At 60.7% G+C, this 66551-nt stretch overlaps 5 protein-coding genes across 6 annotated transcripts in view; 4 read left to right on the forward strand and 1 right to left on the reverse strand.

Annotated features, from left to right (window-relative positions):
• Window positions 1–7948: 7948 nt before the first annotated feature.
• On the forward strand, window positions 7949–13837 carry XPNPEP2 (X-prolyl aminopeptidase 2; the record flags this gene model as incomplete). The annotated part of the gene is made up of 20 exons (XM_080624914.1): window positions 7949–7994; window positions 8746–8819; window positions 8907–9017; window positions 9109–9172; window positions 9775–9879; window positions 9966–10052; window positions 10135–10281; window positions 10364–10465; window positions 10743–10824; window positions 11143–11338; window positions 11505–11594; window positions 11674–11783; window positions 11866–11943; window positions 12016–12087; window positions 12206–12266; window positions 12383–12452; window positions 12571–12675; window positions 12906–12965; window positions 13093–13355; window positions 13625–13837. 20 exons carry the CDS (start codon window positions 7949–7951, stop codon window positions 13835–13837), a joined length of 2136 nt encoding a protein of 711 aa, XP_080481040.1.
• Window positions 13838–15807: 1970 nt separating this feature from the next.
• Window positions 15808–18581, forward strand: SASH3 (SAM and SH3 domain containing 3; the record flags this gene model as incomplete). The annotated part of the gene is made up of 7 exons (XM_080624872.1): window positions 15808–16110; window positions 16518–16661; window positions 16878–17027; window positions 17095–17424; window positions 17539–17745; window positions 18041–18191; window positions 18283–18581. 7 exons carry the CDS (start codon window positions 15808–15810, stop codon window positions 18468–18470), a joined length of 1473 nt encoding a protein of 490 aa, XP_080480998.1. The 3' UTR covers window positions 18471–18581.
• Window positions 18582–19551: 970 nt separating this feature from the next.
• Window positions 19552–33624, reverse strand: ZDHHC9 (zDHHC palmitoyltransferase 9). Its single transcript, XM_080624688.1, has 10 exons — window positions 33527–33624; window positions 32902–33181; window positions 25326–25486; window positions 24676–24834; window positions 23623–23760; window positions 23436–23484; window positions 23038–23140; window positions 22765–22868; window positions 22071–22248; window positions 19552–21327 (listed from the first exon to the last, which is right to left on the reverse strand). Exons 2-10 carry the CDS (start codon window positions 33066–33068, stop codon window positions 21223–21225), a joined length of 1164 nt encoding a protein of 387 aa, XP_080480814.1. The 5' UTR covers window positions 33069–33181; window positions 33527–33624; the 3' UTR covers window positions 19552–21222.
• A 195-nt stretch (window positions 33625–33819) lies between these two features.
• Window positions 33820–39477, forward strand: UTP14A (UTP14A small subunit processome component). Its single transcript, XM_080624739.1, has 14 exons — window positions 33820–34284; window positions 34468–34538; window positions 34710–34774; window positions 34892–35034; window positions 35139–35294; window positions 36043–36162; window positions 36241–36335; window positions 36448–36571; window positions 36663–36740; window positions 37182–37545; window positions 37701–38257; window positions 38328–38515; window positions 38619–38718; window positions 39035–39477. The coding sequence occupies exons 1-14, from the start codon at window positions 34225–34227 to the stop codon at window positions 39284–39286; spliced, it is 2373 nt and encodes a 790-aa protein (XP_080480865.1). The 5' UTR covers window positions 33820–34224; the 3' UTR covers window positions 39287–39477.
• Window positions 39478–47762: 8285 nt separating this feature from the next.
• BCORL1 (BCL6 corepressor like 1) overlaps window positions 47763–66551 on the forward strand; it is a 22863-nt gene continuing 4074 nt past the window's right edge. The window contains exons 1-12 of one of the 2 annotated variants that reach the window (XM_080624591.1): window positions 47763–47998; window positions 54940–55077; window positions 57544–57634; window positions 57881–60469; window positions 60723–60936; window positions 61127–61207; window positions 61367–61813; window positions 63704–63930; window positions 64027–64233; window positions 64317–64483; window positions 64658–64803; window positions 65665–65742. In XM_080624591.1, coding sequence (XP_080480717.1) covers window positions 54992–55077; window positions 57544–57634; window positions 57881–60469; window positions 60723–60936; window positions 61127–61207; window positions 61367–61813; window positions 63704–63930; window positions 64027–64233; window positions 64317–64483; window positions 64658–64803; window positions 65665–65742 — 4333 coding nt within the window. In that variant the 5' untranslated portion in view covers window positions 47763–47998; window positions 54940–54991. The remainder of the gene's footprint in view (window positions 47999–54939; window positions 55078–57543; window positions 57635–57880; window positions 60470–60722; window positions 60937–61126; window positions 61208–61366; window positions 61814–63703; window positions 63931–64026; window positions 64234–64316; window positions 64484–64657; window positions 64804–65664; window positions 65743–66551) is intronic. The other variant, XM_080624592.1, reaches the window with a different exon arrangement.

A 66551-nucleotide genomic window follows, 5' to 3' on the forward strand; every position in this document is an offset into this window, starting at 1 on the left:
TGGGACCTGGGAAGCTGGAAGCAGCATGTGCTAGCTATGAGCGCTCAGGATCTGTGATGCTGGCAGAGGATCCCATGTCCTCCTGCATGGCCATCACTACGGTGAGCCCTGTCTAGCCCCTGTCCCAAGGCCCTGGAGGGCTCCAGTGGTTGCTCAGCCCCTCCCCATCCCTTCTCCCAGCATCCTTGTTTCCCCTCTTAGTGGGCCAAGACCCAGGAGAGCACCAGTCTGCGCCATACCAGGACCAGCACCACCATCCAGGACTGCAGCCCAGCAGTGGCTTGAGCACGGTCACCATCTGGCTGTGGCTCCGGAGACCTTGTGAGCCTCTGGCTTCAACCATGCAGAGAGCCACGCTCTGGAGAGACACATCTGCTGGAGATGCAGCTCCAGCAGTGCCCATCCCTGTCTGCCCCTGCCTGCTCTGCTGATGCCCCGGCACAGCCTGGTGTGCAGGGCTCCAGCATGGTGCACGGCTGCTGCAGTGGCACACGGCACACGGGGAGCATAAGGAGCACGGCCACCCCCCACCTGCCCGCGGGCAGCTGGCCAGGCCAGGAAAAGCCAGAGATTCCTTAGGTCTCCCGGCCCAGGAGCCTTTTCCTCCAGCCCTGCCTGGCTGCAGCCCAACCGGGGCGTCCTCTCCTTCCCGGCGGGTGAGGGAGGCTGGGGTCAGGGCTCAGCTGTGCAGCCTCTGGCCTCAGCCCAAGCCCTGCGCTTGCCCGTGCAGCCGTGGGGCACTGGTGCCGCTCCTGGCACAGGCACAGGGCTCTGCTCAGGGGGAGTCGGTGCCCCCCCACCGCCTGCACCCAGAACCCCCACCCCACGGGGTGCACAGGCAGGGTGCTGGCTGCCTGCAGCAGGGTCAGATGTGAGTGCTCGGGTTGGAAAAGACCTCCTAGTTCAAGCCAGTAGCAGCACAGCAGGGTGGCCATGGAGGAATGGGACCCCCACCATCAACCAGCCCAGCCAGGGAGGGAGCTGGGGTCACCTGGGGGGGGACTGTGGCCACAGCGCTGAGGGGTGATGATGCGACCACCAGCCCCGGGAATCTAATGGGGCTGGAAGCCGGGGTGTGAGCACCGGGAGCAGAGCTGGAGTGTGGCGAGAGTGCGCTGGTGCGTGGCCGGGCCCACATCCCTGCGGTCCCAGAGGATGAGCTAATGGAGGGAGCTTGGCCCGGCCCCGCTTCCCCCAGGCTCTGCTCCCACCCCGCAGCTGCAGCCTTTCCGCTCCGCCGTGGCCCCCGTTAACCCGTTATCCCCCTCCCCGCCAGCGCTGCCACCCCTGCCCGTGCCCCCGACCGGCGACGTGGCTCATGGGCGGCCTCCTGCGAACAATACGGGGTTTGGGGGCCCCGCAAGGGCACTGCCGAGCCTGCGGGTCCCGCTGGGACTGTGGGAGGTCCTGTCCCGGGGGTACCATCCCCTTGCAGGGCTCTTGCCACTGCATGGGGATGGGGAGAGCTGGGGTGAGGACACCGGGGTGAGGACAGCAGGGACAAGGAGATCTGGGAGCGGGATGCCAGGGAAACAAATGCCGGGGACACCAGGGACAGCAGAGTCCCCAGGGAGGGGGATGCCAGGGAAAGGGGCACAGGGACACCGGGGAGGGATCTGCTGGGCAGCAGGCACCTGCAGCTGCTCCAATATGTGGGGTGCTGGGCATGGCTGCCCACGGCTGCAGGGGGTCGGGGGGGGGGGAGCACAGGGGAATCCAGCAGGTGTGGGAGTTCCAGATGCAGCCGGGTCAAACAGAGCCAGTGAGAGCTGTGACCAGGCCGGCAGGTCCTGCAGTGCTGGGGCTGCTACATCCCAGAGAGAGCTCCAGCCTCCACAGAGCCCCGGCAGGTCCCACCGGCCTCATCCTCCTTCAGCCCAAACCCTGGGGACATGGTGCTGCACCCATGGGTGGTGGTGGATGCCGGTAACCACGGCAACGGCAGTGCCTCAGCGCAGGGCAGGAGCATCTGTGCACTCGCGGCTCCCTGCAGGAACTACCCTACCAAAAACATTATCCTGGCTCAGGAGCTGCTGGGTCCTCAGAACAGGGCACCATCAATGAGGGATCATACGGGCCATGTCCTCTCTTCTGGGCATGAAGGTCCCAGCATGGCTGTCACCAGCAGAGCCTCTCCCACCGCCCCACGCTCCACTTTTAGAGCTATTTCTGCACAGCTTATGCTCAATATGGAGGGAATTCAGGTGAGCAGAAAAATAAACCCCAGGAGGGGATAAAGGTGGGGAGTTCAGGACAGCATTTGCAGCCACAGTCTTTGCTCCACAGCCAGAGGGTTCCCCAGACCCTCACTCCATGCTGCCCCCACTGGGACCAGCATCCCTGTGCCCTTCCACCATCCTCTTCATTATCAACAGCCCCTCTGCAGAGGGGACTCTGACCCCCTGTGTCTTTCCCCTCCTCCCCAGCCTTTGCTGGGCATCTTCTCCACCAGCCCTGGGCTGGGGAAGGGGCTGCCCTCAACCCAGCTACCACCGGGCAGCTCCAGGGGGGAATAGAGGACCCTGGGAGCCCCTGGGAGGCTCAAAGGCAGTGCAGGCATCCCCCGCCCACACCTCAAAAATAAGGGTTTCCTGTCATCAGAACTCTTTATTACAAAGATGTATTTACACAGAATAAATCTTTACAGACATGAGACATGGTCAACAGGGCCCAGCTCACAGCAAGGGCCCCTCCTTTGGCATATGCCAGTGCTTGACACAGAGACCCCAGTGCTCCCCATTCTCCCACTGTCCCATGGCATGGCGTGGGCAGAGGGGCCCAGAGCCCCCCTGTGTCCTGGGCAGGCACCCCATGCCTTGGGGTTGCCCAGGGGTGGGGGTCTGGCAGTGGGAAGGGGAGAGCAGCTCACCCAGGGTGCAGGGTTAGCACCAGAGGAATAAATAGGACCCCCTCACCCAGGGCAAGCTGGAGAAGCTCCTCCACCTGACAAAGTGCTTTGGTCAAAGCCCACCATCGAGGCAGCACCCGGCTGCACCACGAGCCAGACACAGTGCTGGGCCTCCAGGTGCAGCCATGGGGACAAGGTGACTCCAGCCGAGGGCTCACGGGTGGGAACCCGTGCTCAGGGCTGGGGCACGAGCAGCATAGGCTGTGGCACCATACGGGTGGTGGGAGCTGTGTCCAGGGCAGGCTGGGGTCACCCCTGCAACGAGAGCAAAGTCAGGATCCATGAGTTCCCTCCCAGCAGCATCACATGTGTCCGTGTGTCCCCACATGTCCCCGCTGCTCCTCACCTCCCTCAGAAGGGCATCGGGCCCTTGTGTGAGAGCCGGGGTCGGGGTCTCCGGTACCTGCGCCAGCCACCGGGCCGGTGCCCAGCCCCGAGCCGCGCACCCCGTGGCCGCACCAGTGTCCGGATGAGGCCATTGTTCACATCCTGCCCGTCCGGCACAGTGCCCAGTGGCCCTGGGGATGGCAGGAAGAGCGTTAGCCAGGTCCCTCGCCCCTGCACCTGGGGTGGGGATGGGGACGCCGTGGGGTTTGCCAGCACCTCCCGCTGCGTGCGCCAGGGCAGCACCACCCGTTTCCTGAATTGCCCCCATCAGGAGCCATTGGCCGACCGAGTGCTTCCTGCGCTGAGCTGGGCCAGGCCACCTGCACCCAGCGGGGCCACCTCGCGTGGCCGCGGCCACCGTGAGGGCAAGGACCAGCCTCAGGCTCCGGCCCCAGCGCTCCCCAAAGCCACCCCCTGTGCCTCCGTGCCCCATCGATGGGCAGCAGCCGCTGAGCCCCGGGCAGTGCCCCCTCCCCACAGCCTGTGCCCCGGTCCCGGGTGCCAGGCTGAGATGCTCCGGTCCCAGTGCCAGTTCCAGTCCCAGCAGCACCAGTCGTGGTCCGGGTCCCCGTTCCGGTGTGGCTGCAACCTGCTGAGCCGAGGCCGTGCAGGGACCCGCCTCGGGCAGCGCAGCCGGGTCGCGGTCCCGCCGCCAGAACCGACTTTGCCTGCGGCCATCCCCGGCCCTTGGCTGCTGCTGTTTCGGCTGCCGGCCGGCCGGACACGGGGAGCTATTGGCATCATGAAAAGCGCTTTGTCCTACCCGGCCGGGCACGGGCAGGGGCTGTCGGACCTCGAGTCCCGCTCCGCGCCCGGTTGCCAGCTCGGGCACCGGGCAGCGCCGCACCGGGGAAGGGCAAGGATCGGGGGTCCTGCACTCACCCGCGGCGGCAAGGGTGAGCCAGAGGAGCAGCAGCAGCGCCAGGAACCAACGCGGCGCGGCCATGCCGGGAGCTGCGAGCGGCGGCGGCGGCCCCGCCGCGGCGGAGCCGCATTTGTAGGCTGTGAGAGCCCGGCCCGGCCCCGCAGCCCGCCCGGTCATGTGGCCCCCGGGCCCCCGGGGGGGAACCGCCCCCCTGCCCGCCCCTGCCCGCCCCACTCCCGGGCACCCCCGGCCGGGACCCACCGCACTCTCTCCTGTGGAACCCCCACTCACAGCCCCCAGGGCAATGGGACCCCCCAGCCTGGCCATGACCCTCCTTCAGTTCCACCTTTTTGCTCTGGCACCCAGGGACTGCAGGAGGCTGCCTTGGCACCCCCCATGCCCACCCCACCGGTAGCCCCTGTCCTGCAGTCCCCCATCAGAGGGGTTCACCTGCACCCCTCCGCCACCCCCCAGGTCATCCAGCCACTGCCGGGGGGCGATGAGAGGACACAAAACCCCTCTGCCAGGGCACCCATACACAGCACCATGCACAGAGGTAGGGGAGCTGCAGGCTGCGGGCTGCTAGTGCAGCCTCTGGCACCGTGCTGGTGTTGTGGTGAGTGAGGCCATAGAGACCCACACTGTGGCAGGACATCATCACCCTTCAGCCACCCCAGACCTTGCAGGGGGTTTGGGGATGCTCGACCCTCGTTGTGACTGTCTCCTTCCGTTACCCTGGCAGCCAGGACCCCAAGTGCCATCCCCTGGGGATTTGGGGCTGAGAGTTGGCCGCAGGGAGGGGGCAGTCGGGGCACAACATGAAACCTTCTGTACCAAGGCCTGACATGGTGACATGGTGATGTGGTGACAACCGCAGCACAACCCGGGCACTGGAGGGGCTCTGCAAGGCCAGCCACCAGACAGTGGCTCCTCCAGGTCCATGGGAGTCCCCTGGGAAGGTGCATAATGGGGGAGTGTTGGTACAGGGATGTGCTGGGTCCATGTGAAAGGGTTTGGTTGATGGGGGGGACAGGGTGGCTTCCATGAGAAGCTGCTGGAAGCTTCCCCCATGGATGGAGCCAATGCAGACAGATCCAAGACGGACCTGCTGCTGGCCATGAAGCAGCAGATCTCCACCTGCAGCCGTGGTGCAGACAGTCGTGTGGCAGGATATGCCCCTGCAGCCTGGGAAGGTCCGTATAGAACAGATCCCCACCTGCAGCCCAGGGAGGACCCCACGCCGGAGCCCTCTGTTCCTGAAGGATGCACCCATGGAAGGGACCCTCACTGGAGCAGTTCATGAAGAACTGCAGCACACAGGAAGGACTCACATTGGAGAAGGCCATGGAGAGAGGCTCCACATTGGAGCAGGGGAAGAGTGTGAGGAGGGAGGAGCAGCAGAGACAACATGTGATGAACTGACTACAACACCCATTCCCCATCCCTCTGCACAGCTGTAGGGAGGAGGTAGAGAAAGCTGCAAATGAAGATGGGCCTGGGAAGGAGGGAGAGTTTAGGGGAAGGTGCTTTGAGATTTAGCTTTTATTTCTCATTATCCTCCTGTGATTCTGTTGGTGATAAATTGAATTCATTTCCCCAAGTCAGCTTGGTTTGCCCATGATATTGGTGAATCATAGAATCATAGAATGGTTTGGGTTGGAAAGGACCAACCATCAAGTTCCAAGCCCCTGCCATGGGGGAATGACCTCTCCCTGTCCTCATCTGGGATGATTGTGCCACACTGCAGGATGGGCTGGGGGTGCTGTAAGAGGGGCTACAGGGGGAGGTGTGGGGACCATGCTGTGACCCTGCACATCTCTGCAGAAAGAAGGACATCCTCTGTGCCTCTCCCAGTCCTGCTTGGCACCACCACCACCACCACTGCAGCCCAGCCAAGGTGCTGGTGTGTTGTAGGGTCCCCACCAGCACCCTCAGCAGGGGCCCAGCTCACGGGGTCCAGCACCCTCACCCCTGAAGGGCAGCTGCCAGACCCTGGGTGCAGAGGGGACCCTCTGGACACACCCCATCCCCAGGGCGGGCAGGGGCAGGATCATCACCACATCCCGGTGCTGGTGCCACCGCTGCTTCCGCATTCCTGCGCCGGCACCCTCCTCCTCCGCCACGTCCTGTTTGCCGGGCGCGTCACCCCGGCCTGAGTCACCCCGTGGCTGTGCAGGTGACGGAAGGCCAACAATAGCCCACAAAGGGAGGATGTCCCCCAAAGCCTTCCTCCCGCTCGTCTTCGAGGAAACCTCCCGCGGGAGGGAAGGGCCCCACCGGACGCACGGCACTGATGAGAAGAGCCTCGTCCTGTTGACGCTGCCTGGTCTAGGACGGCCCTGGGGGGCCGGGATGGCCCGTGACACCCCCAAGAGATGAGGGAAGAGGAGGAAGAAGAGGAATAAGAGGAGGAAGAAGAAGGATGTGTAGCTGCAGGACTCACACTGACACTGTACCCATGGGGATGGACACACCAGCCTTAGCCCCATCCCTTGGACGTGGGAGGGGATGGTATCAAGCTCAGCAATTGGGAATAAAGGGGTGTGGGGACACCCCTGTCCCCATGCGGAGCCATGGCCCAGTGCAGCAGGCAGGGCAGCAGAGCCAGGAAGGACCATGTATGGACACATCATTAACACATCACACTAATTAGCAGGATGCAGCAAAGCGCTGCCTGACCATCACCACAGCAACTGCATCACAGAGGCAGTTTGGTGTCACCCTGCATGTCCCCATCCGGGCCAATGGAACAGGGGATCCCCCTTGACCCCTCCTGGGGTCCTCTAAGCAGAGACAGGAGAATGATGCCAGGCTCAAATGGATGGAGAGCATTCGTGACATGAGCATGCCAGGACTCAGCAGGAACAGGATGGCAGTGGGATCACCAGGATTTGCTGTCACCGGCCCCACAGCGCTGCACCGGAGCTGTGGTGGGACCGGGAGGGTGGACACGAGACAGGGACAGGGGACAGGACAGAGACACAGAAGGACAAGACAGGGCACAGGGGTCTGTGAGCTCCGCAGCGCAGTCCTGGTGCCACCTCGTGGTGAGTGGGATCCCGGTGACAGTCGCTGTGGTGACACACCAGTCACCACACAGTCACCGCACAGTCACCTCATGGAGCCGAGCCCCCAGCCATGGCACAGCGTTCAGCAATTGCTGTGGGGTTCCCCCTGCATTCCCCAGTCTCAGCCAGCTCCAGCCTTGGGTTGTCACTGGGCACTGGGCTGGGGACCACCATAGCATGACCAGAAGATGCTCTGCACCCCTCAGTGACCTGGTGGAGAAGGAGGACCATGGACGATGCTCTGCACTGCTCCATGCTATAGAATCATAGAACCACAGACTGGTTTGGGTCGGAAGGGACCTTAAAGCTCATTCAGTTCCAACGCTCTGCTACAGGCAGGGACACCTTGCACTAGAGCAGCAGGAGATAAGGAGGAAGGCAAGCTTGGGGACTCATCTGCCCCCTACCCAGGGACCTCCATCAGCTCTCAGTGGCTCCAGGGGACAGAGGTTTCTGGGGACATGGGAGAAGAGTTCCCCACAGGCAGCTGAGCTGGCACAGCCCCACCTCTGCTCCTGGAGGATCTTTGGACTTTGTGCTGATTTTGCTGTTTGCTTTTATTTAGCAGCAGAATTCACTGTCAATGCCCAGGACAACAACCTCCCATTTCCCAGGCCATGTCCCTCCCATCCTGCATCCTTCACCCTGGGGACAAAGGCGCAGGAGGAGGGACCTGTCACTCAGGGCACTCCACTGAGGAATCGTGCCCTTCCCGCAGCCATGCGCCCCCCGCAGTGGATCCCAGCCTGGCTGCTCCTGCTCCATGGTACCGCGGGGGGCTGGGAGCTGGGGGGGCTCACCCAGGGCTGACACATGCTAGGAACCAATCTGTGAGGGGTGTTGGGTGCTCTGCAGCAGTTGCAGCCACAGCTGGGTGAAGGAAGGGTGGGTTTGTCCTTAGGGAGCCTTTGGGCAGGGGGGCTGCAGAGAGGGGCTAAACCTGCCTGACCTCAGGGATGAGCCCTGGGGAGGTGACAGGTAAAAGAGCAGCTCCCAGGGGATGGAGACCAAGTGCCCAAGGCCACACAATGCTAAGGGTGACCCACTGCCCCGTGACACTGGCCTGAGGTGAAGAACAAGGTCCCTGCCCACGGCTGCAGCGGTGCAAGAGATGAAGAGCTCGGGGCAAGGTGGTGCTGCTGATGGCACTGGACACCCAGCAGCACCGGGGAGAGGCCAGGTCCTGCTGTGGGGCATGGCCAGGGCTGCCGGGCAGCTCCTCCAGCAGTCCCAGCACCGGAACCCTCAGGGCTGGCTCCTGCCAACCCCCTCCCCAGCTCCTGGGCACGATGGGCACTGTCCACTCCTCGTGAGGATCCCACCACCCCCAGCCCCTCCCCAGCCTATCCCTAGGCTCTGCCTGCTCCAGGAGCATCTACTTGCTCTTGAGCTGGACAAGAGCATTGCTTTCACCCACTGTCCCTGGGGCTGGAGCCGCTGGTTCCTGCAGATGCCAGCTGGGTCCTCAGGCTGGGGACAAGGGTGACAGCTGCAGCACGGGTGTTCCCGTGTTCCAGGCTGTGCCACAGCCCGGCTGCCAAAGGCTGCCAACACCAGGACTGACATCCGTGACTGCTCCACGGACCCTCCGGTGAGCCCAGCCTGCCCTGTCCCTGGGACACCCAGCATGGGGCACCCCGGCCCCACTGACGCAGCTCATGTCCCCTTGCGCCACCAGTACCTTCCCCCGACGGCCACTGACACCACGGCGAGGGTGACGGCTCTGCGGGGCGCCATGCGGGCCCTCGGTGTGCAGGCCTACATGGTGCCCGCCACAGATGCGCACATGGTAAGGCAGGAACAGGCTGGGACACGGGCACCAGACCCGCCACTGCTGCTGGTGCTGGCGGCCGCCTCTCACGGCTCCGCTCCTGACTCAGAACGAGTACATCTCGGCGCGGGACGCCCGGCTGGGCTGGCTGACCGGCTTCACCGGCTCTGCAGGTGAGAGCAGCCCCATCAGCATGGCTGCTCCTCATCCGTGGGGATCCCCGGGGAGGCCACAGGAATGCTGTGAGGTCTGGAGCCGCTCTGCTCCGGAGCCAGGCTGAGAGAGCTGGGCTGGGTCAGCCTAGGGAAGAGAAGGCTCCTGAAGGGGAGACCTTAGAGCAGCTCCAGTGCCTAAAGGGGCTGCAGGAAACCTGGAGAGGGGCTTGGGACAAGGGCCTGTAGGGACAGGACAAGGGGAATGGCTTTAACCTGCCAGAGGGGAGACTGAGCTGAGCTCTTAGGCAGAAGCTCTTCCCTGTGAGGGTGCTGAGGCACTGGCACAGGGTGCCCAGAGAAGCTGTGGCTGCCCCATCCCTGGCAGTGTTCAAGGCCAGGTTGGACACAGGGGCTTGGAGCAACCTGCTCTAGTGGAAGGGGTCCCTGCCCGTGGCAGGGGGTTGGAGCTGGATGAGCTTTAAGGTCCCTTCCAACCCAACCCAGTCTGGTTCTGTGACGATCTCGCTCCACACCAGAGGTTGGGCTGGGGATCCCTGGGGGTCCCAACATCTGCCTGTAGAGGGGGCGCAGGTGACGCCTGATCCCCTCTCCTGTTGCAGGCACTGGCGTGGTGACACAGGACAAGGCTGCGCTGTGGACCGACAGCCGGTACTGGACACAGGCAGAGCGGCAGCTGGACTGCAACTGGGAGCTGCAGAGGACAAGTCAGTGAGGGCAGGCTGGGGCTGCTGCTCCCCCAAACCCCAGGGGCCGCCAGCCTTATCTGGTGTTACCCGCCTCCCTCCTGCAGCCTGGATTGAGTCCATCGGGATGTGGATCCTGGAAACGGTTCCTGTTGGGGGAAACATCAGCCTAGACCCTTTCCTCTTCTCCATCGGTAGGGTTGGGGTGACCCTGCTCATGTTCGGGCAGCTCCTGGGAGTGGATTTGAGCCCACCAAGAGCTGCTCCCCCCCTCAGACACCTGGAACAGCTACAGACAAGCCCTGCAAGGCTCCGGCAGGATCCTGCTCCCCATCGAGACCAACCTGGTGGACCAGGTGTGGGGTGACCAGAGACCCGCAGCAGCCTCCAGTGAGATCTACAGCCTCCCAGAGGAGTTCACTGGTACGAGCACCGGTGCTGCTGGGCTGTGCTGGGCCCTGGCGCTGTGGGTAGCCCTGTGCTGAGACATTCCCTCCTGTCCCAGGGAGCAGCTGGCAGGAGAAGGTGGCACGGATCCGGCAGGAGATGGAGCAGCACGTCCGGCATCCCACAGCCGTGCTGCTGTCAGGGCTGGAGGAGACGGCCTGTGAGTAGCTGCAGTGCCATGATGGGTGCCATGGTGGGGTCTGTGGTGGGTGCCGTAATGGGTGCCATGGTGGGTGCTGTGTGGGTCCCATGGTGGGTGCTGTGTGGGTCATATGTTGGGTGCTGTTGTGGGTGCCGTGGCACGTGCTGTTGTGGGTGCCAAGGTAGGTGCTGTGGTAGGTGCCGTGGTGGGTGCCATGGCGGGTGCAATGGGCTCTGAGCCCTGGGGATGGGAAGGCAGCCAGCAGGTGGAGGCTTGGAGGTCTTGTTCCTGTCAGGGCTCTTCAACCTCCGTGGTGATGACATCCCCTACAACCCTGTCTTCTACTCCTACACCCTCCTGACCAACACAAGCATAAGGTGGGCAGCATCTCCCTGCAGGCACAGGACATGGACAGGGCTCAGCACCCACCCTTCTTCCCTTGCAGCACCTATGGGACCCTCCCTTCAGCCCAGCTCCCCTTTCCCCAGAGCCCACCACATCCTGCAGCCCCCAGCCCCACTGACTGTCCCTTGGAAGCCTCAGGTCAAGGCCCCCATCCCAGCCCCCTCTAGGGTGCAGCACCCCCCTTTCCCACCCCAGTGTCCCCTATGAGCCCCCCAGCATGTCCCACACGGCCAGTTCTGGGGGGACCAGGGTGTCCCCTCGGCTGTCCCCCCCCATCCACCCATCACCAGCCTGTTCGTGGGGGAGCGGCGGCTGGCGGCGGCGGCGCGGAGCTCCCTGCGGGCCGGCTGCCCGGGGCCACTCTGCGTGGAGCTGCAGGAGTACGGGCAGGCACCGGACCACCTCCGCCAGTACGTGCAGGGCAACGTCACCGTGTGGCTGGGCACCGAGTACACCACGTACGGCCTCTACAGCCTCATCCCTCAGGTGGGTCATGGCCGTGTGCCCGTGGTGGCAGTGCCAATGAGTCCGGCCATGGGTGATGTGAGTGCTGCCGGTCTCAGGGGTGGTCCAGCGCCACCGAACCGTGGGGATGCAGCGCGGCCTTCCCTGGGGTACGGGGAGCTGGTGCCACCCCAGCCTGCTCTTGCAGGAGAAGCTGCTGGAGGACAGCTACTCCCCTGTCATGCTGGCCAAGGCTGTGAAAAACACCAAGGAGCAGGATCTGCTGCGAGCCGCTCATGTAAGGGCTGTTCCAGTCCCCACAGCCCCGAGGAGAGGTGGGGGTAAGCGAGTGCCAATGTCCCCTCACTGATGCCCAGGTCCGGGACGCGGTGGCTGTGATCCAGTACCTGCTGTGGCTGGAGAAGGCGGTCCCACGGGGGGAGGTGGACGAGTTCTCGGGGGCTCAGCGCATGGACGCACTCCGCCGGTCAGTGCTGCTGCCACGGTCCCCCCTGCCTGGTGTGAGGCACCCGGGGACCTGCAGCACCACCCTCCCTGCCACCTTCCAGAGCACAGGAACACAGCCGTGGGCCCAGCTTCCAGTCCATCTCCGCCAGCGGGCTCAATGCCGCCCTGGCACACTACAGGTACCAGGGCTGACAGCAGCAGCGTGGTGGGGGCAGCTGGAACAGAGCGCTTTGATCCACTTCCCTTCACAGCCCCTCCAACGGAAGCAGCCGGCGGCTCTCTGTGGATGAGATGTACCTCGTGGACACAGGAGGGCAATACCTGTGCGTGTTCCAGCTCTGCATCCCCATCCCTCCCCATGCCCCCAGCGCAGGGCGGTGCCAGGGGGCCCAAAGCCAGCACAGGGACTGCATCACCCCCATCACATCCCTGCCCTTGCAGGGACGGGACAACAGACATCACACGGACAGTGCACTGGGGGACGCCAACCCCACTCCAGAAGGTACTAGAAAGGACCCCTCCCTGGTGCCCAGTACCAATGTCCCAGCCAGGGCTGGATGTGCCGGCAGGGAGGGTCTGGGCACTGTGATGCTCAGCCCCCCGCTGTGCCCCCCGCAGGAAGCCTACACCCGGGTGCTGATGGGCAACATCGACCTGTCCCGCCTTGTCTTCCCACCCAACACGGCCGGTAGGCGCTGAGCCAGAAGCTGGCCAGCCTGGCCATGCCCAGGCCCTCTGGACATGAGGAGGATGAGGATGGGGGGGTCCCCATCAGCACACGCCCCCATTCCACGTTGTCATTCCAGGGAGAGTCATAGAGTCCTTCGCCCGCCGGCCACTCTGGAACGTGGGACTCAACTATGGCCATGGGACCGGCCATGGCATCGGCAACTTCCTCTCAGTCCACGAATGTAGGGACTGGAGCCTCAGCACTGGTGCTGGGGACATGGGGAGAACAGGGATGAGAACAGGGGCTTATCTGGGGCTGCTCACAGCCTCAGACATCCTTGCCAGGGTGGCCCCATGGTCCTTGTGGTGGCAGCCACATTGTCCTCACCTGTGTGACATCTTGGTCCTTGCCAGGGTGTCCCTACAACACACCCTGTCCCCAGGAGCTGTAACCACCCCATGTCTTCTGCAGGGCCTGTGGGCTTCCAGTCCAACAACGTGCCTCTGACGGCCGGGATGTTCACCTCCATCGGTACGTGCCCTGCGCCCAAAGGTGCTTTGGGCTCTGCACAGGAGGTATCCACGCTCAGCCCCACTCAGGGCTGGACTGGGGGAGCTGCTGGGGCTCAGCTCTCACCAGGCCCCCTTCCGGCCCCCAGAGCCTGGGTACTACCAGGATGGCGAGTTTGGAATCCGCATTGAGGACATCGCCCTCGTGGTGGAGGCACAGACCGAGGTGCCGCAGTGGGGCCGGCCTGGGGGTGGCACAGTGCTGGGGCACCAAGGCAGGGCTGGAGGCACTCAACACCACCTCTCTGCACAGCACCAGAGTGGGGAGAAGCCCTTCCTGACCTTTGAGGTGGTGTCCCTCGTGCCGTATGACCGCAACCTAATGGACATCAGCCTCCTGTCTCCAGAGCAGGTACCGGGTGTTTGTGGCAGGAGGGCGGAGCAGGAACATGGGGCTGAGGTACAGGGCAGGTAAAGGGGACTGCAGGATGGACGTAGTGGGAAACGGGGAGATTGGGGTGGGTAAATGGGGCTGTGGCAGGGATGGATGCGTGGATGGAGAGGGGAAATGGTGTCTGCAGGTGGGGCTGGTGCTGCAGATGGGACGTGGGGTATCCAGACGCACTGTGGGGGGCAGTTGGCCAGGGCAGCCCTTGTAGTCCCCGCGGTGCCTGGCTGCAGGTCCGTTACCTGAACACCTACTACGAGAGAATCCGGGCGCGCGTGGGGCAGGAGCTGCAGCGGCAGCGGCTGCAGGAGGAGTACGACTGGCTGCAGAGGAGCACCGAGCCCTTCCCGCTGGGCGGAGCCGCTACCACCACTGACACCAGCACCACGGGCACGCTGGCCCTCACCATGCTCCTGTCTGCACTGCTCCCAGGGCTGCAGGCCTGAGGCTGCTCTGACGGCCCTGCACCAGCCCCCTCCTGCAGCAGCTCACTTCCCTTTCCCCTGTTGTTTTCTCTTGCTCGGTGGTGATTAAACATGAATGATGTCGGTGGGTGCTTGCACACTGCTGCGCTCTGGTCCATGCTGGCAGCCTGTGTGCCCACTGTCATGAGGCTGGGTCCAGCCCCACTCCTGTGACCCTGCCATGCCAGCTGCCCCTGCCATGGGGCAGCCAAGTCAGCAGGGAGGCAGGATCAGGGCAGGTTCCAGCTCCTGGGACAGGAGATGGAGGGAGTGGAGCAAGAAGGTGCTGAGGGAGCCATGCCCACTGCCCTGCAGGTGCCAGCAGCACGCTGCTGATGTGCACATTCCATCTGGGACTGGTTCCTGTCTGGGAGGACCTGTGGATGCAGGAAACAGCCGGGAACAAGTGCCACAAGTCAGGCTTGGCCATGGTGTGGCCCAAGTGGGCATGGTGAAGAGGTTTGGGGTCCTTCACCGTTTGCGTGTGGAACACAGAGCCCACCAGCAGCACCGCCGGGGGGTGACAGGGTGCAGGCCTTGCCCCACGCTGGGGCCCCGGCCAGGGCAGCAGCTCCGTGCAGGGTTTCCTTCCTCCTGCACACCCTGCCTGCGCACCCACTGAGCAGCGAGCACCCTCTCATGTGATCGGCAGCTTCCTGTGTGCCTCTGGGCTCCGGTCCCGGTGCTCCAGTTTGTGCTGTGCCAGGCACTGCCCGAGCGCTGTGCCCTTGCCCCCGGGACAGCACCATGCTGCGCCGCAAGCCCTCCAACGCCGGTGACAAGGAGCCAGGACACAGAAAGGTGAGTGCCAGCGACATGGCTGCCCTTGGCACCCACGGGTGTCCCTGCATGCCCTGCGCCAGCCGAGCCTGGGCTGCCCATGGGATGCTGGGCAGGGAGTGCTGGTGCCGTGGGGCTGGGACAGCTATGGAGCAGAGCCAGACCTCAGTGTCGGCCACTGCAGCCTCCCCGGTACGTGGTCCTGGACTTGGCCAGTGCCCTGCTCCCACTTGCAGCATGGTGGGATGCGCGGCCGGGATGCACAGACCCTTGGTATTGACATGGGAGCAATGGTGGTCGGCAGTGGGACCCGTGGGGTGCTGCTGGGGGGCAGAGCTCCCCATCCCTGCAGCATGGGCAGCGTTTCCTGTGAGGATGGCTGCGGTGCCGGCCCCCAAGGTGTCTGCGGTGGACGCAGCACGATGCTGCAGCTCATCATGTGCATTGGCCACTGCCTCCAGCAGCACTGCACCGAGCACCAGGACCACTAGCAGCACTGGCACCAGCGCTGTGGCCTCTCAGATCCCAGGCACAGCAGGGCCCCCTATCACCCCGCACCACTCCACCTGGAGCCACCGGTGGGGGCCATGGCCAGCCCCTCGGATCTGGCACCAGCCTGTGCTTCAGCTCTCACCAGGCTGTGTTGGGCTGGAGTCGGCAACAGCAAGTTCCAGAGGAGAGTGGGGGAGAGCAGCTGGTGCTGTGGTCCTGCCCATGGGATGCTGTTGGTGGGCAGCATCCATCCCGCTCCATGGTGGCTCCTCCATGCTGGGAAGCTCCCTGGGGATATCTGGGTGAAGGTCCCATCCGGGTGCTGGGGTGCCCCGCAGGCATCCCCTGCTCTTGCCCACGCGCAGCCGCTGCTCTCACTTCCCCCTCGCTGCCATGTCCCAGCTCCATGGCCCCGATGCCAGGCTCCCCACAGCTGCTCCTGCTTCCCAGCTCCAGCCCCAGGCCTGGGGGGGACACGGGGCACGGACCTGTGTTATCTGAAGGGAGCAGGGAGACCCAAGGGGTTCAGTTTGCCCCAGGGTGCTGGTGGGGAGCGGGGCAAACCAGCACCATCTCCTGCACCCGATGCACAGACTGGGCAGCCACGGCGGGGATGGAGCCGGGTCTCGCTCATCCGAGCCAGCCCTCTAGAAGAAAACGACAAAACGAAGTAACAAAGGATGCTCGGCGGAGTCGATAAAAAGGAGGAGGAGGAGGAGGAGGAGGGGCTGTGCCTGGGCAGGACTGAGCGGGGCCTCCGGCGCAGGCAGAGCGACCCAGAAAGGAAATTGCTGCGCTTGCGGTCGAGCCGAGAGCAGCTCTGCGGTGTGTGCTCCGAGCGGAGCGCAGCTTGCTCCCGCGGACTGGCAGCCGGTGCTGGGCCCCCGGGGATGAGAGGACCCGGCCCCGGCACTGCTCCAAGCACAGGAAACCCCTTCCCACATGGGGCAGGCGCCCGGAGACATGAGGGGAGCAGAGCCAAGGTACGGCGGAAGAGGCAGTGAGGGAGGGCTGCATCAGGGCTGAGATTTAAATCCCGCTTTAGTAGCTTTGGCACAAAGGCAGGACTGAGGTTGCTGGCAATGCTGGCAGGGAGTGGGATGGTGCTCGCAGGCAGAAAACATGAGCAGCTTTTGGGGATGAAGCTGGACATGACAGCATGGGCATGGCAGCAGCGATGCCCTCAGGAGCTGAGAACAGGAGCTAAAGCTGTGCCAAGCAGCCACAAGAGCACCATGAGCAGTGCCGGGTGCTGCATCCCGCATCCCAGGGGCTCAAAACTGCCAGCAACTCTTGGGGCACAGCAGGAAGGGAGATGTTGTGCCAGCCAAAACCCCTTCAAGCACCTGCAGTGCCCTGGGCACAGTCAGGGCCCGGCTGCTGATGGAAGGGTGGGAGCTGGTCAGGGAGACCCCTCACTCCTCCCGTCCCCCCCCAGCTCTCCCTCCAGCGCTCCAGCAGCTTTAAGGACTTCGCCAAGGCCAAAGTCAGCTCCCCTGTGCTGAGCGAGAGCGAGTTCAACCTGGAGGAGAAGGTGAGTCCCTTGCATTCCCACCTGGCACAGCCCTGCTCACAGCATCCTACCCCAAAATCCTGGTCCTGCCAGTGACCCCCATGTCGTGCAGCAGCCCCAGGGCTTCCAGCACTGGCAGGATTTGGGGTGTTGCAGCCCTGTGTGACCCATCTGAGTTTCACCTGGGGTGGGGATGGGGGGCAAGGGCTCTGCCTTCACTCTCCATCCTTCTGCCAGATCCCCAGGGATGAGTCCAGCAGTGCCAGCGCCAATGATGCTGCACGGAGCAGCGGGATGAAGCTGAGCAAGAAGTGGCGAGCCGTCATCTCCCGCACCATGAACCGCAAGATGGGCAGGATGGCTGTGAAGGCACTGGCAGAGGGGAAGGTGAGCAGGGCCCCGGGCGGGGGTGCAGCTCCTCCTGCCTTGGCCTGAGCCTGGTCCCCCCCAGCAGGGAGACGTGGAGGAGGAGGAGGAGGGGCCCCTGTGCCCCCTGTCCCCAGCCGGCAGCATGGAGGAGCCAAGCCATGACAAGGTGCCAGCGCCATACCTGGAGATGGAGGAGGATGAGCAGTCGCCCCTCAGCAGTGAGCCTGGCTCTAGTGCAGCACTGGCAGGGCACAGCCTCAGCTCTGGCCACTCCACGGGCAGTGAGGAGCCCAGCCCCAGGAGCCAGCAGCAGGACAGCCCTGGCACAGCCTACACCGGCCCCTTCTGTGGCCGGGCCCGTGTCCACACTGACTTCACACCCAGCCCCTACGACAGGGACTCACTCAAGCTGCGGGTGAGCGGCCCAAGGGTGGGAGCTGGAGGGCAGGGGTAGGGGCTCCCTTAGGGAGGATGCTCTCCAGCCATCCATGACCTGTGCCCACCCTCACCTCCACTTCCCTCTGCACAGAAAGGGGACATCATCGGCATCATCAAGAAGCCACCCATGGGCACCTGGACTGGGCTGCTCAACAACAGGGTGGGCTCCTTCAAGTTCATCTATGTGGACGTCATCCCCGAGGAGGCAGCTCCCACCCGCAAGAGCCGGAGCCCTGGCCAGAGCAAGCGGCTCAAGCCCAAGACGCTACATGAGCTGCTGGAGCGCATCAACCTGCAGGTAAGGGACAGGGCAGCAGGGCTGCAGCAGGATCACGCTCCCCTCTGCTCCCAAGAAGCCCTTCACTGTCCCCACATCCCCGCGGGTCCCTGACCCTGTGCCTGAGCACCACTGGGGCACACACAGAGGGATCCTCTGGCTGGTGCTCGGGCAAGTGCCACAGTGGTCCTGTGCTGAGGCAGGAGTTGTGTGGGCAGCACCAAGGGCCAGGCAGAGAGAGCCATGAGCCAGAGTGAGCTGGGAGCTGTGCCACACTCAGCCCATGTCACGCTCAGCCCATGCGGTGCTGCCACAGGAGCACACCTCCACCCTGTTGCTGAACGGGTACCAGACCCTGGAGGACTTCAAGGAGCTGCGGGAGGCTCACCTCAATGAGCTGAACATCACGGACCCCCAGCACCGCGCCAAGCTGCTCACGGCTGCAGAGCTCCTCCTGGATTACGACAGTAAGAGCTGAAGAAGGGGCAGAAGCCACCCCGGCGCCAGGTAGCCCCAGCAGCACCGGCCCTGGCCTAACACTGTGTCCCATCTCCCCAGCAGCCAGTGAGCCTGAGGAAGGCAACAGCTCCGAGACGCAGCCATCATCCTCGGAGCCCAAAGGGGACATTCCCCGGGACTCGGGCTGCTTCGAGGGATCCGAGACCCTGGACGGGAGCCGGGACGAGGCCGAGCTTGGGGGGCCTGAGGGGCAGCTGCAGGCTCTGTCCCTGGCAGAGTCCCCCTGAGCCCACGGCACAGCCACAGCTGCTCGGGGGGGAGCAGTGGGACCCCATGGCAGGGCTGCAGGCAGCTCAGCCCTTGGCCCCGAGGCTGCCCCATTCGCTGCCCCTGGGACATTCCGCCCTGCTCTGCTGCCCCAGCATGTTGCCCCACAGTTCCTGGAGCTGGATGAGCCTGCAGGAGCCTGCGAGGGCAGGGGAGTCCCATGGCAGCAACGCCAGTGCTGATCAGCCATGTGTGAGCTCCATGCCCTCCTGCAGCCTCGCACAGCCAGGGCAGGGTTTGCTGGGAAGTCTGGGCTGCAGGGAGAGGTTCAGCAGAGCTGAAAGCAGCCCGGCAAGGGCACTGCACCCCCTTCATCGGCTCCAGGGGAGCCCTGACTGCAGCTTGCAAGCCCAGCCCTCCGACCAGGCCCAGGGGAGATACAGGAGGGAGCACGGGTGACCATGAGCACCCTGCTGTCATCATCAGGACGGCCCCTTCCAGACTGCCAGATCCCCCCAAGCAGCCACGGGCAGGGGCACGGGAGCTGCAGCTCAGCCAGGGCCCCTATGTGCCAGCAGGAGTGGGTAACGGCAGCAGGAGCAGGCAGGGGCTGGCATCCATATGGGAACATGGGGCAGCCTGCAGCAATCACCAGGCTGTGCCCAGCTCGGGGGCTGATCACAGGCCTCTCAGCCCAGCTCTTGCTGCTGCACAAGAGAAACTCCAGCTCCAGCGCTTTATCCCAATAAAAGTGTGCAAGTCCCTTTTACTCCAGTCTTCAGCTTCCTACCAGGCAGGAAGGCTGGGGCTGGGGAATGGGGCAGTGTCTGCAGGTAGCACAACAGCTGGCCAGGGTGCTCCCTGGGCTGTCACTGCTCAGCCTGAGCTGCATCACCCATGCACTGAGACCCCTCACCTGCCACGGGGTACAGCAGGATGCAAACAAGGCAACACGGATAAAACACCCTAGAAGTGCAAGATGTAGAGGCTGGAAAGCCACAGGGAAGGAGGAAGCAGCGGGTTCGGGGTGGCACAAAGAGGCAGAGGCTGCAGCTTGGCCAGTTTTCAAACCAGTTAGTTTTTCTTCATTGTTTTAAAATTAAAAAAAGAAGAAATCAAACCAGAGCAAGCCCAGCCCTCACCCAGCTCCGTGCCCTTCCCGACTAGAGCCGGCACAACCCTGTGTGCAGGCAGTGCCAGCACCCCGCCTTTCAAACCCAACCCTGCACCTCTCCACAGCGAGCTCAGGACTGGGGCAGTAGCAGGGGAGAGGAGGGGGCAGCTCCCGTGGCTGGGGTGTGCAGGGGGCAGCAGCTACAAGCAGGGACCCAGCAGGGGGGAGCTACTGAATGAGCGAGCTGCTGAACACACCCCCAGAGCCCCTGGCAGCAGCTCTGCCCTCACCAGGGAGAGAAGGCCCTGGTGTGAAGGGAGAGTGGGCAGCACCACTCACTCCATTCACACCACTTCATCCACTGCCAGGCACTGCCAGGTCAGCACCGCGAGGGGTGGGAGTCACACAGCACGCTCCGGAGGGACCCAGCTCCCCACATCACCCACTGCCACTGCTGAAAGCAGGTCAGAATATGAGGGCAGGGAAGGAGGAGCAGCAGCTTCATGCTGCCAGGCAGGAGCATCCCAGAGGCTCAGCACAAGCCCACAGGAGGCACAGACATGCCCAGCGCTCACGGTACAGGCTACAGAGCTGCCAGGGCACCAACGGCACTCCCTCCACCACCATGGACCCCACAGCCCTGAGGCGCTTCCCATCCCGGCTGCCCAGCACAGAACAGGATTGTCGGGGAGAAGAGGATCCCTGGCAGGGCACAGAGACCTTCTGCTGCTGCCCGACCCCAGCCTCTGCTCCCTCCTGTGCCAAACACCAGTCGAGGATGGCTGAGGAACACAGGGCAAGGTGTTGGGGACACAGGGACACAACGACATGACACAGAATCAGGGCTGAGGTTCTGCAGAGCAGCAGCTACAGCCTGGCCTGCAAGGGGAGGGCACCCTGCACCCAGCAGCAATGGCAGCCCCAGCACCAGGCAGGGAGCCAGCAGCCAGGAAGAACCTCCTGCAGCCAGAGTCACCAACCGCTCTGTGGCCAGACACACGCAGGAAGACGGGGCTGCCCCACTCATCCTGCGAGCCTCTGGTTGGGGGTGATCCCCACGGAAGGACAGGAAGGGGGCCCCTGCCCGCTACCACTGCTCTCACACCAGCTTAAGTCACATGGAAGGATGCATGGGAAGGAAGCTACTTTAAAACCACTGCCAGCAGAACACCTTCCCCCTTACCTTGGCCCTTTTGGCACCAAACTGTCTCCTGACAACCCTTGTCACGTTAACCAAGAAAACAATGCCACAGAATAGAGGAAGAAGGGAGGAGGGGAGAGAGGATGCTACTGCCATGACTTGCTTTCCCCTTCCCACCAGGATTCCTCAGCAGTAGGGAGCAGGCCGACCCTAACGTTGCTTCCGAGCTGCTTGACCACGAGCCGTCTCATCAGGCGGAGGGACAGCCGGTATTTAGCCTCAGGACAACCTGCAGAGCAAGAGGTCCTGCCCTGGCCTGCGGCTGCCTGGCCCCACGGGGACCGAGACTCCCACTCCGGATCCTTTGCCACTGCATGAGGCCAGAGCCATGAATAAAGACTACAGCAAAGCGGCCATGAGGAATTGTTTGCCTGGCATCCAGCCCATCTCCTCCTCTCCTCCATCACCTCCAGCTTTGATTAGACAAAACAAGAAAGTTCTCCCCTTCAAGCAGATGCTAGTGCTCTGCTTGCCCAGCGTCCTGGGGTGGGACTGGGAGCTCCCCAGAAGTTAGCTGCTTCTCCTCTGGCATGTCGGCATGGCTCAGGGGTGGCGCAGGGACCTGGAAAGAGAAGACAGCAGTGACTTGCATGAACACCCCCCCATGCAGAGCATGTTTGAGCACACAGACACAGCCCTGCTGCCTCTACTCCACCAGACAGAGGTCTCAGCTGTGCTTGGGGAAAGGAGAAACCGGGGGTCACCAAACAGGCAAAACAGCAGCTTCATGGAGATCTGGAACACTAGAACGCTCCACCAGAAGTGGTCCAGGCTGCTTCTACCAGAGAAACAGCAGCTCATGCCCAAGCAGGAGTAGGCCCAGTCATTTCCTGTTGTGTTCATGGAATAATTAGAGTGGGAAGGGCACTCTGGAGGTCTCCTGTCCAGCCCTACCCTTAAAGCAGGGCTAATGTCAAAGAGCAGGCTGCTCAGGGCCACAGCCTGTGAGGCAACGGCTTTCTCGAAGGATGGAGATCCCAGACCTGTCAGGGCCCTTCCCAGGAACAGCCCTTCAGCTTCCACTCAGTGCCAAAACAAGATGCCTGCAGTCTCCCAGCCCCACTCAACCCCTCCCAGCCTCCATAGGTGCCAGCTCCCGGATGCTCTCACGGCAGGATTGACGTCTCCAAAACCGCAGCCAGCGATTTCCTTTGAGTAAATCAAGAGTAGCTGCTTTCCTGCCCAGGGCACAACAGCTTTTCGTGGGCAACCTCCCCACAATGCCCCAAGTGTTGCTTTGCTCCTGCCGAGTCACACCATCAGCTTCTCTCTGCTGGGCCACAGCAGTAGCAGCGGCCCACTCACCCCAAGCACAGAGGCCTCGTTCCCAGCGTTGGCGTGCAGAAGACTCCCATCCTCCTGGGGCACCCCGCTCCCCTCTGTCTGTTCTCCAGTGCCCGGAGCAGCACTGGGCCCTCGTGGGCACGACTCCTCCTGTGCTGCGCTCTCCTCCTGCTGCAAGATGCCCCGTCTGTCCAGGACGCTGCAAGGACACAACCACCCCGTCAGACCTGCACCTGCCCTGGAGCACACTTCTCCTGCAGGAAAAGTGCTGGTGGAAGACAAATGGCAGGGGAAGGGACCCTCTCCAAAACAGGCTGTGCACAGACTAGGCTTGGTCTATGTTCCTCCCGTGAAAACCAAGCCCCTGAAGAGCAGCCCAGCTCTGAGTGTGGGACCACCAAAATGAGTGCCCTGGAAAGAGCCTCCACTTCACACGCTGCCCCAGCGAAGGGCAGCCACTCCTCCACAGGCTTCTCAAGCACATGATGATTGGAAGCACATCACAAGCTTGAATCATGGAAGATACGCAAGGAAGGCAACGCAAGACCTTCCCCCCCAGAGCATCCAGCCATGTCCCAGCAGACCTCTAGAAGCTCACAACACACAGAGAGACCTGGCAGAGAGCCAGGTCTTGTACCCAAGCAAAGAGAGCTCCTCACAGTCCTGCGCTGGGTTCTGGGGGTAAAAATGGCAGGGCTGCCCTTTGAGAGCTTACCTGGGGGGCAGCGGCCCACAGAGCACCTCACAGCAGTTCTTCACTATGTTGCCATGGCTGTAGGGATTCTGCACACGGTTCTTCCCAGTCCAGGATCCCTTGATCTGCAACAGTCAGGGCACAAGCTCAGGTTTGCTCCACCAGCCCCCACCCCCAGCCATGGAGCCCGGCCTCAGATTGCGGGGCATGTCAGCAAAGTGGGCACAGGTGTGACATGCCGAGGAAGTGATGAGAGACAGAGATGGCTCAGAGGAACAGACAGACTCTACTTACGTCTTCATTGGTTGTCTGATTCAGTGCCACCAGGAAGGTGTGGAATCCAGTTAACCCCACCACCGACCACAGGGTGAAGAAACAGATGAGCACCTCCAGTACAGTGAGGACAGTTAAGGACTGAGAACAGCCTGGGAACAGTCCCAGCCCCAGCCCAGCTGTGTCACTACCCCCGATGCACACTACTCTAACTCTCTTTTTCTTCTCCTAGACTTGGTTTTCTGTTTTACTCTCCTCCCAAGAGCCACAGAATTGCTCCTTATCTTGTACTCATGGGCGAAAATGCCCTGAAAGACTCCTTAGAGAAGCCTGGGCATCGAGGCTCCAGGCCCTCCATAACACAGGTCCCACTAACCCCGGCTCTGGGGGAACCAACCCTCCATGCTGTGGAAGGATATGTCCCTGGGGTTTCCTTCAACGTGTTCAGAAACCCAATCTTCAGAGATTCTGGCAACACAGAGAGATGTTTTCTCAGGAACATCACACCAAGTCCAGTTCCCTTTCCCACTCCACCACTTCAGGATTCCCACCCCCCCCCGACATCCCCCCTCCCTGAGCCACCCACCTCTAAGCAGCCAGACTCACTCAGTGCTACGTAGACTATGTTGAAGGTGAAGATGTAGATGGTGAGGAGTGAGAGCGAGAGGATGAAGAGGTAGAAGTAGCGGTAGTTCCTCTTCCCCACGCAGTTGCCCACCCAGGGGCAGTGATGGTCAAAGCGCTCTGTGAAAGCCAAGATGGGATCAGCAGGGCCCTGCCTGACCCCAGCCACACTGCCCCCAGCCACACTGTCCCAAACTCAAATACATCCGAGGCTAACAGGGCTCCCTGGGCATAGAGTGCAGCTCTCTGCTAACTCAGGGCCTGTATCATGGCCTCCTTCCAGCAGGGGAAGGTAACAAAGGGCAAAATCGCTTACTAATGAGTGGTTTTGCATGTTAAGGTTGAGTTTAACAGCCTGGCCCTATGTATGTCTTCTCTCCCAGAGACCTGAGGTGTAACAGCTTTTACTAAAGCAGCACACAGGTTAGGTGAAGGCCTGGGGGTTCAGAAGTTCTTGTCTAACCCGTAAGCCACTTTACTTCTTCAAGAATAATTAGAAATGAGTTGAAGGAACTGCATAAGCTCTCACGGGGCTCGGAACCTGCAGAAGAGGAAAGGGATGCAACAAGGGATTTCTTCCTCAAGAAGGGATGTTGAACACCAGCCAATCATGGTAGCAAAGGGCTGAGAGAGCATCTGCTCTGCCGCTAGGGGAACAAAGCCCAGGGGCACTCCATGTAATGGTGGAATCTCCACGCTGATGCGAGGAGCTGCTTTCACACAAGACACAGCTCTGCGAGAACCCTCCAGCCCAGCAAGGCCAGAGAAACTCAGCAATGGACTGCACCTGCAAACTTACGTGCAAGTTTGGCTTACGTTAGACCAGGTATTGCCAAAGCAGTACTGGCAAAGATGAACCATCTGGCTTCAGGCTCTGAGCAAATCTCGAGCTCCTTGTGCCACAGATGAGGCAGCCTGTCCTGCCCTGTTCACACTCCACCACCCTGGACTTGCTCAGCAGGAGCAGAGGTGGGTGCCGATGTTCACCTCTCTGCTCCATGGGCTGTCCCTGTCCCCTCTCAGGCCTCCACTCACCCACACAGTTGTCGCAGATGCTGCAGTGCGAGGCCCGGGGCGGACGGAAGATCTTACACGTGTAGCAGTACTTCAGCTTCACAATCTGGTTGTTGATCTGGAAGTTCTTGATGCGCGGAGGTGGGCGCTGGCCCTGCGGCACCGTCCCATTGGTGGCCTCTGAGAGAGGATGGAGCAGAGATCAGGCCTGCTGCCACAACATGACAGGCCAAGGACAACAGCTCGCCTCCTGCTTCTCGTACCAGTGGGATCAGAGCCTGCTGGGTCCAGAGCCAGCAGCTGCAGCTCTGCTCACACAGTCCAGAGCCAAACTGGCAGCCTAGAGGCAGGAAAAGTGATGCCAAAGCTTTCATGGGCATATTTGCGGGGGCTGGGTGCTGCCCACATCCGCCAAACCTCCTCTCTACCCGAAGGATCAAGGGGCCCACACTGAGCTCCTGCACCCCTTCCCAAGCAAACTGAGCTCATGTGTAGGAGAGAAAACAGCAGTGAAGATGTCCCCGGAGAGGGAAGCAGGTACATTGCACCATCCTTCTGAGCCTCAGCCAAGCTGAGCCAGACACAGGCGCACCCCATGCTTCCGGACTGCCAGCCGGGAAGAAGGGCTCTGCAGAGAGCAGGGTCCCGGAGGCTGCCCCAGCCGCACTCACCGATCTCCATCTCGATGAAGGCTGCCTCGTCCGGCAGTGCCCTGGGGATCACGCCAGGGTCGCTGAAGCTGGTCCGCAGGAGCGTAGCCATGGCGAACAGGAAGAGAACTGCTGCAAACACGGGGATGGCCGGGGACAGCTGCACTGCCAGGTACCGGCACCTGCGGGGACAGGCGGCGGCAGGAGCCGCACCGTGACCAGCTCTGCCTGAGCCGGGCCTGGGGCTCGCACTGGGTCTGAGCCCAGGCTTTCCGACATGATGTTACCAAAGGGAAGCTGTCCAGCACTTCCTTCTGGTCCCACCACCGCAGGGAATCACCCCTGGGGTGGCTCCAACAGCCAGCCACAATCTAAGTGCCATCGTGCCCTCAGCCAGCCAGGCCCAGAACTCTTCCCAGCATTTTGGTTTGTTCCCAGCTCCCATTTTGCTCAACCATGGATGATGGCAGGAACACAACCAGTCAGCAAGAGGGATCTTGCCTGGAGGACACTAGCTGAGGGATCGACCCTTCCTTCCCCTAGGAGAAGCACCCAAGGCCTGGTTCAAGAGCCCACCACTGGAGAAAGCAAAAGGCATGGAAGCACACTGGAATAGTAGGAATCTCTGGCTGTCCCCTATATGGGCAGCAGAGTCCAGTACCACAGAGATTACTTGCTGGGGATTAACCATGTCCTGTGCTTCCCAGGAATAGATTTCCCTGAAAGTGCAGCATTCCCCTGCAACATGAGGTCTGCCTTCCTCTGACTTCCCTGAGGCAAAGGACTTGAGAGCTCCACATAAAGTAAGCAGGCTCCCGCCGCCGGGGCAGCCCCAGCTCAGGAGAGGACATACAGCCTAAGGTTTACCAGCAGAGAGAGGTCCTGTGAGGAGTTCCCAGTGCTAATCCCACTGACGGGCAGTGCAAAGGGAGCAGGAGACCTGTCTCCCTGTGGACCCTGTCCCTTCTGCACACTACAGGCACGTGTTCTGGGCACCGTAGCACAGGCCGTGCTGCAGCCATGGTTTACAGGGATGAAAGGAAACACGGTTTTGCCCCTATTTCTTCAGAAAACCCCACTTACTTGGGGTGAAGTTCCTACGGAGCTTTCCTACGGAAACCCTGCCCAAACCTCAGCACAGAGCACAACCTCCCCTCTCCCTGTGCTGTGCTTTCCCAGGCTCCTCATGGAGCTGGGCACCTAGGCTTTCTAGTAAGCCCTGGCACCACAGAGGTGGATCCAACCCAGGCTCCTGGTCTCCAAGAAAGCAGGAGTAATTCTCCTGCAGTGAAAGGCCAGGGATTATCCCCCCCAGCGGGTCTGTCATCCTGGGCAAGGCAATCCACAACATCCACAGCATTAACTGCTGAGTTCTGCAGCTGCTCCAAACACAACACGTTTTCCAGCTCCCCTGGTTCCTTTGGAAGCCCACCACATGCTGCAGGGAGCCAATCAGGCTCTCGTTTACCATTTCTTGGCTGCAGCAACCACCCCCCAGCATGAGGAGGGGCAGAGGGGGCTGTGCACTGGAGCCACAGCATGCTCTGGCCACAGCCACGCGTGGGGCCTGGCCCCTAAACCAGCGGGGTTAACTTCAGGCACCACAACCTCTGCAGCTACTGGCAGCAACACAATCCTCCGAGGTGTCCCCGTACACAGTCCTGCCTTCAGGTGCATGGGCAGCAGGAGGGCTGAGCTCAGCGTCCTCAGGCAGCCTGAGATCAGCGTCCTGAGGCAGCCTGAGATCACTTTGCTTTTCCTCTGCAAGGGCAAAGTCTAGGAAGAGCTGCAGGTTAGGCAGTGATTACACAGAAACCCTGGACTCCCATCTGGGGAAGGAATATGGGATTATTCCTCTGGACAGGCTCTGCCCCAAAGGGCTGCAGCCTGACCATTGTTCAGCTGACACGACAGCTTTTGTTGCTGTCGTCACAACATGAACAACATGTTACGGTCTTAAAACCTGGATCTATGAGCTGTGGGAGCTGCACCAGAGCTCCCAGCCCTGGCTGCACACCAACACCTTTTAAGTTTCCTCGGTGAACTGTCAGCAAGGAGATTTATTACCTGCAGCACAAGCTACACAGACCCACTCGTGATAAACGGGATCAGCCCCTGCAGCAACCCTGCTTAGCCTGGGTGTGAGCAGCAATGTGGGACATGAGTCACTCCCACTGACTGGAAACCTGCCCTTCGGGAATGCAGCAGGTCCTGCTGCCCCTGAGGAGCAGCAAGAGCGGCCTCAGGATTGATGTTACCACATGGCAGAGCATGAGGTGGCAGTGGGAAGCATTCAAATGAGGTGAGTGCACAACTGTGCTCCCCGCTGTGGCTAGGGAAGCAGCACCAGCCAGCCAGGAGAGCAGGAACGTGATAAGGAAAAGATACCCCGAAACTCACACAGGAGGTAATGACACCAACTCCTTCAGCTGCCATTCACTGAAGAGCATGAGATGTCTGCTCAAGGAACTCACTGTGTCCTGTTGCCATCCTCCCTCCAGCATCAAGCAAAAATCCAGGCACTGTGCTGGATGCTCAGCCCATCACTCAGCAGTGCCAGGGCACCACAGAGCTGAGCAGGGCCCTCCTGCTTCCCTGGCTAGTAGGGCTGGCAGCACTGCTGCATCCTCTGCACAGGACCACAGCCTGGAGGTGAGGGTGAGACAAACCCCCACCACACCGACACTGCACCTTGAGACCCAGCTCCAGCCTCCCATCCTTCCCTGTGCCAACAGACCCTTGCTTTTTCCTAAAAGGTGTTGTTCAGGGGACGTGCCTGGTCTGTCTGCCATGGCAGAGAAAGACAAGTGCTGTCCTGAACAGCTGAGCAACAGGTAAGGCCACCACGTGAGGTTGTCACTTGGCACTCACTGGTGCTGGGGGGGTCGTCACCCTGCGTCTCGTCTACAGCACGATTACACTCAGCAATTCATTCCCAATGCTGACAGCCATGTTAGAGATCCCTTGTTTGGGAAAGCTGAGGGCCAACACAGGCATACTGTTGTATGTAAGGCTTTTGCTGCTGCTCCGCTCCCAGTGTGGTATCTGTGCTCCTAAGCATTCTGTCATCTCCAAGCAGACAATAACAGCACTATCACACTGCCCATCACGGGGGCCTGGGGGTGAGAAAGACTTAAACAGAGAGAGCATTAGAATGAGAGGGGGGAGCAGCAGCAGCAGCTGGGGAGTGCCACAAGTGCAAGGACCGTGTGACTGAGCCCTTTGCCATCGCTTGGGAAGCTCTGTTGTAACTGGCCCATCAAGCAAAGCTCTGGAGGAAGGGGAAACAAACACAGCAGCCCCGGTGGACATGGGCATCAGCCATGGCCACAGGACAGCACATTTCAGGCCAGGTCCCCCCAGGGCTCAGCACAAGCTTTCCTGTATAATCCATCCATATCTCACTTGCAAATCATCTACTGGACTTCCCTGAACCACCGCACTGTGCGCTCACCCTGAACACTAGTGAAGTACAGGAGTATCTGTAGCAAACGTTTGACCCTCACAGAGCACTCGCAGTCATCTGCACCTCCCAGGCCTGGGACGATTTCCAGGAGCTGATGTATCTGCAATAAGCCTGGAAACCATTGCTCCAAAACCCAGGGAAGTGCTGCACTGCAATGCTGGAGCCCAGGGACCTGCCCCGAGCAGCACCGGAGTTAGCTACAGCAACACTTTTGGCTGGAACAGCAACACAGAAAACCCTCACCTCAGACCCTCTTCAAGGGCAGTTCCACTGGGAGCACGTGCCACCAATGCAGCAACCACCTTGAGGCAGGAGATGGAAAAGTTCTGCTAATGTCACTGCTCTTTTTCTGGCTGCAGGTGAGGGAACACCCCAAGATCACATCAGCAATGAGAGGTGGTGCTCCAGAGGACATGCACACCACAGGGAGAGGCAAGTTGTCTTCTGGAAAGAAGCCCATGTCGAGAAATAGGGCATGCCATTCTAAACCCACCTCAAGCAGAACCAAGCCTTCAGGAGCAAAGCAAGCTCAACTCTGAGGTTCATCTCTACCAAGAGGCTACAACTGCCAAAAAGCACAGACTGACTTGGGTGCAAGCTTTGACAGTGTTTGACATTGACCTAACCAGAAGTAAAAGCCATTTTGAAAGCATTTTTATCAGCCTAAAATCTGGGGTCTTTGGGGTTTGGAGGGAGAAACCCAAGAATTAAGTCACATAAAGGGTCAGCACAGGTTATTTCAACTTGTCAGAAACCAAAGAAATTCTAATCTCTACGTAGCTAAGAAAGTAGAAAACAGTAACATGATAAAGAGGCTGTTACTGGAGAGCAAAGAGCCCCTTCCCCTCCCTGCAGGAGCCTGGCGCTGCCAGCACCGGAGCGTTTACCAGCAGCAGTGTCCTGCTGCTGAGCTGGAGACAAAAGAAACGCCGTTGTTCTACAGCCGCTGCCACGCTGAGCAAGAACTTCAGGAGGGCCCTTCCAGCCATGCCGGCAAATTGCAGAGAGGAGATCCCAGCAGCCAGAGAGAGGCTGCACATCCCAGTTCCCAAAGGGGCTTCACGAGCGCTTTACCTGGGCTTCTCCTCGTGCTCCAATACCACAAGCAGAGTTAGACAACTACGTGCCCTGTTGCAAAGGCTGATGTGGCCATTAAGAGTCTGAAAGAGTGCCAAGAGGATATTAAATGAGTTTTATGTGACACGTTACAGATAATGGAGAAGACCCAATTAAACACAGGGCTCGGACACTGCAGGGACCAGCCTCAGCCCTGGAGCAGGAGGAGCTGCTTTCTGTCAAGGTGCTGGCGAGAGGTGCCCTTGGGCAGAGGACTCCAGTCACTGCAGAGCACTTCCCGGGAACCAGCACAGCTTCACAGCCCTCTGCTTTATCTGGGAGGGAGGGAGGGAGGAGCTGGAGCTCCAGGTATAGCACTGATAGTGCAGGCAGCCCTCTGGGCCTTTTTGCTCACAGCTGGAAACTTGCCCCATTCCAGACCACAGCTCTGGAGTCTAGGGGGTAAAAACACACAAACCCCTGCCCACGGGGGTGAGGTGGCTTCAGATCGCTCGATTGGAGACACGGCAGAGGAACGGATGTGCAGGGGACTCAAAATACGAACACCGTGAGCACAGCTCAGAGTGGCTGCCGTGGGCTCGGTTTATCTCGTGACGTGTAGTGCTGGTCACCACCGGCTCTCCTGCAGCAGGCACCGCACTCTGCACCTGTCACCACACACTGCACTGCACACCAGAGCCAGCAGAGCAGCCAGGAGGGCTCCGCTCTCAGCCAGAGGCACTTGCTGGCTTCAGGCATCCCCAGCTCTGCTCAGACAAGGTGTGACTGTGCAAGTGATTCAGCTGAATGAAACGGGTGCCCACAGCACAGGCTCCCTGCAGCGAGCATACAGGACACCAGCACAGTCTGCTGCTCTCCACAGAGCCCAACAGCTCCAATTGTTCCTCTGCAGCACAGACTTTAAGGGGAAAAACATGAAATTCCATGCAAACACCAAAGAACCTGCCAAAAGCTGAAATGAATGGACAACACAGAGAGAAGGTCAAGGCCAAGCACTCCAGCGCACACAGAAGGGCAGCTGCTCATCACCTCAGCTGGGTCTGTGAAACAGAGCAGGGTTTCTGGCTGGCAATGTAATGTTTCATTCCTATCCCGAATTCAGAAATCCCAAACAAACAGTTTCAAAACAAACCCGTCTCTTTCAGACAGAAAACATTAAAGTGTTGAGCGATGACAGAATCAAACGGATGTTTTGGATTTTCCCAGACTTTTCCTAATTGAAAGCCACTAAGCCAGTTTAACCACAGTTCAGAGGGAATTCTGCTCCCAGCAAAACTGCCCCTGGGCTGGTGCCCCCACAGAGACCGTCCCCCTGGCGCAACACAGAAGCACATCCCAGACGTCTCACTGTGAGCAAGGACATGAGTGATCCCTTCATGGGCCTCTGCCTCCAGAGCAGCACAGGAAGAGGCTTCCCTAGGAATTCCCAGTCATGTACCTGCAGTATCCACAGCATCGCTGGCTCTGCCAACACAGCCTGGGACTGTAAAAGCAGCAGAGAGTGGGCTGTGGCTTCTCTCTTCTGCTCAGGACAATCTCCACAGGGAGCAAGAGCAATTATCCCTCATGGTAAGTGTTTCTGGAGCAGAGACAAGTGTTTCTGGAGCAGTGACACTACCAGCCATCCCTGAAGGCAGCAAGTCTGAGCCCCATTTTTGAGATGGGGAAAAAACAAACAACCAAACAATTAGCAGTGTCATTTCATACCTTTGGCTTCAGACTGAGTTAGGGATAATTTGAACTTCCTGTGCTCGAGAACCCCAACACCTTGTGTTACAGTTGTGCAGCACCTGCCTCCATTGCTGCACAACCACCAAGCACAGAATCCAGCCCTGCAGCCGACCTGGGCATGGTGTTTGCTGCTGCACTGCTGCCGTTGGGACATGGCAAACCTCAGCAGACTGTTCCAGAAAGCCCCTTCCAAGGATGGTGGCAATATCCACTAAGGAGAGGAGTGAGAGAGAGCAATGCCAGGCCAGAGGGAGCTGGGACAAGGTCCCTGCTCTGGGAAAGATGCCCAGGAGGCCAGTGTCTGGGCCCAGAGCTTTATGTATGTGGAGCAATAGCCAGGACTTAAGCAGCGGGAGCAGTTTCTTCCGCTTGCTTGTCCTGGCTTAACTGCCTTTTGTGTTACCCAACACCAGTCAAGACCTTTGCCTCCCTAAGAACAACATAAACATGCTGATAGAGACAGAGAAAGGAAGATTTCACAGTTGTGTGGATGAGCCAAGCTCACCTTCAACCCAGGCAAACAGGGCAGTCCTGCTGCCCGCCCCCCCCCCCACCAGAGCTCAGGCAAATGTGAGTGAGCTCTTCTTCCCTTTCTGCTTGTTGTTTCAACAGGATTAGTCTGAGGCCAAGTCACTCCCAGCCGGGTTCACAGGGCTGAGCAGTGAGACAGGGCCAGTCCCTACTCTTTACCAGGACACACAACTTGCTGCAGGCCTTTAGGCTGCTGAGCTGATCTAAGAGGGTGGCCGGATCCCCTCCAGGGCTTCGGCTCACAGAGGGTCTGCTGTAGGGCAGCACCATACCACAACACAGACAACTGCAGGCTGAGCTGCACCTCTGCTAGGGCCCAGTGCCACCAGGCTCATGCACTTTTGGTTAGCTCTCCAGCCAGGTCACCTCCGTCAACAGGCTAAGCAGGGCCGTACACAGGCCCAGAGTGCATGGGCACAGCCTCTGCCCCACCACCAGCTCACGCTGGCCTCTGGTGCTGCAGCAGCAATGCCCTTGCACCCCAGGCAAGGAGCACGCACCCCAATCCCCATCCCCACTGGCTGCGCTCTGGACACGGGATGACAAGTCCCAAAACACAGGGAAGCACAAGCAGGGTGGTGAAGGGCCAGTGTCATGCTGCAGGGCGAGCTCTGCCAGGGCTCAGCGTCCCCAGACCTCCAGGTCACTGTATGAGAGGCAGATCCCGCCAGGGAGAGCCGCGCCGGGCTCCGCGCCGCCTCGCTCTGCCCCCATCTCCCGCTCCCGAGGCCACCGGCGGCCACCGAGCCCATCCTGACCCGGGGAGCCACCGGGCGGCTGCGGGGAACTCACTCAAAGGCGAAAAAGAGGGCGCAGGTGCCGAGAATGAGGAAGAGCGTCAGGTAGAAGATGCCCTTCTGCCGGGCCATCATGATGCGGCCGTCGCAGCAGAAGGTGTTCCTGCCCGGCAGCTTCTCCCATTTCCGAACCACCTTCTTCCTTGCCACCATCACCGACATGGCGGGGCCGTCACTGGGGCGGCGGCGGCCGCCACAACTCCGGGTCCGGGCGCTGCTGCTCCGCCGCCCGCGCCGCCGGCATCGTCGGGGGCCCCGCGGGGCTGCGCTGGGCGCTGCGAGGAGAGGAAAGCGCCTCAGCACCGGGGCGGCGGCGGGGATCCACGGCGGGGGGCGGCGGCCGTCGCTATGGAAACCCCCGCGCCCCGGGAGGGGCGTCGCCATGGAAACCCACCGGGAAGGGAGGGGGGAGCGGGCAGGGCGCGGCCGCGGAAGGCCGCGGCCCCGAGAGAAGCACCCGGTAGGGGGGAGCGGCGGAGCGGCCCCGCACCGTCCCCACAGGGAGGGGACGGGGCTGGGCTGAGTAAGCAGCACCCAACCCGCGGCGGCACCGGAGTCCGGGCTTGTGGGGGAATAAGAAGGGAGGAGGGAGGGGAAGAGAGGGTCCCGCCGCCGCTCACCCTGTGCCGGTGCGGGCAGCGCCGCGCGGGCCGGGCCGGGCCGCGCCGGTCCGTTCGCTCCCTCAGCGCCGCGGGAGGGGCCGCCACGCCTCGCGCCACTGCGGGGGCGGGGCCGCGTCGCCCATTGGCCTGTCCGCGCCGTCGGTCCCGCCCCTCGCTCCCATTGGCTGCTCCACACGTCACTCCGCGGCCTCTCCCCTCCGCCCCGCCCCGGTGCAGACAAGGGGAGGCGGGGGCGGGGGCGGGTCCCGGCACGTGGCCGGGGGCGGGGCCCGCGGTAGCGGGCCCGGCGGGGCGGCACCGTCGGTGCGGGCGTGTTGTGTCGTGTCGTGTCCTCCGCATGTCGGGGCCGGGGCCCCGTTTTTCCCTCTTGCTGCCCGAGGGTTTGCCGGTAAGGGCAGGGAGCAGCGCCCCTAACTGGAGGGCATGGTCCTTCCGCGGCCATTGCCATGAAGAGAGGACCAGCCCGCCTCGGTGCTGAGCCCGGGCCCGACCCGCACCCCGAGAACAGCGGAGCCGGCCCGTCACCCCCACCGTCGGCGCGGCTGCCACGGCAACCGTGACGTCAGAGCCGTCCGGCGGGCGGAAGCGCGGCGGGTTGCGGCAGGCTGGGCGGAAGTGGCGCGCTTTCTGGCAGGTCGTGCGGGGAGTAGCACTACGCGGCGCGGTGATTTGCGGCTAGCGTGGTGTGCGGTGCGATGTCGGAGGAGTGGCTGGGGACGGAGGCGGCCGCGAGCGAGAGCGAGGACGAGGATGAGGTGAGGCCTCGGGGATGCGTCCCCTCGCCGAGGCCGAGGGTGGCCCCGCGCGGCCCGGCCGGGGCCCGTGGTGAGGTCGGGCAGTGGTGGGGCACCAGGGAGAGCGCGCTGCTCCCGGCAGCGCCTGCTGGGCCTCTGGGTCGAGCTGGGCCGGGGTCTGTAACTGTGTCTGCCTCGTGGCAGGGGCAGGAGGACGGCGAGCGGCGGCACCGACAGCTGCTGGAGGCGGTCAGCTCCCTGTCCGGACGGAAACGGTGAGTGGTGAGGTCCGGGGCGCTGCTGTGGCTTGGCCCTGGGGCTCTGGCAGCAGCTGCGTTCCCTCTCCGTGGGCCCTGCGGGGCTGCGCAGGGAAGCTCTGGAGAAGAGGCTCAGCTCCTGTGGGGACGTGGGGAGCCCTTTGGTTGATTTGCTCTCCCCTGTTGCAGGCGGAGGCTGGCAGAGCGCACGGAGGCCAGTGTGCAGGTGTCTGAGTTCAACGTCAGCACCAAAGGTGAGACCCGTGGGGGCCGAGGTTTGCTGCAGCCACCCTGGCTTTCTGGCTGAATGCAGCTGCAGCCCCTCGGGTCAGCACTGCTGTATCTGTGCTGACATGTGGGACCTCATGCAGGGGCTGGGGAGAAGCTGGTTTTGTCGGAGCTCCTGCAGCCCATCCGCCCCAAATCCGCCCTGAGCAGCGTGAAGAATGAGCTGACCCGAGTGAAGCAGAAGGCAGCAGTGGAGTTGCCACTCAGCAAGGAGGAGGCCAAGCGGGTGAGTGGGCCACTGGATGCCCTCTGCTACTCTCTGATGCCAACAGACTCTTGTTCTTCGCCTCAGCCCTCTGCTCACCTGCTTCCCTTCCCACCCATCTGCAGGTCGTGAGGGAAGCTGCCTATCTCACAACTTCCAAAGATGTGGGCAAGTGGCAGCAGATTGTGCTGCAGAACCGGCGTGCCGAGCAGCTGGTGTTCCCACTCAAGCAGGACATTGCCGCAGTCGTGCCCTTGGAGCAGGTGACTTCAGCCTGGAAGGTGGGTGCTGCCGTCTGTCACGCAGCTCCTGGCTGTGTGAGGAGTGAGGCAGGCATGGGGAAGGCCCAGCCTGTTGCTGAGGGTCTGGGCAGGCACAGGTTGAGCTGGGGAAGATTCACATGGAAGTATTCCACCTTCCTCATGCACAGCCGAGCCTCTGGGAGGGTCTGGGTAAGGCACAAGCAGAAGGTTTTGAGCGTGCTCTGTCCCCTCTCTTCTTAGCCTTTCAGCTTGAGTTGTGCATGCTGAGTGTGTAGGTTTTCGGTTCTGTGCTGAGCTATGTGCCTGCTTGTAGCCCTTGGCCTCGTGTGCTGAGGTAGACAGGGTCCAGTTTGGCAAACCCTGGACCTCATTATTGTAAATCCTCATTACAAAACAAGGATGTTTTTGATTTTGAACACGAATTCTCATGAGGGTTGTGCTGCTGACATGTGAGTCACTACCCTCCCCGAGAGCTTTCCCAGCTCTGGTGAGAGGCAGCTGCTGCCGAGCTCCCAGCCAACTCACCTCAACCTGCCCAAGGGTCCCTTTCTGTCTTGGCAGGACATGATGTGTGGTGGCTGGGGAAACTGCTCTGTGCTTTGTGCCCAGAGCTACCCGGCCAAGGGCCGTGACCTCAGCCCCAGGAGGAGGGGCCACACTTCTCTGGGCCCTCCTATGGACCTGCTCAGGGGACATCTAAAGGAGCATTGCCTCTCATGATTCTTCTCATCACCATCATCTTACTGGGTCTACTCTGTTCCAACAGGCCCGAACTCCCCTGGAGCAGGAGATCTTTGGGCTGCTCCACAAGACGAAGCAGCCCATCACAGATCCGCTCCTGATGCCACAGGAGGCAGCCTCGCTGCAGGCAATGAGCTTGGAGGAGGTGGGTGGTCCCCCGGCCATGCCCTGGCTCTTGAAGCCTCTTCCTTGGTGCCTGCCCTCACTCTCTGCTCTCTGGCAGGCCCGGCAGCGGCGGGCAGAGCTGCAGAAGGCTCGGGTCGTGCAGTCCTACTACGAAGCCAAGGCTCGGCGAGAGAAGAAGATCAAGAGCAAGAAGTAAGATCCCTTGGAGAGGGCTGAGTCTGCCTGGTGTGGGGGTATGGCCAAAACACAGGGTCCCCAGGGCCTCCTCAGCACCCAAGGCCTCATTCACTGCCTCTGTTCTCAGGTACCATCGCATGCTGAAGAAAAGCAAGAGGCGCAAGGCCTTAAAGGAGTTTGAGCTGCTGCAGAAGTCAGACCCTGAGGCTGCCTTGGCAAGGCTGGAGGAGCTGGAGCAGCTCAGGATGCAGGTGCTGCTTTTGTGCTTGTCCCACACCTTATGGGACATCCCTGCTCATGAGGGTGCTTGTTCTGATTCTTCTGTCTTGTTTGTCCCCCCAGGAGAGAATGAGCCTTAAGCACCAGAACAAGGGAAAGTGGGCCCGCTCCAGGGCCATTATAGCCAAGTACGACCTAGAGGTGAGATCACAGAACCACAGAAGGGTTTGGGTTGGAAGGGACCTTAAAGCTCATACAGTTCCAACCCCTGCCAGACACCTTCCACTACAGCAGGTTGTTCCAAGCCCCGTCCAACCTGGCTTTGAACACTGCCAGGGATGGGGCAGCCACAGCTTCTCTGGGCACCCTGTGCCAGCGCCTCACCACTCTCATCATACAACTTGTTTCTACTTTCTTGTTTGTATTTAACCTAAATCTGGCCTCTTCTAGTTTAAAGCAGTTGGCTCTTGTCCTGTCGCTATAGACCTTGGTATAAAGTCTCTCTCTTCCTTATAAACCACCATTATACATTGAAAGGCCACAGCAACATCTCCAGTGCTGGTTGGGGAAGGGAGAGGCAGCTGATGGGGGGTGGGTGTGTTGTTTCTGGCCTGCCTCAGAAACTTCTCAATCCCCTCCCAGGCTCGCAAGGCCATGCAAGAGCAGCTGGCCAAGAACAAGGAGTTGATGCAGAAGGTGCATGTGGAGCTGCCTGAGGAGAAGCCAGATGACGTGCCTGAGGAGGACCTCACATCGGTGACCGTTCCCACCATCCCTACGGGTGCCAGCAGGGCAAATCCCTGGCTGTTGGGCAAACCCAGCAGCCCAGCCAAGGAGCCGGAGGCACAGGAGAGTCAGGGAGACGTATCAGAGCCTGGTGCTGCGGAGAGCAAGGAGGAGATGGAGGAGGAGGAAGAGGAGATGTCAGAGGAGGAAGCTCTGCTGCAGGACTTTGCACAGAAGCGGCACATGCGGCAGCAGCGGGCAGGGAGCCCTGCAGGACAAGGTGAGAAGCTTGCAGCTCCAGGCAGGGAGGGACTGTTGTGCCGCTTCAGGTCTGGGCAAGGGAAGGAGGGGTGCGAGGGCTGTTTTCTGCCTGGCTTCACCCTTGTGTTTCCTCCTTGTGGGTGACTGTTTCTCACCTGTTGCCTCAATGTGCAGATGCTGATGTGGCAGAGGCAGTTTCTGAACCATCGGGGGACATCCCCATCCCCCTCATCTGCGCAGAGGCAGAGGTGAGTGCAGGGATTGAGCTGCCCACTGGTGCCCAGGAGGAGATTATGCTCTCGCAGCAGCTGGGCCGGGCGCAGACAATGGAGGACGTTGAGGCTCTGGCCTCAGAGGAGCATGTGGAGGAGCCGGAGGAGCCAGCGGCTGGAGGAGGAGAGATGGGAGTGCAGCAGCCAGTGGTCACAGGATCAAAGGCGAGAGCGCAGCAGCAAGCGGCTGCAGGAGCAGGAACAGGAGCACAGCAGCTGGTGGCGGCAGCAGCAGAGGCAAGAGATTGGCAGCCAGTGGCCACAGGAGCAGGGGCAGGAGTGCAGCAGCCAGCAGCCGCAGGAGCAGAGACACAGCGGCAGCCGGAGGAGGGCAGAGCTGGGGCCAGGCCTGCCAGGAAGCCATCGTCCCAGAAGCAGCTGATCAGCCTGCAGGCAGTGCTGGAGGGGCGGGCGCAGGAGGTTCAGTGCCCCAGCCTGCCCGTCCTGCTGGAGGAGGAGGTGCGTGGAACACACCAGCCCCTTGTCCCGCAGCCAGGCTAGCTGCAGGGGCTGACCGTACTCTTCACAGGAGGGAGGCATTGACCAGCGTGGGGTGATCACAGAGGCATTTGCCGGGGATGACGTGGTTGCTGACTTCCGCCGGGAGAAGCACAAGGCGGAGCAGGATGCGAAGCCACAGCCGGTGAACCTGGTGCTGCCGGGCTGGGGTGAGTGGGGGGGCTCAGGCCTGAAGCCCAGCACCAGGAAGAAAAAGCGGTGAGTGTGAAGAGCTGCTGCAGCGTGCCCTGGCCCGGCCCCAGGGCTGACCATGCGTGTGCCCCAGCCTGGCCCCGGGGCTGAGCATGCATGTGCCCTGCAGGTTCCTGCTCAAGCCGCCGCCGGCGCCTCCCAGGAAGGACCAGCACTTGCCCCACGTCATCATAAATGAAAAGCGCAACATCTACGCAGCAGCACATCAGGTGGGTGATGTGCAGCCCCCGTGGGCACTCCGGAGCTTTCCTGTGACCCATTCCCAAAACATCCCCTGTTCCTGCCTGTACTCCAGCTTTGACAGCCCAGAGGCCAGCAGGATGATGGAGGGAAGAGGAATTCCCATGACTGCTCTTGGCTGTGCCAGCTCTTGGAATCTGCTGGCATAAGGGATGGAACCAGGGGTCAGTGGGGCAAGGGATGGTGTGAGCAGGTTCTGGGTGAGCGGGAACCAGCAGCAGCGTGGGGTGGGAGCAGCCCCCGGGGTGCTGGCGGGGGGTGACCCCGCTGTGCCACTCCCCACAGGTCAGCGAGCTGCCCTTCCCCTTCGAGAAGCACCAGCAGTTTGAGCAGAGCATCCGAACACCCGTGGGAGCCACGTGGAACACGCAGCGTGCCTTCCAGAAGCTGACAGCGCCCCGTGTCATCACCCGCAGCGGCCACATCATCCAGCCCATCTCTGCTGAGGACGTTCCTGCGGCAGCCAGGCCTGCACTGGAGCTGGTGCCGGAGCTGAGGGTGCAGCCAGGCCGGCGCCGCGGCAGGACAGGGCTGTAGCTGCATGCAGGCTGTGGCAGGGCTGGGCCCATGCCTGTTCTGTGCCCTCCTGCATGGCATGTGCTCTTGAGAGTGCCCTGGAGCTGCTGCCCTTGGCTGAGAGCAGGAGCGGAGGTGAGCTCAGTGCTGGGGCTCACCTGCCCTGGGGCTCCTGTCTTTCATACCACCATTTTTTATATATATAAATATGACATTATATATATATATATAAAAAAACCAATATTTTTTGGTCTCAGCTAAAGGGGTTTTCTCCCAGCCCGGCTGTGCTGAGCCCAGCCACACGGCACCGCTCCTTGTGTCCACCAGCAGTTCTGAAGTAACTTCTGCACCACTCTGGTGGATCCCATGAGCTGGAATACAGGGCTCTGAGGTGGTTTCACCCAGCCACCCTGCCCTCTTCCTTCTGCTGAGCTCAGTGAGCCTTCCTGGCTCGCTGCACCCTGCAAAGGGTGACTGCGGGGTGCTTGGTGTGTCCAGTGCTGGAGCCTCATGGTGGTACAGGGATCCCCTCAGTCCTCTCCTCCCTCTTCTCATCTGTGCTGTGCTCATGCCAGTCAGGGAATGCTTCCCAGCCCAAGCAAAGAAGCTGAAGGAGCTGCTGTTCCCACGAATTAGTATTCCTCATCCCAGGGGCACTGCCATACCCTGCACTGGCACTGCAGCCTTCCCTTGGGGTTCAGCCGTGTGGGGGTCCCTGGGCTGCTCCCTGTACCCTGGGGCTGGGGCAGAGTCGCTGCACTCACCCTTCTCCCTGCAGCCAGGGCACCCAGGTGCCATGCAGTGGGGCTGGAACACAGGCCTCTGTGGGGTTGAGGGTGGGCGCCCCATAACTCCTGTATTCTAACCCCAAAACAGTGCAGGGCTCCCACTCTGGGTGCTGGCACCATTCCTGGGGTGGTGGCTGCTGCAGTGTCAGCTCTGATGGAGCTTGCCAGGGACTTGGCCTGGGTGTCACCAGCCCCACACAGTCCCTGGGGTGCCCAGATAGCTGCGCTGGGGCTGTGCAGTGTGAATGTAGGCCAGGCTGAAGAGAAGAGAGAGGAAGCACAGAGCATTTCCATGTGACGCTGGAGAACCCTGCCGTGTTACGTGTGTGTAAGGTCCCAGCTTGGAGCTTGGATTCCCTCTGCCCTGCCTGCTCCAACGGCCATGGGAACCCTTTGCCCCAGCCGCTTGGGCTCTCAGAGGTGCAAGGATGGGTCTGTTTGGTTTAGTAAAAGCTGAAGTGCCCCAGAGCCAGGGTGAGGCTGGGCCTGGCCTGGGGTGAGTGCAGCCCCTCTGCCTACACCTCCACCTCCCTGCAGCTCCCTGTGGCCCTGGTTTGCCAGAGCCCTGTAGCACTACTGTTCCTATCCCTTTTTGTGGATGACTCCCTCATCTGCCCAACCAGAGGCTCTCCCTTCCTGCTTCTCAGCCCTGGATGGTGCCTGCTGGGTATGATGGGCTGCCCAGCTCCCAGTCCTGGATGTCCAGCACTGGGCTGGATTTGGCTTGAGCTGGGGCTTCCACTACCACAGAATCACAGAACCACAGACTGGATGGGGAGGGAAGGAGCTTAAAGCTCACCCAGTTCCAACCCCTACCACAAGCAGGGACACCTTCCACTAGAGCAGGTTGCTCCAAGACCTGTCCAACCTGGCCTTGAACACTGCCAGGGAAGTGCTTCTTCCCGAGATCTCACCTGAATCTACCCAGAGATGCTTCAAAAATAAGTGCAGAAAGCACCAGTGTAGTTGCTGGGGGTGGGTTAGGGGGACACGGGTACAGCGGGGGAACCCTCTGGGCAGAGGAATACCAGCGCTGGGGGTTTAATGAAGATGCAATTCCAGGTCTGCGGATGGCTGGAGGAAGGAGGGTGCTGGGAATGCCGACGGACAGCCCCAGGGCTGCGGGAAGGGGAGCCAGGGCTGCGGAGTCCCTCGCAGGGGTGGAACCGGCCTGAGAGCATCCCGGGGCGCTGTCACGGGGCAGCCGAGGCCTGATCCTTGGTCCCTCTCGTAGCGTGGTCCAGCCTGGCTCCCTGCCGCACGAGCCGGGGGGTACGGAAGCTGCGGTGCCGGGAGCAAACCCTCCCTTCCCACCCCGGCTGCCGGTGTTCCCGGGGCCCGTGGTGCGGGTGAGCGCCCCCGCCCCCGGCCGCGCGAGCGCCGCGTCCCCTGGGAGCCGCGCGCGCCGCGGTCCGCTCTTCCTGCCCTACTTTCGGGACGACGTCAAAGCCGGAGCGGGGCTAATCCCGGCCCGGCCGCACGAGCGGGAGCGGGAGCGAGGCCCGGCCTCTCCCGGCGCGGGGTGCCCCGGGGCGTCCCTCCGCGCCACGCCGTGCAGGGTCCCCGCCGGGCAGAGCCGGTGCCCGCTTCTGCGGGAGCTCCAAACACCCACCGGGAGCTGAATGAAAGCAAAAGGCACGTTTAAAATCAACAAATGAAAGGCTTTAGGTGGCTGGTTCCTCGTGTTGGCGTTGGGGTTTAGTTTTTTTAATGCAGGCTACAAATAATCTGTAAAATATTTTGCCTGGGCCAATCCTGAGCGTGAAATCTCTTCCCGTGCCGCGGGACGGGAGTGTGAGCGCCAGGGCCATCACCGGGCCACCCCGAGATCGGGGGTTCCTCCCCTCTTCCTCGCTGGGAGCAGGGGGTTCTGTGTCCCTGATCACTCCCATCCCCTGTAGTTTAGGGAATGGTCCTCCCCAGAAAGGCCTGGCTGAGCCCCGGGGTGGGAGAGGAGAAGAGAGGAGAGGAGGTGACACCCCCCCAAAAAAAAACCCACAACGGTGGAGGGAGGCTCTGCCTGGTACCAGCACGAGAGTGGGGCAGGGCAGGCAGGGCTGCGCTGGTGTTTTAGGCATGGGACCGCCCCGTTCCCAATTTCCCGATGCCTCCTTTCCCCTGTGCCGGGACAAGGGTGGCCTGTGCTCCGACCCTGCTCCGCCGGACCCCCTGCAGCCTCCTCGGTGGGCCCTGCCAGGGGTGCCAGGACACCCCCGACCCTCCTTGCGGTGGCACCCGGTGCCCGGGCAGCGCATCCCGGCGTCCGCCGCAGCCGCGTTTCCGTGGAGATGGCATCTCCCGAGCCCGCACCGCCGGAGCGGGAGTGTTTCCATGGAGATGCCGTATCCAGCACGGCACAACCTGAGCGAGAGATTTCCGCCGAGATGCTGTAGCGGGACCTCGCACCCGCAGAGGTGCGGTGCCCGCGGTGGCACCGGCTGCCCGCCCTTAGTGACGGGTGCTTGGAGCAGCCGCCAGCCCCGTTGTTACCCGCCCGGGGTGTGTCGCGCTGCAACGCCACATTCAGGGTCTCCTGGAGGTGGCGGGTCCCTGCCTGGGGAAGGGAAGTCCCTGTACCCCCCGATGTCTTTGTCCCTGCTGCCACCCTGCAGTTCTCACAGCGATGTGGAGGGCACATCGGGGCCAGGAAGGGATGTCAGGGCCACCAGAGACAGTGGAGGAGCAGGGGGGTGCCCAGAGCAAAGGTACCCGAAGCCTCAAGACACGAAACCCCCTCCTGAGTGCGGAGGTGGAGTCACTTTGGCCCCAGTGCGGGGTTCAAAACATCAACCTTCAAGTTCCTTCAGGGAGCTGAGCACTGTGCTGGGCCCCAAAACCCGGGGAAACTGGGGTATTGAGCCCCAAACCAGCAGCCTCAGAGCTGGGGGGTGCCTGGCCGGGCTCTGGCAGAGCCACAGCCCCAAAAACCTCTGGCGAGAGGAGGCGGGAATTAAGGATCCTAAACCGGCAGGTTTGAGGCAGAGCAGAGGGTGAGCAGAGGCTCTTCACACAGATGTCCTCACGGCAGGCAGTGGCACGGTGACGGGTGCCCTGGCCGGTGCTATGGAAGCAGCTTTCATTTGAATGCAGCCACCGCAGAGGTCACAGTCGGTTGTTCTGCACCCAGAGAAACCCCAAGCGCACAGAGCTTGCAAGCACGAAGCGGGGCTGGGACACCCTCCCTGGGACACCCCCCTTGGGCCACCCTCGTGTCTGTGCTGTGCCCACAGGAGATGTGGGGCTGGCTCAGCTGCCCCGGCCGCCCCCCCCCCCCCCCCCCTCAGTGCCCCACTCCCTGCCGGCATCCTGTCCTGTGTCCCTGTGAGGGCTCCTCTGCTCTGCTCATCCATCCCTGCATCCCGATGGAGCATGGCAGCCCTCACCCTCTGGAGCTGCAGCTGGGAGCTGGGGTGATGCCTGCGGCTGGGCATTGATAGCTGTTCCAGCCCCTGGCTCCCAGGGATCCCAGGACCCTGTAGCATGATCATCCCGGTGCAGCTTCTGCATCTGCAGGCACGGTCTGTCGGAGCAGCATGTTGCGCACGAACACTGGCTCTCTTTGTCTCTGGTTACAATTAGGATCCTCGGTGCCTCCCAAAGCCGGACCTGGGGGCTTGGGGCTGGAGGATGGACAATAAAGGAGCTGGGGGCTGAAGCGGGAGCTGGGAGGAGGGGAAGGCCCAGAGCTGCCCACAGCAAACTGCCCTCCACAGCCTCCAGCCATACAGTCCTCAGAGAGGGGCTGGAGCTGAGCCAGGGCTCCCCATGAGCACCCCTCCAGCCCCATGGGGCTCCTCGCCTGTTTTCTGGGGCTCTCCAGACACTCCCAGCTCTGCTCACCCACTGCATCTGTCCCCTCTCCATCAATTTGCCCTGCCTGTTCCTGCCGGAGCTGCCAGCTCTTCCCTCAGCCCCCAGGCACAGCACAGTTCCTCTCAACCTCATCCCAAATTCTCACCCAGCCCAGCGCTTCTCCCGGGGATGCAGAGGAGGAGGATGGCAGCAGAGGCAGCAGCACATGGCCTTCTGTCTGCCCCACTCACCACAGGTGATGCCTCAGTCCTCCATGCAACTCCAGCCGGCACGGAGGCTGGTCCCAAAGAACCCTCTGCAGCACATGTGGAGGAAGAGGCCAGCCCCAGGCTCCCTGTGAAAGGTTCAAGGTGAAGAAACTCAAAGTGTCAAGCCACCAGCCCCCTCCCAGTGCAGAAGAGGCATCACTTTGTCCCCAGGGCTGTGTTAAAATATCAGCCTCCAAGCTCTTGATGAAGAGATTCAGTTTGTCACACGGGAGGTGGGACTCGGTCACACATCCCCCCGCAGGCCCCGCTGCGAGCCCCTTTGGAGCAGGTAGGAGAGCAGCTGCAGGCCTCGTCCTGCCGCTCCTCCCCATCTCCCAGGCATGAGCAGGCAGGAGGAGAAGGTGCTGCTCCAGTGAGGGGGTCACCTTCTAGATGCACCTTCTAATGTGCAGCAGAAGGGTTTGTCATCAGAGTGGGGATGGCGGGTGAGAAGCGGGAAGACAAGGTCTGCAGGTGGAGCTGATGCTCCTCATGGGATTACTGCAAGGTGTCCACCATGAACGGAGCAGTGCACAGGCTCCTGCTTCAGTGCAGAAGGAAAAGCCGCAGGAAACCCAGAGACTGAGTACCAGATGCTGTGGCAATGGATACCTCATCCATCCTAATCAGAAGCCCTTGGCCTCAGAGCTGGTTTCATGGGCACAACTCTATCCTCCTCATGATGTTGAAGCTCTGGAGCAGGGAGATCCAGTGCAGGACCAGCCAGGGACAAGGGGTTTGTGGGGTGAACACATCACACGAGGCATCGCACTATCACTCCTATCCTGGTGTGAGGAGCTACACATCGCTCCCACAAGAGTGGGAGGACACTCCGAGGTGCCCTCTGAGCTGAGACACCCATTTGGATCTCCTGGCCTCCCAGCCCAGCTGGAGAGTGGCCCTGGGACCAGCAGAGACCAAAAACATCCTGAGCAGGGTGTGAGGTCCCCACACATGGCCTGGCAGTGAGCAGAGTGTGCAGTCTGCCAGCACTGGTCCTGCAGCCAGTGCTTAGCTGGGTTGTGCAAGTCAACGTGTTCCCATTCCTGGCGAGAGGAGAAGGCAGTGGTGCAAATGCTGCCCAAATCCAGAGGGAAGGGGCAAAAGAATTAAATAAACCCCAAACCAAAACGTATTTTTGCAGTGCATATTGACAGATAATTCATGTTGGCCTTCCTGCAAGTCAGCCCGTGACCGGTATCTGATGAACAACGCTCCCAAGGAGGGATGCTCCTCATTCTCCAGGCTTTCCCTGGAACACCAGCAGGAGAGACCACAGTTTTTCAGGACCATGTTCTAAAGCTCTGGGGTGCAAATTATCCCAGCCTGAAGATGGTGAAGTGCTGGTAGGTTCTGACTAAAGCAGGAAGGAGCAGTGTTGGAAGACTTGGTGATGGGATGCACACCCCACTCAGCTGGCACCACACATCCCTGCATGTAATTCCTGCAGGGATAGGGCAAGGGGAGCTGCAGGATGGGGCCATTCCTCAAACCGCCTGGTTTTAATTGCAGCAGGATGCAAACAAGGCAGGTCCTTATCAACCCAGGGCTGGTTCTGGGCTGCACCAGCTTCCACTCGTTCGCCCAGGCTCCATAACACCTCTTGGAGCATCTTCCCTGCCTGCAGCACAGCTGGAGGCAGCAGGTAGGGGGAAGGCAGGGACAAAACAGGGGTGAGATGGAGTGATTCCCCTCTGCAGGAAGCGTGTCCTTGCTCCTGGCCTTCCTCTGCTCAGCCAGGGCTCTCTGCCTTGCCCTGGTGCTGTCACTCCTCACGTGTCACCCTGCCATCCCTCATATGTCCCCCTGCCACACCTCACAGGACACTCTGCTGTCCCCAAACCTCACCCCAGCCCTGGGTGCCTCCCCTGCCTGCTCAGCACCATCCCACCTGCAGACCCCAAACCGCATCCCCAACGGGACAATGGGCCATGTCTTGCCCAAGGTGACTGAGGCCTTTTCTGGCAAAGCAAAGGAGCTCGATGCCTTTGCAAGGGGTTTTTTCCCTTGGACAGAGGGAAGGCTGGTGCTGAGGCTGCAGAGGATGCTGCCTGCAGTGGCAGGCAACACCAGGGTGCAGGTGCCACCCTACGTGTGCCAACCAGATGTACCCACCACAGAGTGTGCCCTGTGGAGTGACCCCATGTCCCAGCAGATGTCACACATGCTGGGATGAGGCGGGACGTGGCCATTGGACAGGCCAAATCCGGGACTGAAGACAGGCACTGCAGCAAAAAGGCAGGTCCTGGACACACTTTGAGGCAGCACCATGCTGCGGGGGGGGCAGCAGCACAGACCCCCCCGGCAGCCCCTCACAGATTCGGGTGACCCCCAGCCCAAATCCACGGCCATCCTGCATCCCCAGCGTGGGCTCCGGGCCCTCACCCGCTGCCGGTGCCGGTCCCCACCTGAGCCCCGTGAGGCACTTGGCAGCCGGCTGCCCGCTGTTCCCCGGTGGGACGGGTGTTTCCTGCGCGGCCCCGGCAGACCCTCGAGGGCAGGACTGGGTCACCACCCGCCGGTTCTGTGCCGAAACGGGGAAATAGAGGATCCCCTCCACCCTCCGCGGGGTGGGCGGCAGCGAGAGGTGGCAGAGGCAGCCGGTGCGCGGGGACCGGGGCGGGAGCTGCCAGGCCGGAGGCGTCGGATGGGGCGGGCGGGCTGCGGAGCAGGGGCCGGCCCGGGGGGAGACAGGGGCGAGGGGCCGGCCCGGGGGAGGCCGGTCTGCCCGCGGCAGGGGAGGGGGCGGCGGGGCGGTGCCTGCGCCGGGGCCGGGCAGCGTGGCAGGGCCGGGGCGGACGGTGCCCGCAGAGCGCGGCCGCGCCAGGGCGCTGCGGGGCCGCCCGTCCCGAGGCCCTTACGAGGCTGTCAGCCGCCGGGTCGCTGCGGGGCGGGCCCGGTAAGGCGACCGGAACGGAGCAGGCCGGGGCACGGCCGGGCACCGTGAGGGCCGCCCCGTGCCGGGCGTCGGAGGGGCTCTGTGTATGTGTGTGTGTGCGGCGGTCGCCGGGCCTGAGGGCCCTGGTGCTGCGGGCGGGGGCCGGTGAAAAACTTCGATCCACCGCAGCGCAGCCCGGTGCCCCGCGTGGCGAGGCGGAGGTGACTAGCCCCCCGCCCGGGGCCACCCCTGCCCCGCAGCGCTGCCCGCCCGGCGAAGCACCGGGCCGGGGACGGGGGGCACACCCAGCGCCATCGCCGGCCCCGCGCCCACCTCGGCCGGGCAGGCGGCTCCTCGCCCGCTCCACCGGCCCCGCTCGGGGGGGCTGCGCCCGGGGACATCCCCCGCTGCCGCACCCGGCGGCGGGCACCGGGGGCTGCGGGAGCTGCGCTCTCCGCCGGCGCTGCCCGTCCAGCTCTGCTCGGGCGTGGAGCGAGCGCCCGCCCCGCCGCCTCCTCCTTCTCCATCCTCCTCCCCCCGGTGCGGAGCAAGCGCCGCTCCCGGTGCGGGCGCTGGTGCCCCAGCGCGGGGTCGGGTGTGTGTGCGTGTGCGCGGGGCTCCCCCCGCGCCGCGCCGCGCCGCCCCGTGCCGCCCGGTGGTACCGGCCCCTCCCGGTCGGTTCCCCCCCCCCCTTGCCCGTTCCCCCTCCGGACTCGGCCGGCTCCGCGCAGCCCCCCCGCGCGGGCAGGGCTGGCGCGCGGCACGCCGGGAGCCGCAGTCCCCGGGGCGCGGGGCGGGCGGGCGGCAGCGGCCACCGGACTACAGCTCCCGGCAGCCGCCGCGGCCGAGGCTCGCTCTCGCCCTCACACTCCGGCTGCCGCTGCCAGTGTCTCCGCCGCCGCCGAACCGCCGCTCGCAGCGCCCAGTGTCCGACCCGCCGCCTCCGGGCAGGGGCCCGCCTCGGCCCGCCGCCGCCCCCCCGGCGCCCGCCCGGCTCGGGAAGCAGGTGTGTGCCCGACACCCCCCCCCTGCCGCGCCGCCCCACACCGGACGCCCTGGCCCCCTCTGCCCGGGCACCCCGGGCCCGCGCGGCCCCGCACCCACCGCCGAGGGGGTGAGGTGGGGCTGGACGGGAGCGGGCGGCCCGAACCATCCTCTCCCCGCCCGGTTGGACGGGGTCTCCATGGAAACGGTCCCGGGACACCCCCGGGGGGGGCGCCGGGGGGGGAGGAGTTGACGATGGTGGGGGGGGACAACGTCCTGCGGCGGGACAGCGGCGGGGACGGCGGGTGCTGACAGCGCCGGGCCGGGGGCAGCGGGCAACGGGCGTTGTGCTCCGCTCTCTGCCCCGCGACGGCGCGGCGCGCTGCTGCCCTGCCTCGCGCGGCGGCACCGGCACCGGCGACACCTGCCGCTCCCGGGGCGGCGCGGGGGTCCCGGGGAGGCAGGGCGGGGCGGGGCGGCCGCCGGGGCGCAGCGCTCCCGGGGCGGCGGTCGACAGCGGCGGGACGGCGGCGCCGGGCGCTCGCGGAGTTTAGCGGCGTGGCCCGATCCCGTCGCCGGCGGCCGCCCTGCCCGGGGCCGAGCCGCCCCGGCAGCAGCGCCGGGAGCCGGCCGGGCGGGCGCCGGGCAATGGCGGAAGAGCCCTCCCTGGGGGCAGCGCGGCCGCCGCCACCTCCATGTTCGGGGCTGCCCCGGTGCGGCAGCGCGGGGAGGTGGGGCCCGGCCGCGGGTACCGGGGCCGCGGGGCGAGAGGCGGCCTCGCGCTCCCGTGTGGAGCGGCACCGGGGGCTGCCGTTGAGCCGGAGCGGACACCGGGGGCTGCGGGGGCCGGCGCGGGGCAGTGCTGCGGGCCCTGGCCCCCGGAGCGGCCGTGGGGTCCGGCGTGTCGCGGGGCGGGGCGGGGGGGCCTCCGTTAGCGGCGCGGGCTGTGCCGCGGCCTCGCGGGGCTCGTGAGGGACCAGCCCCGCGGCCTCGGGCCGGCCCCGCGCCGCCGCCCCCCGAGCCCGCGGCGGCCGTACCGGGCCCCGTAGTGCCCGCCTGATGGCCGGGCAGAGGCTAGACCGGGCAGGAGGAGGCGCTTCCTGCCGCCCGTACCGGAGAGGAAACCAAAACTCCTTCGACGGAGTGTCGGTGCTCAGCAGGGTCGGTGCAGCTTCTCGGTGAGCAGCGTCTCTCCCTTCCCCCGGTGCGGGTGCTGCCAGCTCAGAACAGCTCCTTGAGAAGCTCTTCCAGGCTGACATAGCGATGGAGAAAGTCTCTCCTCCCGGCAGAGCATCTGCTCCCCAGCATCCTCATCGTCACCAGCCGAGTCAGGGGGGATCACTGTGAGGAAAGGCTGGTGCACCCTGCACCCTTTGCTGCTTGTCACGTCTTTTTGACCATGTCTGCACCGGCCTTCCCTTCCCCGTTGCATTCTTCATTGCCATCACCAGCCTTTGGGTCCCAGCGGTTGGGTGCCTGCTGGCGGGTGCTGGTGTCTGCCGAGGCACCGCTTCTTCGCCATCGCCTGGGTCTGGAGCTGTGCCCTGGGTGGGCTCCGAATACTGGCTCTGGCACGGTTTGGCCTCCAGAATGAAGCTGCCCCTGCCAGTGCTGGGCTCTGGTGTGCCGGCTCAGCACCAGGGACAGGCGGCTGCTCTCCCGTCGCGGTATTTTGGGTGACACGTGCCGTGTCAGACACATTTTTTACACTGTCCTCCCTCAGTAACTCTTTTTTCCAGTCCTTAAATGCACAGCAGTGGCCTTTTGTGAGGTCAGCCCCGATGTTGTGAGTGAGGGAGTGCTCAGTGCTACCGGCTGGCAGCAGGGATGAGTGACCAAAGGACTAGCAAATGAGTGGCAAACTTTTCTTTACTTCATTTCAAATGGGGATGGATTTTCTCTTTTTTATTTCCAATTCGTTGCACCGAGTATCTATAATTACTCGTGGTGTTGCTGTGTCTTTAAATGAGCTTAAGCAAATGCGTGGAGGCAAAGCCTGGCTCAGCTCGGCGGCAGTGGTCAGGGCTGCTGGGGGGACCTATCTGAGCTGGGGGGACCCAAATTGAGCTGGGGTGGTCATGGGAGGCTCGGTTGGACCTGGCACCTTCCTGCTGACACAGGCCAAGGTGATGGCCTGGCCAGGCCCTGCAGGGATTTGTGCCACCCTGGTTGTTCCCGGTTGGTACCAGCGCTGCTGTTGACCCCTGCATGAGCGGTAACATGATACAAGATAGATAAAACTGTTCCCTTTTTATTTCAGTTTTCTTGTTCCGATTTTCCCCTGGCGGTGCATTGTGCCTGCTGTGAGTCCTGTGAGGGGACTGTCACCATGTTTTAACATATTTTTTAATTTAATTGGAATATTTTTGCCAGCAGTTTGCTCTGAAGGGTTTCCCAAAGTGATGCTCAGAGCTGAAAAGGTGCCTGGGGCGACTCTGGGGGCTGGCTCTCGCTCTGGACCTCTGGACCTTAAACGGGCACCTGACAATCACACATAAAACCAACTATAATTTCTTGCCTGTGTTACTAATGGCAACGAAGGCTGCCAAAGAGAGTGGAGCACCGTGGGTGACGGCCCGTTCCTGGCCGTGCAGCCGGTTCCTCCTGCCGCCCTGCGCTGCTGCACTGAATGGTGCACTCTGAGCTCCGAGTCCCGCTTGGAGTTCTCAGCAGCGAAACCCTGTTTGATATTCCATTGCTATCTGGGGGAAAACCAAACCCGAGCCAACAGCCTTCGAGGCTTCAGTGCTGTCTGGGCACGAATGTGGCAAAGGTGTCTCCCACGGGTGTGTTTCCAGGGTCAAAGTGCATCCGTCCCTCCCCAGCCTTCACTTGCAGAGCGGGAGGGGACCTGCTGCAGCCTCCCCATCTGCTGCTGCACAGGGTCCATTGGGCTTTTTCCTTCTCCAAGCCCTACAGTGGAAATCCTCTTCCTCCCTCTGTGCCGCTGTCACACTTAACCTCCAGTGTCCATAAAGGCCTCGGAGCTCTGTCGAGCTGCACTGAGTTCCTACCAATGCTCTTATGGTGATATTCCTGCCTGGAACCCAGGTGGGGGGAAGCCTTGCACTGGGGGGTTATAGGAGACTGGCTGCTGGCATTTCAGTACCTGGCATCTCGTGCCTGCATTACTCATGTGCCAGTGCTGGGATAGGGAGAGGAAGGTAAGTGGCTTGAAATCTATATCATTTTAGTACAGAGCAGGGAAAGACATGAAAAGCTTCTTGGGGGTGGGGGGGTGTGTCAAGGCAGTGTGGTCCTAAACGCAAGAAGAAGAGGGAAAAAGCCCCTTCCTGTACCATGGGTGCACCCCAGCTGCCCTGGAGGTGGATGGCTGCAGGAGATCGTGGCTCTGTTTGACCTGATCAGAGCAGTATGAGCGAGGGTTAGACCAGGTGGCAACAAAGATGTGACATCTGTCATGCAAACATGACAGCACCAAACCCTCTGGTGAAAACCAACTCTTTGCTACCTGTGGCTGGAAGTTTGGAGGCAGCCCAGAGAAGCTGCTGGTGCAAGAGCTTGAGAAGCTGAGTGTTGAGTTCGATCAGGGAGCTGATCCAGCCGAGGGACTGCTGTCATTTGTGGGGGGGGAGTAGTTTGCAAAATCCACTTTGCAATTCCTGCTGCATTTATGCTGGGGTGGGAGATGAAGAGCAAGGGGCAGCATGGCAGTGGAAAACTTGCTTCGGAAGCCTCGCCTTGGGCAGCTCCAGTTCCGATCACCGAGAGCTAGGGCGCGGGCAGGGTTTTAGCAGGGGTCAGCACGGAGATTATGTGGGCTTAGTTCTCTTCAGCAATGTGGGAGTGGGTGGGTGAAGGCAGCGGCAGCCTGTCCTGCCACCCTCAGCCTGGGCTGAAGCGATGGTTGTCTTGATGCTGTTGGGATTTTGGTGAAAGGGGGATTTGTGTAGCGATAACTATTAGAAAATACCTGTGCCTGAAGAGCTTTGTCTCAGGAAACTCACTTCTATTGGCTGCACAATGGTATTTCAGAAGGGATAGTAATTGCTTGACTCAATTCCACATGTAGCTAAGTCATGGCTAACCTGAGTACAAGCATGCTTTTACTACAAGGACAACATCTGCTTTTTCTGGATCCGGGAAGAGACCAGTTTGCAAAGGAGCAGCCTCTCCTTTTGCAAAATGATGAGAGGTTTTAATGAACATGGGATGTTCATTGAACAAATGAACAAATCCCCCTGGGTTTTAATTCCAGGGGCGGATTTGTTTCACTGAACATCCCTCTGAGGGGTTGCTGTTGTAGGTGGATGCATTCAGCACCTTTCTGTCTGCAGTTCTTGGAGCACCTTTTGTTTTGGGGGGTGAAGGTGCTTTAATATCACACCATGAGCCCAAAATGCAGTGCTCATCTTCTGACTTCATTCTAAACCAGTTTTCTTCAGAGTTACTTAGAATTGGCTGGGTACCTATTTAGCTAAATCAAAATAAGACTGTAGTTTCATGTACATGTCCTTTGACAGATGTGATGGGTTAAGCAGGTTCTGTGCCAGGCTGTGCCCTCTCTCCCTCTTGGTGAACCTGATCTAGGACCTAGTAGGGGTTAGAACCAGGCCAGGGGGGAGCCCACAAAGGTTTTAAACCGAGATCAGCTCCCTGGTCAAGTTTACCAGGACACTGCACAGTTTCAGTGACGTGATTGAAGGGGTGAGGGGAGAGAAGGGCTTCAACAGCTCCTTCTGCTCAAAAGACAGGCATGTGGAGCCAAGCTCTAGCTGTGTTCTCCAAGGGGTTCCTACTCATTTCATTACATCCGTTTAAAGTCGCTTCAAGCAGCACAAGTGTAGACAGGAGATGTGCTCTGTTTCCTCATGTCGACTTGACAGAAAGCGTGTTCTGACCCAGGGAGGCTGCAGTTGCTCTTTCTGGTTCGGCGTTGCACTGGGAGGCTGCTGCTCATCCCATGTTTCTCAATAAACCTCCTGGCCTACCTCCTTAAGGATGCTGTTCTTTCAGTCTTTGTGCAGGTTTGTGCTTGAGACCACATCTGTGGTTTTGCCCCCGTTTTATTCCTTCTTGTAGTTGAAATCTTGATTCTTTTTCTCTTCTATTCTTCGTTCCCTGTGAAATGCCTGTCTGGCACATGTCCCATATCGTCCGTAGCGAACAGAGGCCAAGAATTCATGAAACGGTGTCTATCTCTGTTGCTGTGTCCTCCCGGCTCCCTTCTCATGGCCATCATGCCTCCTCTGTTGACCAGCTTTTACTCAAGTACTCTAAACATGCTACTTCTCCCAGCTTCTCGTACCACCCTCTTATCACTTTTCCCTTGCCAGACCTATTCTCGGGTCAAGCCTGGTCTGTTCAAGGCTTCAGCTCGTCTCCAACTCCCGTTCCACATGGCGCAGCCGTATGTGTCCCCTTCCCCGTTGCACAGAAGGTCCCTTTTGGTTTCCCCCCAAACATCTGTCCTGTCACTGTGCTCAGGGGCAGGACCTTTCTCCTCCCTTTCTTTCAGTTTAGCCTAAGATGGTGAAATCCCCGCAGATTGTTTGTTCCCCTATTTCCTTTATGTTGCATTTCTCTCCAAGCATCGCAAGACTCCTCCCCTTCCTGCTCCAAGCCACCTCGCATTCTCTTTGGGTATGACCCTGCTCTGTGTCTCACCGTCCGCCCGGCTCCCCCTTCACTGCAGAGCATTGCTTCTAAACCCGTGTCCTTTAGCAGGTTTCCCCCGCTTCTCCTGACCTCTGGTTGCCGTGCTCTGTTTGCTCACTTGTGCCCTCGTACGTGCAGATGGCTCTGTCGCTGCTTTTTTGCAAACAGTCTGCCTCACCCCGGTTTCTCCTACGTGCCCGGCACTTCCTTCTGCCTGAGGATCCCTACAGGCACGTTTGGGCTGAGGTGAGGGCACCCGGCAGTGGCTGCATGCAATTCCACGGCTGGACCCCTCGAGCTGCTGGCCGGTAGATCCCTGTGTGGCTCGTTTCAGCATAAATGGAGGGTGCAAGCTGCTTGTTGTCCCGTTCAGAGCTCATGTCGCCAGGAGTTTGTCAGGGAAAAGACAGCCGATGGAGATTTGGGATCACGTGTCACTTTCAGCTTCTTCACACTCTCGCCTGCTGCACTGAGCAGTGCCGTGGCTCTGTGCCTGCTTTACCTTCAGGTGCTCCATGCTTCTCTGAACCGAGAGCCTCTTTGGCAGCATCTCTCTGCCGTTTGCAGTCAGCGCCGTTTGGTTCAACTGAGTCCACTTGTTAGCGCAGAGGATCCTCTCTTCCTCCGCTGCTTTTTCCCTGACAGGAGTGGAGCAGCAAAGCTGCCTTACTGCTGGAACACCCAGTGCAGCAGGATTGGCTGCAGCGCTCCCTCAAAAGCTCCACCCAGCCGACGATGCGTCTTGGATGCTCGCAAATCCCTGGATTTCCTCGTTTTCCATCCGTAACTCTGCTGAATACCAGCACCTTCCTGGCCAAGGGAGGGGGTAATCCCTTGTCAGCACTGAGGGCACTACTGGCAAACCTCTGCTCCCCTCCAGGGTCCTCTGGTTGCCTCCTTGTGTGAGGTTTTTCCTCCTTGAACCTGCCATGTGCTGGCTTGTGAAAGTCGTATGGGGCCTTTGGCGATGGCAGCGTTTTAACAGACCCTCTTCTTGGGTAAAAGTCTGACTTGTGGCTTGTTCTGCAGTGCTGGGTGTTCCTCTGGAGGGAGAAGAAAGATGGAGGAGTCTTGGTGAGGGATGCGCTTGTGTGTGAAGACATCAGTGTGAAACTCTCAGGGCAGCCAGAGGCTTTTTGGCAGTAACGCTGTTTAACATGAGTGGGCTGCGGATGCTGCTCAGGGCACTGCTGGTTGCTTCTAGCCCTCTTCCAGACAGAAGTGTAGCATCTCGGGCACTGCACCTGTCTGCCTGGCAGCGGAGCAAGGGACGCTGCTCTCTGAAGCATGGTTGAACAGGAGCATCCCTGGGAGAGTTCCCAACCCTCTGTTTTTCTTTTGTAGGCAGAGTGGCCTCTCGAGCCCCGGCAGCCCTGGTCAGTGACGAGCAGCTGTCATGATCTCTACAGCACCTCTCTATAGTGGGGTGCACAACTGGACCAGCACAGAGAGGATTCGCATGTGTGGCCTCAACGAGGAGAGGTGAGGTGCGTCGGCAGCGTAGTGGGGAAGGAGGAAGGGAGAAGTGCCTTGGAATTGACGAGGCTGTAGGAAGGGAGCTGGTGCTGGCTCAGCCTGTGCTTCTTGGGGTGTAACACAGACTGAGGTGTGCAAGAGCACAGGGAAGGGGTGGGTCTGTGATCAGATGGTATGTGATGGTCCCCAAACCCCATTGTGCTCCATCGAGGAGGGCCCACAAGCAGAGTGTGTAGCTGTATTGCCTCTGCTGTGTGACTTGGAGATGAGCCTGCACGTGCTATTGGCTTCACCACACCTGTGCTCTGAACTGCCAGGGGAGAGAAAAAGCTTGACCCACTGCAAACCAAGCCGCTCAGAAGAGGTTTTGGTGACCCAGGAAGGTTAGTGCAGACCAAATGATCAGATGGGAGAGTTGTGACATGCCACCAAATACAAGATTAGGGAGGATTAGTGGCTGGGAGGCAGAATCGACCAAGGCGAGTTCCTGGCCTGCCCTGTGGCTTTGCATCCCCTGATGACTCTGGGGTTGTTAGTACTCAAACCTGATCAGTATGGGGCTTCCTTGGGGCTATTTCACGTGTTCAGTGTGTTTGCCAGAGCCAGGAAAGCTTTCCGGGCTCAAAGGCAGTGTGTGCCTGCCACTGCTCGCTGCGGGCGTTGGGGGCTCTGGGGGTGAGTGCTGCGTGGGCCGGCCAGAGGAGCCGTGGGACAGGCGAGCTGGAGGCAGGGACATGGCAGAGATCATCTGCAGCCCTCAGCAGCGCCTGGCCCGCCGTGTGTCCCGCAGATAAGAGCTGGAGATGGTGCTGCCCTCCTCCGCCTCTCCTGAGCCACTCGCAGCTACTCCTAGTTTGCAATAAACATGAAAGTTTGGGGCGTCTGCGCAAGCAAGAGAGGACAACCGGGCTGGCTGCGGCAGGACGCTCTCCCTCGGCTGGCACCGGGTGGCTGTGGAGGATCCCCGGCGGGGACCGGGCCAGTTGCTGACAGGGCCTGGGGCCAGCGCCGGCGGGGCAGGACCGGACCTGGCGGCCTTTGAGGTAGCGGAGGGCGGGAGGAGGCGGGGCAGTGCCCGGTGCTGTGCCCGGGGCCTGGCCGTGCCCGGGCTGTGCCCGGGGCCGTGCCGTGCCCGTTCCGGTCCTTGCCGGGGCTGTGCCCGGGGCCGTGCCCGGGGCCGGGCCGTTCCCGTGCCGTGCCCGTTCCAGTTCGGGCCGGGCCGGGCCTCGCTGTCCAGCTCCTGCCGTTCGCCGGTAGAGCCGCGGGCAGCCAGCTGCGCTAGGGCGCCCTCTGGCGTCCCGCCTCCGCGCTGCCCGCCTCGGCCTCGGCCCCCCCTCGGCAGCTCCGCTGCGCCGGGACCCTGCTACGACCGTGGGCTGGCTGCGAGACCCCGCTCCCCGCGTCCCCCTCGTCCCCCCAGGCTCCTCTCACTCCGGCGGGGCCGCGCCTGTCCCGGCTTAGGGCTGGGCCCCGGGCTCTGCTGCGGCCCCGAGGGCCACTCCCCGAGCCCCGCCGGCTGCGCTGAGGCCGCCGGGCCCGGGCATTTCCATCCCCGCGGCGGCCGGACCTGCCCGGGCTAACGGCAGCCTTCCGGCGGGTGCCGTCTGACCGCGGCCGGGCTCGAGGGCTCGGCGGGAGCCGTGCTGCGAGGCCCGGTGCCGGGGTGCGGCAGCCCCGGGTCGCACCTGTGCGTGGTACTTTGCTGTGAGAGCCGGGCAGGGCTGGGAACGGGTCGTGTCCTCAGCAGAGGCTGAACTCGAGCTGTTCTACCCCGGCCTCAGCAGCTTGTCTGAATGACCCCCAAAAGAACAGTGAACGGCCATTGGGTAAATACTGCTGGGGCAGGCATGGAGAGCCCCATCCCCATGCCCACGGATCCTGAGCTGTGTCCTCAGTGCACCCTGCTTCAGTGGGGTTCACATCCCTGAACCCAAATCCAGTCTTTCCACTCAGGAACTGCTTTCCAAAGAGAAAGGATCAAATGCCCAGGGTGTGGGGCTGGGGGCGGGGATGAGGAGCTGCCTATGGAAGAAGAGACAAGCAGGATGGGGCTCAGGAGAACGGGAGTGGAAATATGGTGGAAAAGAATGGGAAGCGGAGGGTGAGGAGTGAGTGTGGGCTCAGGCTGTGAGGCAGCATATTGAGGAGGGCCAGAGGGGCAAAATGCTGTGGCTGAGGAAGATATGCAGAGCTGCTGGGCCATGGAGAAAGGCTTGTCCAGGCTGCAGGAGCCACAGGGTGAGCCGTTATGTGTGAGGAGGTGTGATCCAGCCGGCAGAGCTCCGGGAGCGGGAGGACAAAGCAGTACTCCTCACCTCCTTGGTCTGCAGCGGCTGGTACCCGCTGTGTCTTGTGTGGTGAGGAGGAGCTGCGTGGAGCAGCCACGCTTCCTTAGGCTGCCAGCTCCGCTGCAGTCCCGTGCTGGGGTCCTGAGAGGGTATTTTGTAATGCTCTGTCTTGTTCCTTGGCCAGGAGAGTCCCCCTTTCTGATGAGGAGTCTAAAACGAGCAGCTCCCAGCACTTGAGGTCTCAAGAGTTTTGTGTCAGCAGCAGCCTTTCCGAGGTGAGCTCCTTGTATGCATGTGTGGGGCTGAGAAGGCCTTTCCCTGATGGAATAGGCCAAGAAAGAGCATCTACCCTAATGGGTGCCATGGCCTCCTCCTCGAGAGAGGTGCAGCAAGGGAAAGCAAACAAAGCTGTTTGCCACTTCTGCCTTTGTGCCTGGGTGGGGGTTAGAGAGAAGGTCCTGCCTGCTTCACTAGGATTCACTTGCACATCCCTACGGACACCTTCTCCCTTCTTGTTGCAGGTGGAGCTCACAGCAGTCAGTGGTGGTGACAGCAGTGCCCAGGGCCTGGACGTTGATGGGAAGGTGGAGGAAAAGCTTGGGCCCAAACTGGAAGAGCAGCCACCTGATCCCAACCCAAACCCGGAGGGAGTGGAAAAGACTCTGAAAGATGATGCCCTGGGCCCTCTGGCAAGCCAGAGGAATGGCAGAGGGCAGGAGCCTGCAATCCCCAGGGCTGCAGAGCAGGAGAGTAGTGGTGCTGATGCTGCCTGGGCACCTGCAGATCCTCACAGCGACAAGCAGGCTGATGCTGCTCCAGCCTGCTCCGTGGCACCAGAGAGTGAGCCTGCTGGGAAGGAGAAAACTACCCCAAGCAATGGAGCACAAGAGCCAGGTGTGCTGGCAGAAGGGACGTTTCCTGTGGTTGTCTCCAGCTGCAACACCTCTGCTTCCACTCCTACAACTTTTACTTTGAACAGAGTGTGCTTTCCCACATCTCAGGCCCCTGCTATGCAAAAGCTGCCTCTGTCCTTTCAGGCTGGGGCAGTTCTGAGCCCAAGCCAGTCACTGGTATACATCCCACCGCCCAGCTGTGGGCAGCCGCTTAGCGTGGCCACGCTTCCAGCCACCTTGGGGGTCTCCTCCACACTCACCCTCCCTGTCCTGCCTTCCTACCTACACGATCGCTGCCTGCCGGGCATTATCGCTTCCCCAGAGCTGCGCTCCTACCCCTACACCTTCTCCGTCACCAGACCCTTGGCTTCAGACGCAAAAGTGGTGTCTGTGGAGGTGAATCAGCTGAGCTGCCCATTGCCCTCAGGAGGAAGTGGCACCCAGGCTGCTGCCGAGGGTGCTCTCCCGTCCACCACCAGCCCTTCACCCTCGTCCAGCCAGCCCCCACCGGCAGCCCCGTGTGGGAGCGCTGCTCCCTCTTCTGGCACTGGTGCACACACCAGAGCCCCAGCAGCTCCTGAGCCGCCCGCACCGGGGGCTGCCACATCGCTCTCTCCTCTGAAGTCCCCTCCGCAGCTGGAGCGTGAGATGGTCTCGTCTCCAGAGTGCAGTGAGATGCCTCTCGATCTCTCCTCCAAGTCCAATCGTCAGAAGCTGCCTCCACCCAGCCAACGCAAAACACCTCCTATGCCCATCCTCACACCTGTGCACACCAGCGGCAAAGCCCTTCTCACCACAGTCCTGTCCAAGTCCCAGCGTGCGGCCCAGAGCACAGGCAGCAGCGTCACCTCGTGTCTCGGCACCACCCCTCCCTTAGTCATCTTCCCCGAGTTCTTGCGCAATGGTGAGCAGGGCTCCTGGGTGAAGAACACTGCACTCATCAGCGCCATTCCAGGCACCTACGTTGGTGTTGCCAGCCCTGTGCCTGCCTCGCTGCTGCTCAGCAAGGACTCTGCTGTGAGCTTCAGCAGGGACCCGCGCCACCTTCCCAAGCAGGAGCCTATTTCCATCATCGATCAGGGAGAACCTCGCAGTGCTGGGGTTTCCTGTGGAAAGAAAGCCAACCAGACCAACGCAGAAGGACAGCAGGATCCTGCCAGGAGAGTTCTTCATGGCAGAGTTACTCCGGGAGCTCCTTTGTGTCAGCCCAAGGACATCTCCAATTGGAATCCTGGCCAGGGAAGTGTGTACCCGCGATGCCCCATTAATGGAAAACCTTCCAATCCTCAGCTTCTGCCCCTTGGCTTGTCTCCTTATCATCAAACCCCTCTGCTTTCGATCGGCATCTCCACAGCTGGGCAGCTGCCCCCAGGCCAGAATAGCTCTTGCAAGCCAGCGGGTGCAGGTGAGCTCCCAAGGTTCCCGAGCGTGCAGCCCACAGAGTCCAGTGCAGCTGCCCAGAGCCTGCCGGAGGGACTGCCCAGGCTTCCACCTCAGGAACGAGAAGCTGCAGCCAAGAGCAAGAGCTGCCGGTCCTTGCCCAAGCTCTACGAGCAGCCAGTTAACCCAGTCTTGTTGGATGCAGGTCCATCTCCTCAGACCAGTGCTTTGGATGTGAAAGGGGAGAAGGGGAAGCTGGATAACTCCCAGAAGAGTCAGGAGAGTGATCCACCAAAGCCTGACTCCACTAAGGAGGGCAATGTACAGAACATAGAGACTGAGGCTCCTCCCCAGGGGAGCTGTAGCCTCAAGCAGTTGGATGGAAAACCTAAAGCCCAAGTGTTAGCAGCGTATTTATCGCATGACGTGCCGACAGCGGGGCAGCAGAGCCTGCGAGTGAGTTCAGAGGTGCCTTCTGTGCCCGCAGAGAGTCAGTGCAAGGAGCTGGGCTGTGAAGGCTCCCAGGAGCCCCCTGCTGCAGAGCCCCCCCAGTGTGTGCGTCAGGTGGATCTGTGCAGGGTCAAGAAGGAGCGAGTGGAGTGTGACCTGTCATTCACTCCTGTGACTTGCCTGCGAGCTGGGACTGCTCCCCAGGCCTTTGCTGAGGTCAAACTCAAAGGAGCAGGCCATATCAAGCAAGAGGGCAGTGTGCGCTGCAAGTCCAAGCGGCAGCATGATGGGGACACCAGGCAGGCCCACAAGAGACTAAAGTGCCGAGGCCAGGAGAGCGAGGAGGCCCCTGGGAAGTCGGGGAGCTGGAGCTTGCATGGCCGGAAGGTGCGTGGATGGCCTGGGGCTGCTGGGTTATGGCAGAGTTTGGCAGGTGGGGCTGGGACGAGGAGGGAGCTCTTGCGGGGGAGGGCTAGTTGGGTGCACAGCACTTTCCACCCATGCTCTTTGGAGTTATGTGGCAGTGGATTAGTGCAGGTTATCTAGAGGTTATCTAGATCTGGGGTGTCAAAGATGCTGGAGGGCACCAGCATATGAGTGGGGGGGACAGCATTTTGTCCCTTCTCCTTTGCTGCTCCAGCTCGGTCAGTCACCAGCTCAAGCTTCAGTCTGTGTCCTCCACACACAGTGGCGAAAACACCACGACAATCCACATGAACTTGGCAGGCAAGAAGCCCAGCCCTGCCTGGGGTCGGTGAAGGACCACAACAGCTTCAGGGTAAAGCGCAAGCGGCGGAGGCCAGCGAAGACAGAGCTTCCATTGCCGGTGCAGCGTGGAGACAGCCGCGAGGAAGGTACTCGGGGCACGGCACCATGTCCTTGCAGGGTCAGGCTGCAGTGGCTTCTCACGCAGTGGCTTCCTGCAGCGGGTTGGGATCCAAACCAGAGCTACAGAGCAGTGCTGGACTGCCCTTGCCAGGTCAGCAGATGTGTGTGTGCACAGATATGTGGCCTGTTTCCTCAAGGCTCCTGTTTTCCCCACAGGTTACCTTGAGAAGAAACCCAAGAACAGCTTTCGGGATTTCATTCCAGTGGTGCTGAGCAGCCGGACGCGCAGCCAGTCGGGTGAGTCAGTGCCAGGGGACCCGGGTGGGAGGCTTGTGTGGACTGTGAGTGTTTCCCTTTTCACATGGTCTTGGCTCTGTCTTTTGTCCTGCCTTGCAGGGTTGTTCTTGTAGATACTCTTGGCTTCTTTGTCAGCTAGAAATCCCCCATTTTTTGCAGGAAGCAATGCTGGCTCTTCTGCTGGTGTGACAGGAGAGTGTGATGTGACTGGTCAGGAGATTCTGCCGTTGCTGGGGGAGGATCAGGAAGACGAAGAGGAGGAGGAGGAGGAGGAAGAGGAAGAGGAGGAGGAGACATCTTTGAAAGGTCGCAAGCTGCGAAAATCCCACAGGACAACCGGCTACCACAGCCGCAGGGACAGGGACAGGTCTGTGTCCGGGAGGAGCAGCTGTCACACAAGGAGGACCCGGGACCTGCCATGGAGAGTGGAATCCCCCAAGCAGCTGTGGGAGCCCAATGAGGAGGAGGAGGAGGACGATGACAGCCACGTCAAAAGGAAGAAAAGGAGACGACAGAAAAGTCGGAAGTACCAAACAGGGGAATATTTGACGGAGCGAGAGGAGGAGCGGGTGGACTACCCCCACAGGAGGCGGAAATCCAAAGCAGGTACAACCTGGGGAGGGGTTTCTGGTACCAGGCTGGGAACAAACGGGGACTTCTCATTCAGTTGGGATTTGGTGTTTTGGGTTTTTTTTTTATTGTGTGTGAGATTTTTTGGTGGTTTTGGTGGGTTTTGGTGTTCTGGTTTATTTCTGTAATGATGAAACTCCGTTGTTATTAGTGGCTTAATGTCCACAGCATGGGCAGCAGGCTTCAACTGACCAGCTCTTCTTTCCAAAATATTTACAGTAAACTTTGGAGTAGAAAAGAGCAGCCTTATGTGACTAATTAGATACTGGTCTTACCCTCAGATAAAGACAGAGGGTGTGGGAAAATGAGAATCAGATGAGGTAGTGCAGAGAAGTATTTCTGGACAAGCACGGGCCCCTGGGAGCAGTGTTCAGCTGGCTATAGGAGAAGGATGTGGAGCCACTACAATTCAACTGGGCATTTTTGTGCTGTGTCCCTTTATTAAGGCAACTTGCAAGCTTGCATCAGGGAGCACAAGGGCAAGAGGATTAACAAAGCTGGAGTGTCTGCAGGTGACAGAGACACCCCCCCGCCTGCCCCTGCTGTGGTTCATGTCTTCAGCTTTGCCGGGAGGAGGATGTGATGCCCCTGCCAGCATCCTGCTTGCTGCTCTACCAGCACTGCCCAGCCCATGCAGTCACACCAAGCCTGTGACCTGTGTTTCCCTGAGGTTTAGCAGTCTCTGCAATCCCTCCTCTCCGTCCGGATGAGAATTTGAGGCAGGAACAGGTTTGAGGCTGTAGGACGTAAGGCTGGGGCTCATCCAGCAGTGCACGGTGTTTCAGGGTGTGCTGACAGCTGGTAGCTTGTAGCTGTGTCCAGGGGTCCCACAGGTAACTTCTGCCAGGATTGCAGGAGAGTGTGCCTGAGCCATGGGCTTGGGGGAAGCAGTTCTGCCAGCTCTCCATAGGCTTGGGCCTTTCTCTTGGAGGTGCTGGAGTGGGTACAAACCTGTTGCCTTCTGCCACACCAGTGGTCAGATTGACAGTCCTCAGGAGATGCTGAGATGCTCCGAGGTGCTGTGAAAAGTCATATAGATGGCTGCTGCACTCCTACCAGCTGATGGCTCAAGCTCTGCTTCTGCTCTGGGACAGTTTTACACTGTTGCTGTGGAATGTTGTGTCTGGCTGCCCCTGTGAGACCAGGAGTAAAGTTTCTGATGGGCTTCCTGGCATCTTTGCAATTCATGGGTGCTCTCAGAGCTGCCTCTGCTGGCATCTGTTCCAGACAGAGCCTGAGAAGGAGGTTTGCGTGCAGCAGCATTGAGGAGGGTTTTCCCCAGTAGCTTTACCACACATCTTAAGAGTGTCTGTCTTCTGTCCAGAAGCCAGTTTCACTCAGGGACTGCTTGCTTGCCCCTCAGATGGGTAAGCTTCTGTATTTTGGATTCAGAAGTTGTGGCCTAAAGCCATCACTGGCTTTGGAGATGAGGACCTGGGCACTGTGAGTGGGCTGGCAGCCAGAGGAGGGACGGGTCCAGCCCATGTGTTTGCAGAGTGCTATGTCCTGTACTAGCTGAAGAATCTGCATCATCTTCAGGTACAAGCTGCAGTGATCTGCTGGATAATTTCATACTGGGTTCCCAGTCAGACCTAAGCCGTGGTCAGTTGTGTGTGGGCCCCAGCTCTAGGTAGGCTTGACCTTTTTGAGACCAGGACACCATCTGCCATTGGGTGTCTTGTGTCCATGTGGAGTCCATCCCTGGTGGGGAGAAACTATGTGTTCACTCTGCTTCCACTTACTGCAGTGCCTCTGCCGTGGGTCTGGGCCTCTGGATGTGCAGCCGTCCAAGATCAGCAGTTTGTTCTGCCTGGTAGCCTTTGGTGCTGCACCTCCAGAAGCTCCTCATTCCTATTTCTCCTCTAGAGTTTAGGTACCAGAAGCAGAAGGAGTCTGTAAAGGGTAAAGGCACAGAGCTACGGCTAAGGAGCAGGCTTTCTCCATCGCCCCAAAAATCTCAAGGATGCCCAGACTTTCGGAATGGCTTCTTCCTGGAGCACTCCGACAGCTCTCCTGCCCAAGAACTGGAGAAACCATCAGGAAAACGCAAATGTAAAACCAAACACCTGGCAGGGATCTGTGATGAGGGGAAGGTATGGCTTGGACTAATGAGGGGAACACACATGGGGAGAAGAGAGAGAAGGGACTCCTGTTAGTAAGCCAAGGAGTCGCATTCCTTTCTTTTCCAGGGGAAGGGCTCTTGGAATCAGCCCAAAATCCACTCTCTGAAGAAGTCCCAGGACTTGTGGACACTTTGCAAGTCCCGTCGGGTCAGCCCAGGGAGTTCCCCCGAACTGCCCTCAGTCCAGAACATTCCTCCTGGAGCTCGGCGGCTGATTGTGAACAAAAATGCAGGGGAGACCCTTCTGCAGCGAGCAGCTCGCCTGGGCTACAAGGTGAGTTTTGGTGCCCTCTGTTCCCTGTGCTGCCCTGTCTGGGTTTGTGTGTAACCAGGCCCCCAACACTCTTGCTCCTGTAGGACGTGGTGCTGTATTGCCTGCAGAAGAAGAGCAGCGACGTGAACCATCGTGACAATGCTGGCTACACAGCGCTGCATGAAGCCTGCGCGCGAGGCTGGATTGACATCCTCCACATCCTGCTTGAGCATGGCGCCAACGTGAACTGCAGCGCGCAGGATGGCACCAGGCAAGGCACTGAGAGGGGAGCATCTGGGGAAGCTCTGGGGAAGTCAGGGCAGGGAGCAGGTCATGTTTTTCAGGATGAGCTGCTGGTCATCACTAGATTCGTGTTAACCCAAAACAGCGTTTGCTTTGCAAACTCTGCCTTTCTCTTTTCCTATCAATGCTTCTGTCCTTGCAGGCCTGTCCATGATGCAGTAGCAAATGACAACCTGGAAACCATGTGGCTTCTACTCTCCTATGGTGCTGATCCCACTCTGGCCACTTACTCTGGGCAAACAGCTGTGAAGCTTGCCACCAGCGAGGTGATGAAGCGCTTCCTCTGCGGTAGGTGCCAAGCCCGGTGGTGGCAGTGCTTCCACCCTTCTTCCCGTGTGGCAGCACATGGGACCAGTTGTGGGTGTCAGAGGGTTTAGAAGCGCTTGAGCAGCGACTGAATAATTTGAGCTCTGTCCTGTGGTGTGTGTGTGTGTGTTTGCCACCCAAACTTTAATTACAGGATTGTGTACTCTCTTCCAAATAAGGTAAAAGTCACTTTTCAGTCTTCAGTGTGCAAGGAGATGGCAATTCTGTGGTCACACAACTAAAGACAGTGCTGTGCATGAGGCTTGGAGACACTGCTCCACAGTTCCTGGTTTTATTGCATAACCTAAGTAACAGGGTTTTGCTGCCAAGTAACAGTGCCTTCTACTCAGACAGCTCTACCCAAGTGCTGCCTACTTTCCTTTGTCAGAAGGGACCACTTGGAAACCCTGTGGCAGAGAGTGAGGCCTGCCTGCTTGCTGCACTCTTTGCGTAGAGGCGAGATGAGTGTTGGCTTCTACACAACAGCCAGGAAAAATCTTGTTTCCAGCTGTCTGTCTGGGCTCCTTCAGGCTTAACTACACGCACAGGTGTTGGAGATGTCATTTTGAACTCAAGGCCACCCTAAGAACCTTTCTTTCCAACACATTAGGTGGTGTCAGTTGTTTTCCCTTTTCAGCTTCTATTTCATGTTCTCAGGCTGGGGACACATTGTCCTCTCCTCAGTGAGGGTACTCTTCCTGCAAGTTGTGGTTCAGCTTTTGCCATAATCCCTAACTGCAGACTAGGGAAAAGCAGCAGAGGTGAAGGGTGTCACCCAGGATGTGCATGCCGGTCTCATGCTTTGTCTGGTAGATAAGCATTAACCCTCTGAATCTTCTCTAGATTACCTTTTGGATCTCCAGGGGCGCACGGATGGGGATCCTCGCACAGCGTGGGACTTCTACAGCAGCTCTGTACTAGGTGAGTTCAGTCTGTACCATTTCATGTACAGCAGCAGAGCAGAGAGATGTAATGCCAGGTAGCAACTCCTCATTCATTCGAGTATGGCTGTGTCCCTCCCAGCTCACAGCCTTGACAGAGGTCTTGCCATAATGTTACATGTTGGGAGTTGCTCCTGAAAGGGGCTTTTTCTTTGGGAAGCTGCATGTGTGGTTCCCTCCTGTGGGCTGAGCATGGTGTGCAAGACTGGACTCAGGTGCTGCTAGTGATTCCTAAGGGTCTCTGGGTATTGATCCCAAAACATGTTATTCTTGTAGCACTTCTTGTTGCTCGCCTGCTAACCAGTCATAAAAGATAAATCCAATGCACACACAGGACATACTTATTCCTTTGAGGTGTTAGAAGTCTTCAACTTCTTCCAGGTTCCCTCTCCTCTGCTGTGGAGGGATAGCATTTGGCTGGGGCAGGTCCTCTGCTTACAGTGCCAGCCATTTCCCAGGGAAGGCAAGACCTGTGCCTTTTGCTGTCACTTCCTGAAAGTTGTGGTTACCAGCTTAGAAGTTCTCTCAGAACAACATAAGCACAAGGTCAACAGATCACTCATGGTGTTACTTCAGTTCCCCCAGGGCCCATGAATGAAGATGTTCTGGACATAGCTGTGGGGCTGTGGCAGACTGCAGAGTCCCTCCTAGCCACTTCAGAGGCAGTAGGTCAGCACTCTCAGGGCCTTTGTAAAGACTTGAGTTATTTACACTGGCAAGCTAAAAGGCTCTTGGTTTTAGCTGCTCACCTCTGTCATTTCCAACATTCTTCTAGAAATGCAGAAAAAT

Source organism: Psittacula echo (assembly GCF_963264785.1).
Source record: "Psittacula echo genome assembly, chromosome: 8".
In the NCBI taxonomy this organism is placed as follows: Eukaryota; Metazoa; Chordata; class Aves; order Psittaciformes; family Psittacidae; genus Psittacula; species Psittacula echo.

Coding starts and splice junctions, on each gene's coding strand:
- ZDHHC9 (XM_080624688.1), bottom strand. CDS start 33,068: ATGTCGGTGATGGTGGCAAGGAAGAAGGTGGTTCGGAAATGGGAGAAG. Junction 25,487..32,901: donor GCCCTCTTTTTCGCCTTTGA/GTGAGTTCCCCG, acceptor CTGTCCCCGCAG/GTGCCGGTACCTGGCAGTGC. Junction 22,249..22,764: donor TGTGGGCCGCTGCCCCCCAG/GTAAGCTCTCAA, acceptor GTGTCCTTGCAG/CGTCCTGGACAGACGGGGCA.
- UTP14A (XM_080624739.1), top strand. CDS start 34,225: ATGTCGGAGGAGTGGCTGGGGACGGAGGCGGCCGCGAGCGAGAGCGAG. Junction 35,035..35,138: donor GCAAGGAGGAGGCCAAGCGG/GTGAGTGGGCCA, acceptor ACCCATCTGCAG/GTCGTGAGGGAAGCTGCCTA. Junction 38,719..39,034: donor TCTACGCAGCAGCACATCAG/GTGGGTGATGTG, acceptor CACTCCCCACAG/GTCAGCGAGCTGCCCTTCCC.